Source organism: Mirounga leonina, unplaced genomic scaffold (assembly GCF_011800145.1).
Source record: "Mirounga leonina isolate KUSES-001 unplaced genomic scaffold, KU_Mleo_1.0 Mir_101799, whole genome shotgun sequence".
Taxonomy (NCBI): domain Eukaryota; kingdom Metazoa; phylum Chordata; class Mammalia; order Carnivora; family Phocidae; genus Mirounga; species Mirounga leonina.
The window spans coordinates 4,371,749-4,442,597 of NW_023270210.1; the positions used below are offsets into that span (position 1 = coordinate 4,371,749).

The 70,849-nt window shown below is 50.3% G+C and overlaps 1 protein-coding gene across 3 annotated transcripts; it reads right to left on the reverse strand.

Moving 5' to 3' along the window:
* Positions 1 to 989: 989 nt before the first annotated feature.
* Positions 990 to 57,635, reverse strand: MAMLD1 (mastermind like domain containing 1). 3 transcript variants are annotated; one of them, XM_035011982.1, is made up of 5 exons: positions 57,140 to 57,635; positions 37,071 to 38,801; positions 10,772 to 11,015; positions 4,453 to 4,537; positions 990 to 3,230 (listed from the first exon to the last, which is right to left on the reverse strand). In XM_035011982.1, exons 1-4 carry the CDS (start codon positions 57,233 to 57,235, stop codon positions 4,497 to 4,499), a joined length of 2,112 nt encoding a protein of 703 aa, XP_034867873.1. In that variant the 5' UTR covers positions 57,236 to 57,635; the 3' UTR covers positions 990 to 3,230; positions 4,453 to 4,496. The 3 variants fall into 3 exon arrangements, with proteins under 3 accessions (XP_034867873.1, XP_034867864.1, XP_034867881.1); XM_035011973.1 differs by lacking the exons at positions 990 to 3,230; positions 4,453 to 4,537 and having other exon boundaries at positions 9,652 to 11,015; XM_035011990.1 differs by lacking the exons at positions 990 to 3,230; positions 4,453 to 4,537; positions 57,140 to 57,635 and adding an exon at positions 43,867 to 44,265 and having other exon boundaries at positions 9,652 to 11,015.
* Positions 57,636 to 70,849: the final 13,214 nt, after the last annotated feature.

The following is a 70,849-nucleotide window of genomic DNA, read 5'->3' on the forward strand; positions in this document are numbered from 1 at the left end:
TCTAGCACAGGGCAGGGGCCGCCCAACTAGCTTCCCCGCTACCTTTGGGGGACGTGCGCTCCCATGGGAGAGGCACGCTCCCGGCCATCCTGTTGGGGCCCCTTCCGAATGAGGCCCGACCATAAGCCGAATCCATATTAAGCTCTGTGGCAGCCACTTTGTTGCTGTGGGGAAGGCCCGAGTGTGGAGTCACAGGCAGTTGGAATCGGAAACAACCCGCAGCCAACCCCCTTGCTGCAAAGGCCGGCGGGGAGGAGGGCGGAGGGGACCGGACGGGGCCGGACGGGGGCGGGGCGGGGGGCGGGGAGCTGGTGGGGACTGAAGGGGCCGTGCCGACTCTAGGGGGCGGGGCTCCGGAAGGGGTGGAGCTCGACGGGGGCGGAGCTCGACGGGGGAGGGACGCGGGGCCAAGTGCCGCGGTAACTCCCCTTCCACTGCGGTCCCGGACTTGAAGCGGAGCTCGGCGGCCTTGGCGCCCCCGGCCCCGGGCCGCCGAGCTCCTCCGGCTCCGCACTCTGGGTGAACGGGGTTGGGTTGAGCCTAGGCTTTGGGAGAGGAGGTGGAGGGGAGGCGGCAAATCCCTCCTCTCCCCGGCCGTCTTTGCGAAGTGGCAGGACTTCACCCTCCCGTGCAGCCGACGTGCGGCCTGCCTCAGCGCCCCCCCTCTCCCGCGCCCTGTATGGGGGTCCCTTACATGGGAGGAATACGGATCTTTAATTGGGTCTGTTACCCCCTCAGTGGAAAGAGGCTGGGGTACAGAGAGTCTGGACTGGCGGTGCAAGTCGCCCCTTGCCCCCTGCCGCCAGTGCAGTTACTTCAGCGGCCTCTTTCCTTCTCGGTGAAATGAAGGCCTGGGGTTAAAAAAAAAAAAAAAATGACGTGCTTCACAAAAGTCTTACCCTCAGCGCTCGGTGCAGCATCTTCCCGCTGCACAAGACACCGAGCAGCCTCTCGAAAGAACCAAAGACACCAGTAGGCTTAGCTGACACGGGTGCGTCGGTAACGGATGCTCCCTTGACAAATAAAAACATAGAGGCACTTTTCTCCTGGCTGTTTATTACAGTACAAAGAAAAAACGCACTGGCTGGAAACAGACGCCAGATTTCAAATGTAGAGGCGAAGGAGGAGGTGGCAATTAAAACGTGATTACACAAGTCTGGGCACTGAGGAAAAGTTTACAGGACAGTGGGTGTGGGTTTTCTATAACAGACACTTAAATATACATGACGATAATTGCAGATAAAAACCATCAAAGACAAACCCCGTCAACCATTAATGTTTACAGACTACCCCCCCGCCCCAACCACAGACCTTACAAGAAAACAAATACTGAAAGGCTTTAAACCAGGAACCTCTCACCTCCGCCCTGCAAGGTGCCACTGGGGAAGTGGGAGCCTGGGGGTTTCTCTGAATGAGAAAGAGAGGACACTCTGGATCCTCAGGGTGGACAGCACGGCCAGTGTGCAGCTCACAGGCCCTCTCTACACCCCTCCCAAAGCCTCAGAACTCTTAACCTCCTGGCAAATTTCCCCTGCAGGGCACTTGTAAAGCTTGCTGTAATATGCACATCAGTGAAGGGCCAGCGGAGACAGGTTTGCAAGAGTTTAAGAATCACACAAGACAATAGCATTTTTAGTGAAAATGGCAATAAATGGCCAAGGGGTTTCTATTTGGCGTTTGTCAGTTTGTACAATGCCTCTTGGTCACATCCACATCTCTCACTGCATCAAAACCGTAAGCGACTCCACTACCTGGCTTCTAAGGTAGCACTGGAGCTTCACACGGGAGCGCCGGAGCAACGAACACAGCCTGCCTATTTGCGACAATGTATAATAAACACAAACAATGCATAATAAACACAACTCTACTGAAACAAAAGCCGTCACTTTATTTACAAAGTCACAAAATGAAGTATAAATACTTCTGTCATTAACGTTTAGGAAAACCATTTACAAAATTTTCAAATATGTACAGGTAGCTTGAAAAATCACCAGCTTTCCATTTTGTCACAGGTAGAGAGAGGGATGAGCACAGGCGGATGCCGCTCAGGTTGTGGGGAGGAAACAACTGGGTGGCTGTGTGGCGGGCGGTGGGTTGGCCATGGCTCCACGCCACTGCCTAAAGTGGTGAGGGCGTGGGGGTTTCTACGGGCACTTAAAGCCCCCCAGCACTCTGGGGGGCGGGGGCGGCGGCGGCGTGCTCTTCCAGAATGTCATCGATGAGCCTCAGGTTGCACACCCAGCCCTCCTCTGGGCTCCCACCAGGGCCTTTCAAGGGGGCTTCAGAGAAGCCCACCTCACTGCAGTCAGGGGCTGAGAGCAGACCGTTTAGTGGGGGCGGGGCCGGGGACAAAAAGTCGTAGGGTGGCAGCTCAGGGGGGGTACCCGTTCTGCCGAATGGACCTGGGGACTGGCTGGCGGTGATGGCAGAGGCGGCGGCGGCGGCCACAGAGCTTGGCGGCTCGATGCCCTGTATGGGACTCACGGGACCAAAGCTGGCCATGCCCTGCTGGAGGGACTTGGCGGCGTTCAGCATGGGCACGGGACCCCGCACCGGGCTCTGCTTGAGGCTCTGGTTGCCCAGCAGGCCGAAGCTGGGGTTGACCGGAGCAACACTCACCTTCTGGCCAGGCCTGCCTCCTGGGGCCACCTGATTGGGGGGCACAACTGCCTGCTGCGATGGACATGTCGGGGCTACCAGGGGAGCTCTGGCGGGCTCCTTGGTGAAGATCGAGTCGCTATCAAAGTGCGGCTGGGTGCTACGGTCTACGTGGCTCGGCGGGGGCTCCCTCGAGACCGCTGTGGTCCCAGCTGCCGCCGCGGCCACCGCCCACACGGCATCGTTGAACACTGAGGGCATTCTTGGCACACAGGGCTGTCTGAGCTGGTGGGGACTCGGGAGCTGGCTGCCCAGGGGTCTGGGACAGAACCTAGGCAGGGGCGCTCCTGAGGGGGCCGCCTTGGGAATCTGCGGACGATGGCTGCCCTGGGCGTTCTGGCCCGGGCACGAGGGTATGGGGAACGGGGGGTTACAGTGGAGAATTCCTTGTTGCTTGCCCGGAGTCGGCGAGGCCATGCCCATGCCCTCGCGGCTCTGGTGCCTGGTGGGTGGGATCATTGCTGGATTCGGATTGTTCTGAAGGAGCCCAGCTCTGGGGGGCATCATGGGTTGACTGGATGGGGGGCTTGCCTTGGTCTGGCTACACTTAGAGGTGACTTGTTCTTGGACGGCTACAGAAAGAGAGAAGTGGGAGGTCAGTGCCACAGTCATCCTCAACCTGGGCTGCATCGGCTGGCAGGCGACCCCTGACACAGCACCAACCTCTTGCCTTCTGCCCTTGGCTCCCCAGCTCTTCTCAACCCCCCATCTTCCGCCACCCTCAGCCGACTGCAGTTCTTCTGGGAAGCCCTCCCAGACTCCCCGGGTTCTTGCTCCCACAACACACGCACCAAGAGAAGGTCACATCGGACTGAAAATGCCAGCTTATCGGTCTATTTTTTCAGGTAGATGGTAGGCTCCACAAGGCCAGGGTCTGGGTCTGTTTTTATGTTCAGCACTCTGTACGAAGGCCCGGCACTGCGCACGCCTTGACAGAGGGCCACTCCTTGCCACTGGCCTTCCTGGACCTTGTCTGTCCTGTCACTGCAGCTGAAGCATGCCTGCCATGCCACTCCGGACATTCAGCTGGTGCCACGCCTAAAGGAACGGGGGTTCTTGCAGGAGAATGGAGGTGGCACTGGGCTAAAATGAAGATGCTGACCACGTGCTGGAGGGCAAGCAGCCTCCCCCAGCCCCAGGTTAAGAGTCCTCTTGGCCTGGCCCAATGTCACTCCACTGGCTCGTAGGGATTGTTTAATACTCATCTCCCGGCTAGTCTGGAAGCTCCACGAAGTGGGGACCATGCCTGACATTTTTGTTAACTGCTGTATCCCCGGCCAATAAACGTGGATTACATCCGTAGCTGCCATGGTAGGGTGGGGACCCCTGCTATCTGTGGAGGCTCCGGGAGCCCCCGCCACAGACCCCAACCCCTGCTCCACTACCCACGCCTGAGAGATGGCTCAGGAACACTGAGAATGGAAAGTCACTCCAGCAGTGGCTGGGGTGGTGGGGAGGACAGGATCAGAACCCTGAAGGTGTGCCTTTCTCCTTTTGAGAATAACTGCTTTAAGGGGCCTGACTCAATTTAATTAATCTCTTGAATTAAGTTCTGATTTTAGAGTCATTAAAAGCTGGCTTTCGATCGGGATCCTGCCGAAGCTTTCAATGTGGGGTCGATCCACCCTGCGTGCTATTTAACTGAGTTGCAGACCTCCCTTCCCTCCCTTAGCGCTTTCAGAAACACTGACAGTGACTGCTTACTCTGGAGTGAGTTCTCACCCCTCACCCCCCTACCCCCCACCCCCCACCCCCCCGCCTGCCCCTTTGCGAACAATGACCTTAACTGCTTACCTTGAAATTGACTCATCTGTTGGGCAATATACGCACTCCGCTGTTCAGGGGTCATTGCCGTAAGACCTGATCTCTGCTTCTCTCGCTAAACAGAAGATGAGAAAGACATGTTAGACAGGGGCTACCAAGAAAATTAGCCTTGGGATTGCTGTGTGGGGGCCCAGGACTTGGCTTTGGTGTAGCAGAAAGCATGAGTGAACACATCAACACACACTTGCATGCATGCCCCGCCCTCCCGAGCAAAATTCCACAGGTATAAACAAAAGTAGGATTCTGCACCTGGGTTAAAAAATCAACTGCGACAGCATAGGATGGGGCAGGAGAGACAGAGCTTAACAGCAAGAGCACACAGAGAAAAGGTTCAGGCATTTTGGATGTCCTTCTGCTCAGGATGGGTCAGCAGTGAAATGTGGCCACCAAAAGAGCAAATGTAACATTAGGCTGCATTAATAGAAGCAGAGTATGTCGAAGGAGGGAGGTGACAGTCCTGCACTCCTCTGCCTTGGCCAGACCATGTCTACAGTGCTGACAAGAGTCTGGGCGTGCCAGTCTCAGGGAGACCCAGATGGACTGGCTGCACTGCGAGGACACTAACTGGTAGGGGTAGGGCTCGGACCCGGAACTGTGCAGACCACGAATGGCTGAGCAAACCAGGGATGCCGTGGATGGGGCAGAGCAGACTCTGGGCTATGTGGCAGTGGGTACCCAGACTCTGCAGGGCTGTCATGGGGAAAGGGCCCAGGCTTGTTCTGGGTGGTCCTGGCACGAACGGCAGGATGATCACACGGTCAGATAAATGCATTGTCTGCCACCCAGCATAGCCACTCGCTGCCAACTTCCTTTCATTCTCCTGCCTGGCTGGAGCATGGGCAACTGGGACGAGCTTCCTGTCTCCATTACAGGGGCAGCTGGTGGGCTGGGGGAGGAGCCAAGCTTCAGGGCCGCAGGCCCAGCACGGAGTCTGGGAGTGGCTCAAGGAGACAGCCAGCAGAGAACCAGACGAGGGCCCCGCAGGCACGACTTGCCCTGAGACCCTCAGCCATTCGGTGTCAGGTTGTGAGTGGGACCCAGGTCTGACTCCCAGTGCAGTGCTCACCCACTGCCATCTCTCTCCCCTTCTCAGGAAGCCTGCTCGATAGGGTGCTGACAACCAAGGCAGCTTCGTCAGGGAGGATCCCCCCACCTTAGTCCACTTGTTGAGCTGCATCCCCCCCAGATGCCAGAGGACTTGACCTATAACACGGGCTGCCTGGTAGGACCTGCATTTCTGCCCTCAGTGGGGCTGGTGTGGGCTGGGCCGGTGGAGGGCTGGTGCCTGGGGAGAATGCTGGGCTCCCAGGCCTGCCAAGGCAGAGGACCGACCCAAGGCACGGGGCAGGCAGACGACATCAGAAGCCATTTCACTGTCCTGTCCTTAGCCTGCTTCCTATCTGGGCCCTTGCTCCCCTCCACTGGGGCCACGCCTCGGGCGGCCCATGGAGCTGCCCTTTTCCTGCTAGAACCTGGGGGGCCCGGGGCCAGCCCACCCGTGCTCACTGTCCTGAACGGCCTGCTCTCATTCTTTCACATCCTCCCCAAGGTCCGCCCTGCTATGTCATTCCAGTTAGGGATCTGGCCACTGCGGAGCATGGGGGTCACATGACCGCCCAAGACAGGAAGTGGGGCTTGGAAGCTAGCCTCTGCCTGCAACACTGGGGGCAGCCCTTTCACTTCTGTTCTTCCCTTGGACCCTTATGCCAGCCCTCAGAGATCTGGGCAGAAGATCTACGGCCCCAGCTTACCGATGTGACATCTGAGGCTCGGAGAGGTTAAATGACACAGCTAGGAAGTGCAATGTCTCCCAACTGCAGACCCAGTGCTCAGGCCTCTCTAGCCTCTTCAGCCCACTGCTTCTGGGGACCAGCTGCTTCTGGGGACTGGTTCCTGTGGCTGGCTGGGTCAACATCAACCCTAAATCCGTCCCCACCGTCTGCTCCATCAGTTTCCTCAAACACCGAAGCTGTACAAGGGTAGGGGGGTCGGGGCAGGTGGAGGCTACAGAGCACAACCAAAGAAAAAGTAGGGGAAGGGCGGAAGAGTCCAAAGGGAAGGCGGTAGAGAGGACAGACACCCCAAGGGCACAGGAAATAAAAGAGAAGGCTGGGCTGGGGCAGGGGTCAAAGGGCGGAGGAACTGGGTGGTGGTGGCCAGATGAAAGAGAGCGCTTCTCAAACAGTCTAGAGTTACAGGGACCAGGGGATGTTGGCTGGTGTTCATCCAAGGGAACACAGTAACCGGAGCTTCCCGAGTTTCAGGGAAACTCTGGGCAGCGGGATGGCTACAGAAACTCCCCGGTTCAAATGGCACGTTGACACCGGGCCCGCGGGGCTGGGCCTCCGGCATCCTGGGACACCGCCATCAAGCAGGAGTCTCTTCACTAGGCTGGCGCGTCCAGAGGCCCCGCAGCCCCCTGCTCCGGGCCTGGTCCTGTTGGCCCGGGCAGAGGAGGCCTCCCCAGGAGGCTGCTTCCTTTGTTTTGCAGACAGCGGCCCCCATCCTTTGTTCTGCATCAATGTGCTCCAGAGATAAGCCCCAAGAAAACAGTTGTTGCCTTTTGACACTGACAATCAGAATCGTTGGAAAATGGAGAAAACAGGAAATGACAAATGTTTTCAGTGACCAGGAGGAAGTGATGGCTAAAAGTTGCTGCTTGGTGACGGACACTTGTGAAGGATGGCTCAGGCAGCCTGTGGCTCTGCCTAAGCATGGTTATGGAGCAGATCATCGAATGAGACAGTTTTCTAGGGCTGCAGTTGTCCTGGTGCTCTTGTGCCAGGTGGCACCGACCGGGCAGCGTCAGGGGAGGGCTGTGTGAGCCCAGGTGTCCTTCCCCCACGGTGGTCACTGTGCTGGGCCTGGGCCATCAGGAAGTCTCCCAGAGAACTAGGGCCCCGGTTCTTCCCTGTCACCCCCCCTCCCGGTCCCGCTTGGCCAAGGTGCCACATTCAGACAGGTCTCAGGCAGGACAGGCAATCCTGGAAGTTCTGGGGCCGCCTTTCTAGAAGCTTCGTGCTGATGCCCAGGAAGCTGCAAAGCCCTCACCCAACTCTGGGGGCTCATGGAAGGGCTAGTGCTTCATCTGTGTGTGCTAGGCCAGAGAGAGAGGGCTAAGAGGCTGGCCTGGACCCCACCACTGCCCCCCGACTCAGCTGAGCCTCACACAGCAGCCCCCACTAGCAGGCCGGCCGGAAGCTGCGTCGGCTTCTTCCTTCAGCCACCTCCTGTAAGCCTGGATGCTTCCTCTCCACTGCGGGGGAAGAAGGGTCTCCTCACAGATTTAGCCACTTAATCAGGCAGAGGAGGTTGGGGAGAGGCAGAAGGGCAGATGACCAGCAGGATTCACACCCAGAGGCCTGCAAAGGGTTACGGGATGTCGGCCAGATTCAGACTGAAGTTATCCCCGCCATGGCCCCCAGGAGGAGAGCATTCTGACTCAGAAGGGGATTCCAAAGGAATAGCTCCTGGGGGATGGCAGGGAGTGGATTCAAGCTTTGTGCAACACACTGAGGGTGGGGCGGGGGGAAGGAGAGCGGGCAGTGGGGGGATCTTTTTCTACCTTTAGGTAACTAGGCTTCCTTTCCAAGCAGACCTGCCCCCTGAGTATCCCCACAGGGAGCCAGCCTGCCACATAGCAGAAGACACTCAGCTATCTTAAAGGTTCAAAGGTTAACGAGCTCTACTGTGCATTTTGTTTGTTTATTACTCCACTAGGAAAAGCACCTTCTTTTGTAGTTTCTGGAAGCCAGATTTGGAAACAACTCACCCACCTTTCCGACTTATCCTTTGAAATGACAGGGAAGACAGCATTCTTGCTGGAGAGCATGAAATCAAGATTGGAATTCTTGGGGCTCTTACACCCATGGGGATGGGGACGCCTGAGACCCATGGGCTCTGGCTCCCCGGTAGCCTATGGATGAAGGGAATACAGACACCTCCATCGGGAGCCCTGTTGGGGGGGGCGGTGCTGATGCTCTTGGGCTCCGATTCTTCACCAGTATCCTTTGGAAACCATAGGGGCTTCCTACAGTGAACGCCAGGCGAGGTTCCTTGTTTCCTGGTCCCCCCTAACTCTCAGTGCCCATGATGCGGTTTCTCCAGAAGGCCTCCAGAATAATGGGATTGAGAGTGCCATCAAGCCACTTCTCCTCTCCGTCGACCGCTGAGGCCAAGATCTGGCCCTCTTGCGTTGCCTCTGCTCAGTGTCCTTCCTGGCCCAGAGTGCACCCAGTGAGCGGTGGGCCTCCGTGGCTCTGGAGCCCTGGGAATGAACGTGCTCAGATACCAGATGGGAAGATGGGGTTTGCTTAGCAGCCTGGTAAGTCCCTCTGTCAATCAGGGGACACACATTTCTTGGGGGATAGCGCTGGGCTTCTCATTCTTGCGGAGCTTATAATGGAGGGGGAAGCTGACAAGATACAAGTAAATTAATCAAAGAAGGTCACTTCAGATGGTGACACATCTCCTAAAGAAAATTAGGGCAGAGTGAAGGGCTCAAGAGCGGGTGGGCAAGGCAGAAACCCTGAGGGTGTTCTGCTGGCGTCTTTCTGGGCCCCTCCGGGACCCTGGCGTAGGGGCCCTGGGGCCTTGCCCACTGAGAGGCTGGGGCTCTGGGGTCTGGACCAGTCTGAGGCTGACTAGGGGCTTCACAAAATCAGTGTCATCACCAGCAAAAAGCAGAGAGCTGTAGGTCAGCTGTTTTACTCTCCAGTTTCTGTCTTTCTACTTGATCTCCAACTGTGTGAACTCTATTCTGATTCCTCCTCTGTCTCGGTTTCAGGGCGGCCTGGTCCCGGAAGGGCTTGGTCTAAATGCTGGGAATGATCCCGGGGCAGAGGAGCCAAACATGTTTGCAGCTCGCCTTTCTTCTTCGCCTGCGGTGCCTGTGTCCTCCGTCTCACACTGAGTCCGGCCTTCCTGAGTCACCGGCTGAGCTGGTGCGACAGCCCGTCCCTCAAAGCCCCCGTGGAGCGCCCAACTTCCAAAGCTTCTTAGGAAAGGTTTGAGGGCCGAGCATCTGCCTGGCCCCCCTCCCCTGCTGGGCGGAAGGCGTTGCCTTGGGAAGGGACACAATAAGGCAGGGGAATAGGACTCTGAGGCAAGCTAGCTGGGGTCCCTGTCAACGTTGGACTCGTGAGGAAAGGGAAAGGCAGGGACCCGATGACACCCGGAGTGGACCACGTCCCCATCCAGTTTTGCTAATTCTGTTTCCCTGGCAGCTTTGACCTGGACAAGATTTCTCCGGTTCCAGCTGGAGACTGAACCGATGAAGAGCACACGGAGCAAAGGGACAAAGAGGGAGGCATCAATAGATCTTGAGCAGAAGGCTCTGCTTGTTCTTTCCAGTGGGGCCTGGCGGCCTAAGCAGAACAAGGCCGTGCGTACCAGAGCAGAATTTCCATTAAAGGCCAGAATCCCGGAGGCCCTTTCAGCCTGATGACCATCTTCTGATCACTATCACTTAGCAAATGCTCATTTCTCCAGTTTTTTTTCTGCAGACAGGGCAGACGTCCCATGCACGCTGCTATTTCATGCACCAGAACAACTCGGCGGTTCAAATGGTGTTCTCAGCAAAGGCCCACTCTGGCTGGCGTCCACCATCTTGCTCCCGTGACCACTGATGTGACCCTTCAGGGCAAGTCAAGCCACTCCTTCTAGACTCCAGGGGACGATCAAAACTCACAGCCATCGTGGACCAGGCTTGGCTTGGCTTCCTTCTGCCTGCTCTCCTCCGGCTGCCAGTCCTCCAGTGGGGTGATCTGACTTCCCACTTCTAGGGTGCACGAGTCTTGGGTGGGGTCAGAGCACACCTTGGGGGTGCAGAGTCCACAGCGGAGCTTGCAGGAGAGGCACTTCCTGAGCACCCACTGGGCACAGAGCAGGCAGGCACTGGGGGAGGTCTGGAGGTGCAGAAGGCCCAGCCCCTGTCCCCCTTCGGGCTCACAGTCTGGCCGCAGGGACAGACAGACAGGGAAGGACCCAGGGTGCTGGAAGGCTTACCGCAGGGAGGGGGCAATTGCACCCGGGGCGACCCGCACTGATTTCCCTGCAGGTGAGGCTCAGGCGCCTGGAGCACTCTGCTTGCTTGGGTGGTCTCTTTGCCAAAGACTGGCCAGGACACAGTAGAGAAAGCACTAGAGATCCCTCCTAGGTGTACAGAGCTTTACGGGCTGTCACCTCCTGTGTTCCTCCCAACAACCCTGTGAGGCAGGCGGGCAGGCTGAGCAGGGGACTGCGCCCCGGTTGACAGATGAGAAAGCGAGGCTCGGGGGAAGTGACTTACCTACAGCGTCGCAGCTAGGCAGTGGCGGAGCGGGCACCTGCCTCCAGGCCTTCGGATCCCAGCCGCCCCAGGGCGCGGCCTCTGAGGTACTGTACGAGGAGGTGACTCGGGCCAGCTCGTGGGCAAACGAGCTGCTGGGCAGGAAGGACTCACTCCCCAGGGCCTGGCAGGATGGGGGCTGTCGCCCGAGGCTGACCTGGGGGGGCCTGGCTTCCCCAAGCTTGCAGGCTTTGTCTACATGAGTCTACAACAACCGATTGAACAATCCATCAGCTGCTTGGCCACAAAATGCTTCTGACTGATCTTGTCACTGCCATGACTGCCTGCCTAGCTGGGTCGTTTTTGGGTGCTGTGGTTATACACACCAGCTGGTCTGGGGCAACAGAACCAAACAGCTTTGCGGTCTTAATTGCCTTGGGTCACAAACTCCTTTGAGAATTCATTAAAAGCTATGGTCTCTCTCCACCGAAGAAAGCACTCCCAGTGGTGTTTCCCCTCTACCGGCCCAACGTTTTACATATAATTTCAGGGGTTTTCTGGACACTTCCTACCCATCCATGGATCTCAGTTAGGGATCCTCTGCCTTGATCAGTCATTGTCTTGTTGGAAATGGGAAGGAAGCTAGGTCAGATAGCTGGTTCATCGGCAATGACCTTGACCAATCCCGATCCCTCCCATCCCCTTCCCGGCCCCCCCTTCCCCAACGGAGCACAGAGTTCTAAACTGGTTTGCAGGTTTGTGTGTGTAGAAATGCTGAGGAATCTGCAAAACCAAACGGTGAGTGCAAAACCAAACAGTCAAGTGTAAATCCCAATACAGCTGAGTCCTGAACTTGTAGCCCTCACTGTACTTCACTTTACCAGGGCCCCAAGGCTTTGGGACTTGGGTGTGTGTGGGACCTTTCCTTGCCGTCATGTTTTAGATGACAGGGAGTTTGCTAGAAAGGAACCTATGACCCAAATTCTTTCAGCCAAAGGCAATTTAAAAACCTCACACTTGATAACCGGGCTCTTCCTTCTACAGGACACGGCCTCCTCCCTCTCACGCTGGACCACCTGGGTTGCGAGTCCTCATCCACGTCTCCTAGCATCCCGGTAGAAAGGGAAACCTTTATCCCCCAAACTAAGTTAAACGGCTGGAATCAATTCAATTCATTGCAATAAACACTTACTAAGCACCGCCTGAGAACAAGTCCCTGCAATGGATGACAGGCCAGTAGGTATTTTGATGTCCCATTCGAAGTAACAGTAAAAATCGCCACCACTGAATTTATCGAGCATTTGCTCGGTACCAGGCACTGACCCAAGTGCTTTCGACATGTGGTCTCACTCAGTCCTTTAAGCAGCTGTCTACGAGGCAGGAGCTATTATGGTCCATATTTTATAGATGAAGACACTGAGGCCAGAGAGGTTAACTAAGTTGCCCAAAGTCACACAGCTAGTTAGTATGAGAGCAGGATGCAAACTTGGGTCTGCCTGGTTCCCAAGCCCACACGTGGTTTGCCATGGAGTGTGTGTGTGTGTTCAGTGGTTAGCTTACCAAATTGCAAAACGAGTTTTGAAATGTAGAAACTCTTGAAACGCACCATTTAGAAAAGCTCAGGCAAAGCGTTACGAGGGGGCTCCAGACAAATTCCTAAGAACAAATTATAAATACTTAAAGAGGGGATTGGAAAGACAACCAAACTACCTGGAGGGTTTCAGAGAGTACACTCATCCCCCAGACAGATACAAAATCAAAAAACAACGCAAAATATCCTTCGCAAGTAAACTCAGTGCACTTGGGAAAGAAAACTTCCTCGCCATTCTGACGGTATCCAGACTGTGCAGGGAGCTCAGCGCCCCTCCTCTTGGGGTGGGTCATCCCTACAGAGCGGAGCTCACTGGCCCTGGGCAGCTTCAGTTTGTCCTTGGAGCAAAGTCATCCGGGACTCGAGCAGAAACGGCGCTTTCTACAATTGACAATTCTTTGTGCCCGCATACCTAGCTCCTTGATCATTTTAAACGCTATTTTATAGCCTCACTGGAGTTTTTACAATCCCCAAATGCAGATATTACTAGAGCTCTGATTGCCCACCCACTCCATGATGCCACAACCTCAAAGCAATGAATAGGGCTTATTTGGAGGGAACTGAAGCACTTTAAGCTTTTGCTCAGGAATCCCTGGTAGCTTCATGGGACTTATAGGGTATTAGTGATGGGTCAAGAAACAGGACCGCCCCATCAGCGTTAACATACGCTTGCGGTGCCTCCGTAGTCCAGCAGGCGCAACAATCTGCAGATGGCACGTGGACATTACCAGCGGCGGAGGACGCCCCAACACGGTGGGCAGTTCTATCTGGAGCCACTCATTCAAGGGGAGCAGAATGGGAGCAGCACTTGGCGAACCAATGCAATCCCCAGTTGAAAAATGAAATAGATAAAATAGATGAGATTCAATCTGCACTCTGACTGACTAGGCGCTTTATAACCAATGCTCATGCATCTTCTCTGTTTTATTTAATTTGGGGTAAGAAAAAACCCTGCTTATCACACACCCTATAAACGTGAGGCCCAACTTTCAAGGAAAAGGCTGTGAGGGACATCTTCAACTCCCCGAGGTTTCTAAACGTAAGGTAAATCCATCTCTTTTTTTGGTACCACTGAAAAGCTCAGAAAAGCAAGTCAATTAACAATTACCGGTGGGCACGGTCACTAGCTCTTAGACTGGCTGGTTCCACATGAGTCCAAATTTCGCAGAAGTAGACCATGGGATGGATAGCGTCTGATAGTCGTAGCGCCTCATTTCACAGAACTCACATCCACTCAGTTCCCTGGGTCTGGGCCTTCCATGCTTGCCCGAGAGCTTGATGGACTGAGGTTGGCCAAGGGTGCCTCCCCACTAAAAAATCCGCCAATGGCTTGCAGCTGCCGAGGGATGCAAGCACAGCCTGCTAAATTCTGTTCTTTGGGCTGTCCATAAGCTTGGCCTCCCGTCCGCACAGCAGCACCAAGAGGCGGGTTTCATGTTCCATACTGCCATGTTCTCTGCCCTCCAATCATGCCAGTCTCAGCGCATCAAAGGCCACCATGTGTGTTCAGCCCTCTGAGCTGGTGCCCCTTGATTCACCCAGCCTGGAATGCACTTTCTCCCTGTTTTCACTCTGGGACTCCCGCACGTCCTTTGAGATCCAGCTCCTCTACCCTGACCTTACTCCGTTAGGAGCTTGGCGTGATGAGCTGGGCACTCGGGAGATGGTAATCTGGTGAGGACTGTGCTAGCCTCTCTCTAGGATGAACATTAATGATAAACAGAGCCTCACCCCTCATTTAAGCACATCTATTCATCCCTTTTCAACACTGTTGTGTTAATGAAACCCATCGATAGAATAGAGTGGGATCGTAACCACACCGTACAAATAACCTCAGCTAACAAGGAAGCAGAGGTAGATTTCCCCAGGACACACAGTGGCAAGGGGAGGGGGGGTACAGACCTGGATCTGATTTACAGAGTGGCTAAGACCCAAGCAAATCCTGGGTTTGGAAGTCCAGAGGCTCCTTCCCTGCACCCGAAGAGGAGCAGTCCAAGGTGTCCTCCTTCGTTTACACTGGAGTAACTCCACCTCCTTGGCTATTCTGTGACATCACTGTAGCTCGAATGGGCTCTGGGTCATGAAGCGAAGGTTATGACTAACCCCCATAAACGTTCAGCTGCTTTGCAAGAGGTGGATGGCTGTTCTAACTCTATAAATTATTGACTAGATCAGATATCGGTCCAGGCTTCTCCACCATGGAGCTTCGGAAGGTGTATGTGTATTCACAAGGTTATGGTTGTGCACTGTAATTCCACCGGCTTCTGGGAGCTTGCAGATTCCTAGACTGAATCATCCAGTAGTTCAGGCAAGGAACCTTGAGCCCCTTTCTTTCTTTTCTCTGACCTCTACTAACCATGTGACAGAGGTGAGCAGAGAAAACCCAAGAGAAGAAACTGGAGACTTGGCACATATGACAGAGACTCTCAGAGCCCAGGGTACTTCAGGGCTGAGCCGACTTCAGAAGCCAGCTCGTCGTTCAAAGTCACAGGTGAGACGAATGTACTAAGGTACTGAATGTTATCCAGATAACCCAAAGAGGTCGAGACAGAGCTGTGGAAGAAGCTGAATCTTGGGGCAAATTGGTGAATGTCCCTACATGTCAAACAGAAGTGACAGGAGACAATTTTGTAAATTTGAAGTAATGCATTGGGAAGACAGGAAAAATGTAATGTGAGTTAGACTTCTTGGCTTTTTGCTTGCCATTGCCCTACTTGGCCAAAGTGCAGAAGGCATTTCAATCTATCACAACCAGGTGTTTATTAATAATAATACAAGAAAGCTATACAACTCAAGTCTCAGATTTTGTAAGGAATAAAATCCCAGAAGCTCTACAGGCAGCATTGTCCAACAGAACTTTCTGAGAGGATGTCGAATCATCCTCTCAGAAAGAAAAGAGTGTTCTCCCTACCTACGTTGTCCAACATAGTAGCCATTGGCCACATGTGGCAACTGAGCACTTGAAATGTGGCTAGTGCAAATGGAAAACCGAATTCTTAACTTTATTTATTTTAATTGATTTAAATTGATTTAAATAGCCCCATGGGGTTGCTGGCTAAGTACCGGAGAGCACAGTTCTTTGGCATAGGGGCTAAGAGGGCATGCAGGCCCTGGAGAGAGGTCTGGGCTGGAACCATGGACTTGTCACTTCATAGCTATGTCATTGTGAGGAAGTTACTAACTCTTCTGTGCCTCAACTTCCTCATCTGTAAAAGAGATGTCGTAGCTGTACATTATTCATAGTGTCGTAGGGGTTATGAAGATGACTCGAGTGAACACCTGTTCATGCCTGTTGCATGCAGTCTCTGAAGATTAGCTAGTGGTAGTCTTCATTACCAATAATGCCTCTGCCATGTATTGAGCAACTTGCCCAAGGTCATTCATTAGTAAATGCCAGAGCCTGGACTAGAACCCAGAGGTTCTCTGACTTCAATGCCCACGACCTGAGTTTTGCATGATCAAATTGCCCACCTGAAACCTTTGCTATTATAATAAGCAGACCAGCAGGGAGAAGATTCTGGAAGGCTGCTAGGGTTCCACAGCTGTGGAATGGCTGCTGGGTTGGCTACTATGTGACCCACGTGTTCTTTTTCAACAGCTGTATCCTAAAATTAGGAGAAATCCGAGTTGGGGTATTTCTGTTATGACCAGGTGGTACAGGGGGTGGGAGGGAGCTAGGGCTCACTGAGGACATTCTGCCAAGAACTCTAGGGTAGCACCAACCCCACCCGCCGGGTGGAGCTTTCCCGTAAATTTGCATTTTGTTAAAGTGTCCTTGGAGCAGGGTATTCCCTATGCAAGAGCTGGAAGAGTTTGAGGTTTTCTGGGATTTTTCCCTTTATAAATGTATATAATTTAACTTCAGTTTTTTGAAGTCTAAATGTCTGGGGCTGACCAAAATTGATGGAGTCCCAAATCAAATTCACTTGGTCAAATCAAGTCCTCAGACTTGGAATTTAGATTAAGTTCAACTGGTAAACAGCTACTTTGCTGAGAGAACACAAAAAGGCAAAATCAATAATGTATACATCAGTTACAGAATGAAGGAATAAATATCTTTTCTGCAGCATGAATCCCAATGGGTAGGCAGGTGGCCTGTGAATCACCCAGGCTAGAGACCGGGATGCCCCTCGGGGGCTCCCACAGCACCAGGCGCAGAGCACGTCGGCAATCCTCTGCTGATATTTCGGCTGGCCATTTTCTGTGGGGCCCTTTTGTAGTGTGGCCAGTGCTGTGCCTGATGTCAGTAAAGCTGGGTGATTAGATAGGAAAGCTGTGCTTGGTCAGGCTAGGTGGGCCCCTGGGAATCATCCCAGGAGCAAGGTGAGGTCAAGAGCACTGCTGTGGAGGATGTCAAGGGCTGGGTAAAGTGGGAAGGCATCAAGGCTTTCTGGAATCCAGAGCCTCGGCAGCCAGAAGAGGCCTGTGGCACTAGTTACTCTGAAGCTTCTGGAAAGTTCCTAGGGCCTCAGGATGATGACAGTGCTGAGCGTGTACAGTGTGCCAGGCACTGAATTAAATGCCACAGTTTCATGTAACCCCCTCTAATTCCCAAGGCAACCCTGAAGGATGGGTACCATTACTATTCCTCATTTTATAGGGAGGAAAATAAGGTTCCGAGAAACGAAGTAACTTGCTCCAAGTCCACAGTAGGTAAGGGGCAGAACTGGAAGCCAAACTTGGGTCTGAACGACTCCCAAGTTCAGGCTCTTAATTACAAATACTAAAAATGTAATGTCCAGAGCCTACCCCTTATGCTTCTGCGTGCCCACATTCTTGCCCCAGCACTGTACCTGCTGGCTACAGTGAGCACTGCTGACAGGCCCCAGGGCGCCAAAGGAGCCATCCAACTAACCATCACATTCGGGCAACCGAGGAAGGGAGCGGCAGGATTTCCTTTGGAGACTTCCGGATTTAGACAGCCGATTTAATGCAAGCATCTAACTTCGCTCCCTCCCAGAGCCCCACTAAAAGTGCGGTAAGGGTTTTGTTTTGTTTTTAAAGACACAATCCCACAAGGATAAGGACAACAGGAGAGAAGACAACAGCACCGTAGTTTCCCAAGTTAAAGAATAGCTAGAACGAAGGTTAACTGACTACACAGCCCGAATCACAAGACATCAGAGGGGAAGGTGGAAAAGTAGCTTGGTCTGGATGGCTGAATCTCCATCGGGCTCAGGAACAGGGGCCCCAGGTTGCCTCTGGAAGGGAGATGAAGTGGATGGAGGGGGCCAACGTAATGGGGTAGAGCCTGGATCCCCTCCCCCACCCTATGTCCGTGAGGATCTGCCTCTCCTCGGCCATGGCAGAGATCTGGCTTGATCATTTGCTGCTGCTGAATTCCTGCTCTGCCTTCTAGATCCTGCTCCCTGGATCAGCTGAGGACGCCCACTTCACCCCACAAAGGTGTCCTGTGTTGACCTACGCCTGGAGGCTGGAGGACCTGGAGGCAGGCTGTGGCAAGCTCGAAAGCCATATTTCTTCTGGGTGTGTCCAGTACCATGCCCGTGACCCTGTCAGGCGTCCCGGTGGTGGTGGGCTCTATACGTGCCCCAGTCCATTGTGCCTTGGGCCACCGACTTCCCTAAAAGGGGAGCTGGGGGCGGACAGTGACCAGGACTACTCAGCTTCCCTTCTGGAAGCCTGCAGCTGATAGTGGCTCTTGGCTGCGTACGCATCTAGCTTGTGCTCACCGCTCAGTTCTTCCAAATGAAGCAACTGCTTGTTTAAGAGTTCATTCATAAGTGGTGAAACTGTATAGAAATGCAAGAGAATGATTACGTCGGAATCAGGAGAGTGGTCGCCTCTGCAGGGAGGAGAGGCTGGGATCACAAGAGGCATATGGGGGTCGACTCGGGGAGGGGGCAACATTCTATTTCTTAACATAATTGGTGGTGACACAGGGTTTCACTTTACACTTTTTCTTTAAACTGGACATATAGGCCTTGCACACTTTTCGGCATCTGTGCTATATTGCACAATAAAAGAAAAAGCTATATACAAAGCTGGGTGCCAATAATGTGAAATATATATCTCTGCATAGAAAAAATAGTGAGGGGTGCTTGAGGAGCTCCAGTCGGGTAAGCATCTGACTCTTGATTTTGGCTCAGGTCATGATCTCAGGGTTATGAGATCGAGGCCCGAGTTGGGCTCTGTGCTGGGCGTGGAGCCTGTTTAAGATTCTCTCTCCCGGGGCGCCTGGGTGGCTCAGTTGGTTGAGCAACTGCCTTGGGCTCAGGTCATGATCCTGGAGTCCCGGGATGGAGTCCCGCATCGGGCTCCCTGCTCAGCAGGAAGTCTGCTTCTCCCTCTGACCCTCCTCCCTCTCATGCTCTCTCTCTATCATTCTCTCTCTCTCTCAATAAATAAATAAAGTCTTTAAAAAAAAAGATTCTCTCTCCCTCTCTTCAGCCCCTCCCCTTGCTCTCTCTCTCTCTCTGTCAAATAAATAAATACATCTTTAAAAAAAAAAGAAAAAAGAATGAAATGCTGTATTGCAACATGTTAACAGTGGTTACTCCTGGCTTATTTATATATCATATATTTATATATTTTAGTATCCCATGGAGTTTGTTTTCTCTATACTTGCCTGCACTTTCCAAGTTTACTACAAAGATTACTCTTGTAATCAAGAGATTGGAAAATGACAAGGTCCCCATCTAAATTGAAACTAGTGAGGATCAACACAAAACAGATGGGAGGAGCCATCTGTGGAAACCTATGCAGACAATAGCTACCGAAAGAGATTGGAGCTCGAAGTTTACCAAGGGGCCTAGGGCGTATTTCCTAGAGTTGGCTCTTAGAAGTCAGGAGAGTCACTATCTCTGGGAAGTGGGAGGGGTACACAGAAGGCTTCTAAGATATTTTGAATGTTCTATTTCTTAACCTGGTTGGTGGGTCCATGGCTATTGGCCTTACTATCATATGCTTTATATGCTCTTCTGTACATATTATATGGATTTAAGAGAACCAGGATTAGAAAAAACCAGGAATCATGTAAACAGAAAATACAGTGCTATGTCGAAGGAACAACTCAAATTCATAAAAAACATCAGTTTATAGGTTAAGAAAAAGTCGCTTTGGAATTTCGATCTTACTTTGTGCAAGTAGGTATTCTAACCACAAATGAATCCACGCTTTCCTACTATACAACTTTCTCACGACTGCTTGGCTGGTCTCCTTCCTTCCCAACCTTTATCATTCTCTACTTTCCTTTTACTGAAAGCCTCATCTTCTGTCTTCTTCTGGCCCATTCTGTCTCCCTGGGGTGGACTCCTCGCCCTCCCACCCTAGAACTTTTGAGAGGTCACCTATGAGAGTCACCATTCTCTGTAGATGGAGAAGTCCATGGTTTGCTCAAGCCTGCCAAGCAATGGGTAAGCCTTTCTCTGGGAAAACCACCTTGGTGATCATGGTATTCCTCCTGCCAGGTAAATATAGTAGTTGCCAAGGGCTGTGGGCAGTGTGTCACGAAGAGTTATTGTTTAACGGGGACAGAGTTTCAGTCTTGCAAAATAAAAAGAGTTCTGGGGGTGGATGGTGGAGATGGTTGCACAACAATGTGAATGTACTTAATACCCCTGAGCTGTACCCTAAAAAATTACCATTTTTATGTCATGTGTATTTTAGCACAATAAAAAAAAAATCAGAGAAAAGATAGGTGGCCAAGCAAGTTAAAGATAGAGAGTTGGAGAGTCCGAGAGACACACAGAGAGCACCCGGCTCCACTGTTTTGCAAGGACTCAGTCTCTGGGAGTGGCACCCTGCAATGCCACCTTCTGAGAAATACTGGTGGTTACCAACTTGGTAGGTGGGGACTCTGGGGCTCATGGTAGGGAAGGGCTTTGCCCCAAGTCAGAGGAGACTAGAACTCAGCATTCCTGATTCCCAGTCCAGGGTGCCTTCTTGCAAGCCCTTTATCCCAAAGGAAGCCACTCTCCCTGGTCTAAATGCCAGGACAGGAGGAGGGAAGGGTGGCTGGTAGCGTGTGCATTGTTGGTGGGTGACCGGGTGGAAACATATCCATATGCAAGGCAGAGGGCATGAGGAAGAGAAAAAGAGTAGACCGTACAAAGTTGACCTCTTTCAACCCCTCTGTGATTCTCAGTGAGAGCAAGAAAGAAAGGGCACCCCATGTTTCTGAGTTAAACAGGCAGAGCGGTGCTGGGAAAGCCTGGAAATGGCCTGAAGCCTCAGTGCCTGGTTCGGGGTGGGGGTGGGGGGTTGGGGGCGCTCTCCAAATGCATTTCTGAAGAGAAGAAGCTTCTGGAAGCCATGGTGAATACCTCCAGAGGAAGCTGGGCCAACTGGGCCTTTGGTCCAGCTCCATCTGAGATGTCCAGGTGTGGGGCCAAAAAGAAGACACCTCACGGCATCCTGGCCCTGCTGTGTCTCTCTCCCTGACTCTCTGAAATGTCTGCCTTCTTTTTCTTGTCCTACCAGGAAGAGCCAGGACTCAGTGGCAAGAGCTCTCACTGGGCTAGGCTCTGCCAAAAGCCAGGCCAGCCTGGCCCTTAGCTTCTCCAGGAACAAAGGAACAGCTTCATTCCTCTCTTTTCCCCACTGGCCCCCATGTCCCAGCCTTCTGGCCTCTGGCTCCCCGCTCCCCCATGCTTCTTTACAGGTCTCCAGTCCTTGCACATATGTTCTAGCCATTAGCATATAGAGATGGCCACTTGGCCCAGATTTCACCAAGGTAAGTCAACAGCCTGGGCTCCAAGAGTTGTCACACAGTGGCACAGGGGAGGGGCTCTTCCCCCAGAGAATTTGGAGGACACTCCCACCTGCTCACAGCCAAAAGCCCATCTACTTGGCCTGGAGGTGGATGATCTGAGAACTAATGGAACCAGGTTAATCCAGTGGCACAAATCAATGAGGGGAGCAGTGAAGGGCAAGGGAAAGAGCCAGCGGGGGAGACAGGAGACCTGGGGTCTAGGCTTAGCTCCTCCTTGTGCTTGGCAGCCGGGTGGGCTCAGGTAAGTTCCATTGCCTCTCTAAGCCTGCTTTTCCAGGCAGAAAGTAGGGTCAACAACAGTGCCCACTGCCACGGACTGTTGTGAGAACGGGATGGAAGGACAAGGGGAAATTCCTCCATGTGGGCTCAGGGCAGTGCATGCATGGGGAAGGGCTAGTTCTGCCTTCTGTCCCCACTCCCACTGCTATGGCGAGCTCTGGCTTGGAAGCTGGGTAACCTGAGCACAGCCTGGGCTTTGCCATTAACTCTCTGACCTTGAGAAAGTCCCTTTCCTTTTGTGTCTATTGAGATGGTGTTTTTGTTGTTGTTGTTTGTTTTGTTAATACAGTTCATTACACTGAATGATTTTCATAGGTTGAGCCAGCCTTGCATTCCTGGGATAGAGCCCACTTGGTCACAGTGTATAATTCCTTTTTATATGTTACTGGATTTGATTTGCCAGGGTTTGGTTGAGAATTTTTGCATCTTTGTTCCTAAAGAGTGTTGGTCTACTTTTTCCCATTAGGGTCTCCCTGTGTCCTCATCTGTAAAATGATGTCATTGAACTAGACAACCTCCAAGGTTTCTTTCAGTATTCATGTTCGCTGGTGTCGTAATACAAAGACAACTGAAAGACAGTGACTAGACAAAGCCTGGACCCTTCCCTGTGTAATCAAGAAGCTAAAGATTCATTTTGCTGATTTCTCAAATAACTTTAGTCTCTTCAGTCGGCCTCACATGCAAGGCCTAGGAATCTTTAGATGTTTAGGATGGAAATTAAAGCCAGCCAGCTAATTCATTTTAAACTTCTTCCAAATGCATATGGTTGTATATTTCCTAGACCTGGGGTCAAAGGGTGAATTGGACAAACAAGGGGAAAGGGGGGGAAACCAAGAATCCAAACACTGAATGGAGAGGCAGTGAAGAAACACAGTCCACCTACAAACCAATCAAACCAGCCTTGGCTTCGTTCTTCAAAGTAGCCAGTCTGGAGCTACCCTTGCATCTGTTCCTATCGCTGTCTGTCTGTCTGTCTGCCAGGAACGCAGGGAAGGGCCTGCCCCGGCACAGCTACCAAAGGAAGGATGTGGTGGCTATGCTAACGGCTGCTCAGATCTCCTGCCATGGGGTAGCCTCCAGGAGCCGTCCCTTTGGCTTTGTCACCATATGTGGCCCTGGCCCCACTCCCAACCATTGACAGTACATGGCAGGTATACTAATGCAGGCTCACTCCTGTGAGGTATGGGACTCTTCCAATGGCAACTCTGGCTCGAGGACTCTCCATTGGCCTTGCTGAAACTTCCCTGGAGCTCTACTGTGGTCCAAGATTGATCTTACCCAATCCTCCTCTGTCCCCCAGTCGTCATGGACCACGTGCACTGTGGGCTGAGGCTCCCCCCACCCCAATGCACGTCTTACACTTCTAACCCCATACTGGGGTCTGCCTTGCAGCAGACCTGAACAGACACAAGGAAGCACTTGGCTACTTAGCTCCTCTTTCCGCTCAGATATAGAGGAAACCCTTTCCCCACCCCACCACTCCCCACACTGCCCGTGAAGCACCACAGTGAGCAGTGAGCAACGCAAGAAGCGCTCCCCTGTCTCTTTCCTTGAGCACTCGGCTCACAGCTCAGAGACTTAATTTCTGTCTGAGTTTTATTGGAGTTTCTGTAATTTCCTGGGCCAGATATCTTTTTCTGTTATTTTCCTTCCTCACCCCAGTCATGAACTGGGCAATGCAAGTCATGGGGAAATCCTGGACACATCCAGCAGCCCTCAGTAAACACAGTACACTGCCCTGCAGAGAAAGTTCTGGTATCTTACCATACTGCTCTCTCTCCCTCATCGAAGCTTTGCAAGCCAGTAAATGGGTGGGTTATGGGGCTGTTTTGAAGGAATAAGGTCTAGCTCTGGGAACCAGAAAGGCAAACATATGCATAACCTACCACTAAGGCTGGGCAAACAGACGTCCTTTTTGATGTGTGAACATCCAACGAAAACGGATTCATCAGTTACAGTAAGCTCAGGCACAGTCTTCAAAATCAATATACACAGGATATACTTCTAGCTGGTTTGTGGACTTTAATAAATAATTGGCCTTCTCTGAATAAATTAGTTTAAGGGTTCAGTTTGATTTAATTGTAAAATTATATTTAATAGCAGAGGCTTACAGCAATGGTGATAAACTGTCAAGAGCGTACGAAGTTCATATCCTGTTCCCATGAAATGATAGGCCCTGAGTAACAGCTGGAGTCCCCTAACTTCCGGCATTTATGAGCTCGGGGTCTGCGCCGGAAGTTAGGGACTCCAGCTGTTACTCAGGGCCTATCATTTCATGGCCTTGTGGGACCCCCATACCCCAGTGGGAAAGTGTGGGGCTCACCCAGATCAGCTCTCTGGGCCCTGCTGGCTGGGGCGTACTGTGAGCTGAGGGGCCTCTACTGTCGTCCCTCAAGTGCCCATCTATAAACTGTATGGGCGTGGGACAGGAGGGAGCTGGGCGCTCAAGGGGTTGCTGCCCAGGACTAGGAGCCCAGGGGGCCTAGTAGGTGGGGAGGTAACCCGGGCCCCTGAGGTACCAGGCTGCCAGAGAGAATGAGGGAGAGACTGTTGCCAAGGACACTGGGGTTCCCCAGGCGTGTGTGTTTCTTCTGAGGGCTTTGACCATGTGCTTCTTTTGGAGTACCTGTCATCCTATACTGTAGAATGTAAAGGGTAGACTGTACTGTAATCAAGTACTGTCGCTGAAATCTGCTCAGTCGGCCTTTTGTAACATTCGTGCAACCCGTATTTACTGAGCACCTACCATGATCTGGGCCCTGTGCTGCGACATTGGTGGACAAGGCAGACATGGTTTTGGCCCTTCTAGAGCTGTCACATTCACATTCTGGAGAAGCACCCAGACAAGGATTTATAGTCCAGGAACCCTGCAGGGTGTTAGAGAACAAACAGGAGAACCTAACCTAGTCTGGGTGGGGGTTTCATGGCAAAACCGAGCTTTAAGCTGTGGCCCGAAGGACAATGAGATGTTGGCCCGGTGAGGGGCCCCGGGCAGGAAATTGGCAAAGTTCTCAAATCAACTTGATCTTTGTCATAGCTCTACCCAGTGCCACTCCTCTCCAAAGACCCAACTAATACCCAGGTTATGGGTATTTGGGGGAATGCTTGCAAAATGAGGCCTAAGGATATGGGTTCTCCTAGATAAAGAAAGGGCCGTGCTATATGGGTGGCGCTGAGGGGGATGGATGAATAATCTTCACATTTCTGTTCCTGACTTGTTAAATTCCAGAAACTTATTAACATTCCAAAAGCCCTAAGGTGTCCTGTACTCATGCTCCTTCTCTGTCACAGTGAGCAGGGGCCAGGGGTCCTGGGACATGAGGATGGCGCATCACCTGCAGTTTATAGATCAGAGCTGAATCCCTTTGGGGAGGGAGTAAGTAGGCTTTCTGTCGGGGCGAGCATTTTGGGAGGCGTGTGCTTGGGAGGGAGGGAGCAGATGGATGTGGATGGCCGAAGAGGTCGATTATAACAATATACTTGGTCACTTAGCCAACATCTAGTCTTCCTTCTCTTTGGCACCTTCCCCAGTTTCTGCTCAGGCAGCCTCGCTTGCCCCATGCTGCCCATACGCTCTGGGGAAACCCGGCTCCACTCAGGGCTCTAGAAGTGGGGCACTTAGCTCGACTCACATGAAGCAGCATAGTAGACATGCAATCAGTTCGGGCCACTAGGCCCCGAATTCCCAGGGGCTTCTGGGAAAGAAGCCTCCTTGTTTTTCTGACAGAGCTTCCAGAAGCGACTCTCTCTCCCACTCCGCTGGATGAGGGAGGAGGAAGCCTGTAGCCCCTGGAACCGCTGGCCGCTGTGTGTGCCCACAAGGGGGAGCCAGCTTTGGGATGAAGGACTAGGAACAGATAGCTGGAAAGAAACAGCATCCTCCGTGACAGTTGAGCTACTACTTCAAATCACCCCTGAAGTCGACCCAACCGCCGGACTTGCACTTACAGGACTCAGTCAGTTCCTTTCATTGGCCAAGCCAGTGTGAGTTGGTTTTCCTGTTATCTGTGACTCCATACATCCTAACCGATAAGGAATCCAGCCCGGCTCCCAGACCTCGGAGTTCACGAGGTCTGCATTATACCTCCTGTTGGAGAGCATCCCATTTCTAATGATGAAGCACAGGGCTTGTTGGACCCTGTTCAGTCTCAAGTCATGCTCCTTTATCCCTGGACCAGTTTACAGAGAAATCTAACACACGTGAACCGCCTTTGTGACCTGCTCTAGGAAACACATCTGGTGCAGATCAACTATGGCAGGCTTGGGTTCTTCATTCAGATCTGAAGTGCAGTACTCAAGCTCTTAAATACTCTATTTTGCATTAGTTGAGTGCGATACACATTTTAGAAGCTTAACAACATTAAGGATTTCTAGTTCATATTTAATTCCGAATAACTCAAATATGTACTTTGTGGGTTTCTGTGAGGAAAATAATTGATGGTCCAAACTGGAAGTCATCTATAGAAAATAAGGCAGGGTTAGCTTCTAAAAGCAATTATTGGCATCAAGCTCCTGAATTTTTAAATCCCTTGAAAAGTCTGAGAACATACCAGAAAGTGGAGATTTCAGAGGTAATAACTGTAAACAAAATATTAAAAGCCCATAAGAGGTATTGCCAAGTAGGAAGCTGATGGCTCTAGAAACAATCGTGAGGGCTCATTCTATTTCCTCATCCCTAGTCCGATATTCTATCACAAACCTTATTCAGCAGGAGAGTGAATAATAGACACAAGTCAAGTGCAAGTTTACAGAGAAACGCTTTGCCTTTAGGAACCTCTTCTGGGAGTGGGGTTGGTATAAAGATTTGAGTTTTCCTGGAAAATGAGCTCAGGCAAGGCAGATGGGGGATGTGGCTATCACCACGGCAAGTGAGATTTAGGGGGGCAAGAACAAAGCCGTGAGCCTCCCTTCCCGCTCTCCTCTGCACAGGACTGATGCACCTGGAGCATTTTAGTCAGTTGAGTAGAACCTTACCCACCCAGAGGGTCTCACTCTAATGCCTTGTGCTCAGTTCAGAGGCAAGCCGCCAGGACAGGGGTGAAGAACTGGGGAGGGAAGAGAAGACTCAGGGGGAACATCACAGTTGTCTTCAAATCTCTCAAGGACCCTGAAGTCAGGAGACCTTTCTGGGGGTAGTGGGAAGGAATCTCCTTGTAATGTAATTAGCCTGCCAAAGAAGACACTTCCAAATGAAAAGCTAGTGAAGCAAATAAAAGAAAAACAATATAGCTGTCAAAATGACAAACAAAAACAAAACCCTCAACCTATCATTTCCACAAAGAATGTAAAAATCTATGCTCGCGAACTAGTGAAGAAAACGTCTTAATGGTTTTTGTTTTTTTTTAATTTTTAAACCAAGCGTGAGAGCTTATTCAAATAAGAACTTAAAAATTACACTTTAAGCCTGAAGAGAGAAGAACATACGCTGAACAGCCTTCAAAATGTGCTGACTCTACACTGTGCTGGTCAAAGAGAAACAGCAGACTTAGAAATACACTGGGTGTAAGTGAAGACCACTCACAGCTCTCTCAGGACTGGCTGAAATACACTGGTTTCTCTTAGGAACACTGGTTGTGGTAAGAGTGGCCTGAATTTCTAAGCCAACTTTTTTTGGGGGGGGAAGGGGGTTCTTACATGCTGTTGTCACTGTGCTATGTCAAATGGCAGCCAGAGGTCCTGTTTTGTCTTTCCAAAATGCATCAAACCAGGACCACCGCTGCCATGGAAGGGCCAGTGCTGAACTCTGGGTTCGTCAGAGGTTGGAGGAACCCTGTGTTCTCAGATGTCACCCTTGGGGAATGCCAGGCACAGCTGGCCCCGTGCTGGAAGAGAACAAGAGCCCCAGCTGGACCAGAAAAAATGCAGCACGGTCGGGGGGGGGGGGGTGGCCCCACAGGGAGCCTGAGTTCATCGGCCTTGAAGTCTGGGAGTTGCTACCAGTAATTACTCGGAAACACTCAGAAAGAGTCTCAAGAGCTTAATTCTGTCGTGTCGCCCCTTCCCGCCAGCTTCCATTCATTCCTTCAAAGGGTCCTTCAGCTCACTTTGACAGAGCCAGAGAAGACTTCTTCCTTTTTGTTATCAAGTGGCGGTGCAGACAAGACACAAATAACTCTGATTAAAACGTGAACCTCACCAGGCCCTGAAACGCAGAAACCACAGGTCTTGGGAGCTGGGCACGTGAGTGGGGACACAAGAAGCAGGTGTGTCGACTTTCCAAAAGTCATTTGGGCCCTTGGTCAGAGGCTCTCACTTCCTACTTTGTTAAGGATGTCAACCACAGTGCGAACCAGCTCCTAAGGCCTTAATTTTTTCCAGAACTCTACCCCAGGGCCTAGCACTTGCTCCAGGGGATAGTTTGCACAGAGAGCTAGTCACACACAGCGAGTCCCCAGCATCATTCTCTTCCTGTATTAGTCAGCAAACTGTGAGTCATCATAGTATTTCTAGACGCAGAGGACCAATGAAGCACGTGGGGTTTCTTAACCCCAGTCAGAAGCAGAGATAATGGCCCTTCCTGTCTACAGTCACTTCTCCGTTCCCTGACCCGCGTGTTGTCACGTCACCAAAATGCCCAGAAAGGACAGAAATTGCGTTCGGTTGACCAGGGAAGTGATTTCTAAGTGCTGGCTCTGCACCTCCCTAGGACATCCAGAAACCGCAGCTGGCTCGCACAAGATGATGCACTACGGCGCCGGGCTATGACAGAAAGCCGGCAACTCGGCCTGTTGCCCCCTTGGTGTAACACGCTAATATTATTTGAAAATTAAATATTGCTTTTGATGAGAAGAGGATTGGATTGGCAAGTGTTTTAAAACTTAAGTCTTGGGCACCTGGGTGGCTCAGTTGGTTAAGCGACTGCCTTCGGCTCAGGTCATGGTCCTGGAGTCCCGGGATCGAGTCCCGCATCGGGCTCCCTGCTCAGCGGGGAGTCTGCTTCTCCCTCTGACCCTCCCCCCTCTCATGTACTCTCTCTCATTCTCGCTCTCTCAAATAAATAAATAAAAATCCTTTAAAACTTAAGTGTTTCTTTTTTTATTGTGGTAAAAGTTGCCATTTTAACCATTTTAAGTGCCCAGTTCCGAGACATCGGGTACATTCGCAGTATTGTGCAACCATCCCCACCATCCATCTCCAGAACGTGTTCCTCATCCCAAACTGAAACTCTATTCCCCGTTAAGCACTAACTTCCCCTTTTCTCTCCCCCAGCCCCAGGCACCCACCATGCTGCTTTCTGTCTCTATAAATTTGCCTACTCTAAGTACCTCATAGAAGTGGAATCGTACAGTATTTGTCCTTTTGTGTCTGGCTTCTTCCACTGAGCATAATGTCTCTAAGGCTCATTCATGTAGTAGCAGGTGCCAGAATTCCCTTCCTCTTTAAGACTAAATAATCGTCCATAATATGGACAGATGGATTGTGCTTACCCATTCACCAGTTGATGGGCATGTGGGTTCTTTTTACCTTCCGGCTGCTATAAATAGAGCTGCTGCGAACACTGGTGAACAGAGTTCGGTTCAAGGCCCTGCTTTCAATTCTTTGGGGTCTATACCTAGGAGTGGAATTGTTGGGTCATATAGTAATTCTATGTTTACATTCTGAGGAACCGCCATACTGTTTTCCGCATTCCTACTGATGGTGCACATGATTTCTGATTTCTCCACATCCTCGCCAATGTTTGTTGTTTTCTCTTTTTGCTTTCTTTTTTAAATAATAGCCACTCTAATGGGGGTCAAAATTTTGTCTGTTTACATTTTCCAGAGCTCGTTTTTGAAAGTGTTCCCTGATAGAGCAAAAGGGTCGTGGAATTATTCCCAGTTATTCCCACTCAGGGGTGGTTGGGGGCCTCCCACACCCTTCAAAGCTTTGTCACCTGGAAATAAATGATCATTACTCAAAACTGTAAATGAGGAGTCCACCTTCATCTATTGGCCTACAGAGTCAGCCGGCTTTGGCAAATTCTCTTCATGTGCCACCCAGCCATGGACCTGCGAAAAAAGTCTAGCTCCCCACAACTGTGCTCACCTCCTTGGCTCAGAAACAGAGACTGGCCAAACATGGTAGCCCGCTACAGGGGGGAAAGCCAGCTGGAACCTGTGCCTTTGGCTTCAAATCCAAAGCCCCCCAAAGCAAAGCAAGACTTGGAATACTTTCTGATGAAATAGGGCTACGCATCTTTCGGGCCTTCAGGGCCACATTTAGGCCAAAGCTCTATGATAATTTCCTGAAGTGTCCGCTTCCCTTTTTTCTGTGTCCCTAGCTCCAATAGCCCAATCGAGATCTGTGAGCTCAGTGCGATTCCCAGCTGCACATGTCCTAATCCAACAGGAAACTTGGTTAACATGGGAGAAGGGCCAAAGTATGGAAGAAAGAGAGAACTGTCACCTCTTCACTTACTCCATTCTGTCTCAGAGGCCTGTGAGTCCACTGGGAGGCAGGAGCCACGGAAGGCTGTGCTGGGGGCCTACGTGGGTCTGCGATGGCAGTGGGATCCCTTCGGACCTGCGTGTGGCTTTTAGCTTTCAACAACCTCACTCCTTTTGATGGGAGGGACTCAAACGATAAGCCCTCATCTCATGACAACAAAGCACAATAAACAGACAGAGCATCATGTGTCACTGTGGGCAAAACTAACGAGATCCAATAAAAATCCAAACTTTTTCAACTCCTTAAGAAAAAGCAGAAACTTTTTTCTTTGGCGGGGGGAGAGGGGTTTTGCTTTAACCATAAACAGTGTTCTACCCTCTGCTGCCCTCCTCAAGCTCACGAGGAGCCGGTCAGGGCACACGCATGGCCGCATTACGCAGCAGGCCCAGATCTTGGGATGTGTCAACCCCCAAGGGACAGAAGAGGCTAAAAGTACAAGTGGACTCAGGAGAGGCTTCCTAAATCTGTGCTATGGGGCCATTAACGGGTTTGAGAGGGGGTGGCTGGGGAGGATGCGGGAGGGAAGGGGGGGACTGGAGTGGAGCCCTGTTAGTGCGCATGCCCGGCTCGCCGTCCAGCTCTGCACTCAGGGTGTTGGGGCCACAGCTGAACAGAGCAGACCCACTGTGACTTTCCACTCACCCTAGACACTTTTTATGTTTTGCTAACTTTTCACTTGGGGGTCACAACAGCAGCTCAGAGCACTTCTGTCCTCTTCTACTCTTTGAAAACCTTCCCTGGCTTTACAGAGACAAATAAGCAGGTCGTTTCAGAGAACGCTGAAAAAGAAAATAATTTCTACACTTTGTTTTTAAACATCTCATCTTGAGCACCTCAACTTCAGCAAAGTTCATGGTTTCTCCTCAAGTATGTTAAGGTGAAATGAACAAACAAACAAAAAACCCACAAAAACTTGATAGGAGGTTTCTGAAAATGGTTGCCTTTTGAGCCTTCATAAGGCAATTACTAAGCAATTATAAAATTCGATCTGTTGATCTCTATTGTTGAGGCCTCCGACGGGGGGGCTTTTTTGCACCCCCGTCAGTTTCGGCGTGGACTGTACTGAGTGTCGGATCGTCACTCCAAGGATAGAAAGTACCGCTGATGTTCCAAGGGTTAGCACTTGACGAGCAGCGCATTTTAAATTTCTGCTTTTTGAAAAAGGGACATAGCTTTGAGGTGGAGGATCATTAATGATTCTCAGAAGCCAGAAGAGAAACAGAAAGAAAAACCAGATTCTGGGTAATATTAGTACCAAGTTCTGAGAGTGCATTTCCCAAATTCAACACTCTGTGGAGTTTCATTTCATGGCAATTCAGAGTGGTTGAAACGAAACTTGGTCAACACGGGGAAACTGGGCCCTACATTTTCAAAAATGTATGTTACACTGTGTCTAATTATATTTCCTCCCAAAGCAGCTAAAAAAAGGCTTCCCCAAACGAAATAACATTTTGTGGCCCAATTTAGAAAGAAAGGAAAAAGTAAGCTTGTGTGTACAGTCGTGCTCGCAGACAAAATGAAGACGCTTATTCAGGAAAAGGCTGCCCCATCTGGCAGAGAAGATGTGTGCAGAGCCGGCCCTGGCCGTGACCCAGGGGCACCGGGAACCTGACTCGCCGCCCCCATCCTCCCGCGCGTGGTGACAGCTTGCCCAGAGGCCTCCGCTCTTGCACTGCAGTGGGACTAACCTCCAAAATGAGATCTGTGATGCTTCGTGCCAGAATTAGTAAAAGACAAATGCTAGGAAAATTTTCTCATAGCAGGGGAGCAGTGCCGCTCTCCCCCAATCCTTACCCTCAAAACAAGAGAAGAACTAAGGGAAGCCAGTGAAAGGACCGGCAAGTCCAAGGTCACAGGCCCTCCCTGACAAATATATGGTGCATCTGATTCCGGGGCGGGGGGGCGGGGGGGGGGGGGCGGGTCCAGTATGTCAACAAAGAGCTGTCACCTGCTTTTAAATGCTCATGAACAATTTGAGACTAGAAGAAGGTTCCCCCGGGCCACCATCTCTCCTGACTCTCTCTCTCTTTTTCTTAAATTTAAATTTTTTTTAATTTTAAAGTTTTTTTTTTAATTCAAGTATAATTAACACACAGTGTCATATTAGTCTCAAAAGCACACTTACTGTGATGAGCACTGAGTTAGTGTATAGAATTGTTGAATCATTACATGGTACATCTCCTGAATCCTTCTCTGGTGGAAAGTGGAGCCGGCGTAACTTTGACAGGAATAGACGATTCTCTTGGTCTAGCCTGGTTTTATCATTTCTGTTTTCCATGAGAGGTCATGGTGCAAATGTAAAGATTTTAATTTGCAGTGCTAACTGCGACAGCAGTAATTAAAGGTTCTGCTCCACTGAGCAGGTGAGTACAGCCTTGGAAATTCAAACCAAGAGGAATTTTGAGTTTCTGCAAAGGTTCTTGTGGGAGGCTTGGGAGTGGATGTGAGTGGTGGTGGGGGGAGGGGGGAGGCACCCCTGCAGGTTCAGCATGGGTGCTCTGAGTGCTGGCATCCATCTGGGGCCCCCGAGCAAGGCTCCAAAAACACAATGCAGACAAGGGACACCCATCCCCCACACCAGTGACTAAGCAGAAGCCGCGTTCCTGTGGGCACTGGTGCTGGGTGGCCGGCAGGGCTGGCCCGTGCTCTCCCTGCCGTTGGCTCTCTGTGCCTGTCAGCAGCAGTCCTGGGGCCTGCCCCCTGCCAAGCAACCCCCCCTCCCCGGCCCCGCAGCCCGTCGTGTCCCCCGCCCTGTGCCGTCTCCCTCAGGCCCTACTTCAGACCAAGCTGCCCAGATCCCCATGGCAGACCCAGCCCCTCAAGGAGGCAAGATGGCAACTTCTCTCAATTCATCCCCGGTCTCTGCAATTGCTGGGTGTTCACCGGTGCCCTGGCTGAGGGGACGGGAGGCTTATCGGTAAAGGTAGAAAGCGTAGCAAAGCCAGGAGGGGCCTCATCCCACCTTCCTCAAGGCAGGCTTGGTTCCCCTCCTGCCCTTCTCCAAATCTGTCCAAACAATATCATGTGCCTCTTTGGTCTGTTTCTCCACAGCTGCCCCCTTCCCCTGTGTCTCGGCCTGCCTCAAGGATCAGATTTCAGGCCTTTTTGTTCTTATTCCAACTGGCCCCCATCCACATCCCTCCTCCCCAGGATGCCGCACTCCCAGCTCTGCAAACCATGAGCACTGAGGGCCCTCAAGCTACCTCCTTGATGGACCTGCTTTCATCCCTGAGCAAATGTAAGTTCCATTCACCAGCGGCTGGTGGTAAAATTGAAGTCCTAACTGATTTTTGTGAGTATCTCCAATAAGCCTTCAGGGAGAAGAGCCCTAAGTTATGGAAACAAAATTCACCTCAATTAAGAACAGAGATGTCACCCAACCTTGGGAGTAGAGTGGGGAGATTTGGGGATCATTACAATCTAACACACCAGGGCTGGGTGTCCCGACTGCAAAGAGTCCCTCCCTTCATAATTCCAGGTCCACATCCCTCATCTGGAACTTCAAACCCAAAAAGCTCGGAAAGCCTATTTTATTTTGGTAAAATTGGCATCAAAATTTATTTGGGGACAAAAATTGATGTGGACTTAGTTAAATATTCATATTTCTCCGCAAGAATAATGAAATGCTGCCCCAGGTTCCACCAGACGCTTGTGTGATATTTGGCAAATGCACCATATTACCTTTCTAAAGTCCCAAACGTTCTAAACTTGGAACTGCATCTGACCTCCGAGGTGGCAGATCCCAGCCCGGGGCCTGCACTAGCCCTGATTGACCACGAAGCGTGTGCCGGGCCCGGCTCTGAGTAATTGCAATTCAGCGCCTCCTTTGTCTTCCAATGTCGCAAGAGACCAGCACTCCTCCTGGGCTCAAATGCAGCAGAGGCTCAGAGGGGCTGAGTGACATTGCTCCCGGCACAGAGTTCGGTCAGTGTCGGTGCCTGGACTTGAACCCCCCACGCCCTCGCTTCAGCTGCTACGCTAAACTGCCGCCCTGAAGCCAGATGGCACTTGCCTTTTCCCTTCAGTGCAAACAAATGGCCCACTGAAATCGGATCGTTTACTTAACTGGTCGAGTGAAATTGCCAGAGCTGAGAAATACGAGTCTACAAATAAAAAGGAGCTCCTCTAGACGACTGGACTTGGCTTTTCTGCTTACTCAAGAGTTGGGTTTGTCAGCTTACATTCAGAAAGCACTCTTTTCAAAAACCAAAATCTGGGTTAAAATGAAGCCCCAGTGCCTCTGGGGTAACCATTATCACACGTGGAGGTAAAACGAGCTAGTCTCCGTCACCATGTAGTAGGTCGGGAGGGTTTTCCGAGGCTCGGTTTGGCCAAGAACACGTTCCCCTGCAAGAGTGAGCAGGGCCGAGCTCTCAGGCCTTCAAGTGAATGGGGAAAGGCCATGAGAAGGAACAGCAGAGCTGCCGATGTGCCCAGAGGCCCACTCCGCGTTTTGGCTAGAAGAGTGTCATGGACCGAATGGGGAGCTGGGCGAGGGGCAGTGAGCTAGAGACCCCCGCCAGCGGGGCGGACACGGCCTGGAGCTGGCTCGATGGGGCAGAGCCTGGAACAGGGAGAACCCACGAGGCTAGTAGGTTCCACAACTGCTGTCTGTCTTTTCTGAAGAGAGCACTACCTCTCAGCCCCCAGAAACGGGATCTGGAGACTCGGGGCCAGGAGTTAGTCTTAGTGATAGCAAATCTCCATTGGCAGGTACTTCGTGCGGCTGGGCCCCGTTCATCATGCCTCGGATGCATTAATGCGTTTAATCCTCAACCAACCTATCATAGCCTATCGCCCATTTTGTAGGAGATCCCGGCAGGAGCGGGAGACTCTGGACTTAGCAGCCCACGCACGGGGTTACACGTATGGGCTCTACAGACAGACAGACTCCCTTCTCTGGCCCTGAGCTGCTGTGTGACTGCTTTGTGCCTCAGTCTTCTCGGCTTTTCAGGGAGCGCTAAGGGCCTCTGTCTCTGAGAACTAAAATGAGAAAAGGCAGGCGAAGCACGGAGTGGCAAGCCCGGCCCGAGGGCACGGGCCAGCACGGGCAGGGAAGGCCCCTCGCGGCAGCAACCACCTCCCACTCGGGGAGCCCAGCCTCTCCCCTGTGCTGGTGGTGGTCGCCTTGGGGAGCTTGGTGGCTGGGCTTTCTCCTGAGCACTTTGTCCAGCTCACCCAGGGAATCAGTTGGGTGTGATGTTCACGCCTCCAGGCATTAAGGATTCTCCCTCTGAGGCCACACAGTCAGGCTACAAACGTACCCCACTGAGGCCAAAAAACCCCAGAGGGCTCATAGTGTTAGATGGTGATGTGTCCCCAGGCCGAGGCCCTTGCCTGCCAGGGCACCGGTTCTTGGTGAGAGGAACGGGCCAGCAGCAGGCCCGTGTGTGCTCCGTGAGGCCCGGAGGAAAAAGACACGGCTCCTATCCTCCAGGGGCTGCCCCGGTCACAGGCATCCAGGGCTCTCAGAAGCGAGGTCAGCCGCGACAGGTGCCTCCCCCTCAGGCCCGGTCCCGGGCCAAGCTGTCCTCCGTGGCTGCTCCACAGAAGAGGGAGGCAGCGTGGGAGACAGAAGTACTCAGGGCGGTCAGGGAGAAGCTTCCTGGAGGGGAGGGCGCCTGAGCCTCTGGAGCTGTAGGAGTGAGACAGGACAGAGAAGGTGGGGAGGGACAGCCAGGCACAGGGGATGGAAGGAGTAAGGCCCAAAATGCAGAGTGGATGATAGAAGTCAAGTGCCAGACGGGGCCCGATGAACACTGAGTCCAAGAAGGTAGCTGGAGCCAGGTGATGGGCCTCCGGAAACTTCTGAGCAAATGTGAAACACGATCAGATTCCTGTTACATCGGGTCTCTTGAAGGTAATGTTTTGAGTGATGGCTGGTTTATTGGGAAACCACTTTAAAAGTCAACTCTGAGTTCAGACAAAGAACCAAGAGGGCCTGAACTCGGGTAGGGCTGAGACCATGGGAAGGAGGGACCAGGATGGACAGTGCCCTGGGTAGGCAGGCATCTGACATGGTCCTCAGCGACCCCTGCCTCCTGGTATTCACACCCTCATGCTTGTGTCTAATGAACAGAATACAGCAGAAGAGATGGGACGTCACTTTCAAGATGAGGTTCTAAAGACCATGCCCTCTGACTTGCAGGCACTCCCTCTGCCTCTCTTGCTGGCACGTTCTGTCTTGCTTACTCAGATGAAGCCGGCTGCCATGTTGTGAGATGCTCTATGAAGAGGCCCACATGGCAAGGAACCAAGGGAGGCCGCTAGCCAGCAGCTCATGAGGAACTGAGGCCTCAGTCCAACCTCCTGCAAGGAACTGCTTCCTGCCAACAACCTCGGGAGTGAACTTGGAAGCAGAACCTTCCTGGTTGAGCTGGAGATGAATGCAACCTTACGAGCGACTCAAGGCCAAAGACCCAGCTAGGTGATGCCAGGACTCCCGGCCCAGAGAAACTGCGAGGTGATATACGTGTGTTGTTTTAAGCAGAAGTTTTGGAGTAATTTGTTACCCGGCAAGAGATAGCCAATACAGGCAGGGGTCGGAGCAATGATGGGGGGCATCTGCGGTCGACACCACCCAGGAAGGACCAGCTGAGTCTGGTGATCAGATTGTAGGAGACGAGGGAGAGGGAGAAGTCACAGTGATTTTGAGAAGAGCACAGGCTCTGGACTAAGACTTCCTGGTTTCCAGCTCCTGCTCTGCCCCTGGCTATGTGACTCTGGGCAAGTCATTTCAACGCTCCGAGCCTCAGTTTCTTTGTAGAATGGAGATGCTAAGAGTAACTACTTTCTCTGTATCTGTCCTTTTCATTTAGAACCTGCCTCAGTGTCCGCTGGAGCTGCTCGGCAGAAGTTTGCTGTGCCATTTCGAGAAGGCTCAGTGTGCGGCCTTACGCCAGCAGGGACAAGATTTAAGTGCTTTGGTGCAATTTCCTTGCATCCTGCGAAGCCTCCACTAGCCCTGTGTGAGGGAACACGCCGCACGGTCCGGTGCAGGGACTTGTCTCCCCTGGCTCCCTCCCCTGGCAGCACCTTCTGGGGGCACTTTTCCTCCCAGAGAAGGTAAGTGGCCTGCACAGGAACTGAAAGCATAACCTTGGCCTCATTAATACTGCACTTGGACCACACGGAATTAGCTGGCTTAGATAGACTTTTCCAGAGTCGAGTCCAGTCTCAGAGAGGACTACAGGCTGACTTGCCTCCAAAGCCAGGTTACCAATAGCACAGACCACGGTTCTTATTTCCACCAAAACCAAGGAACGCGACCAGACGTGAGCTCGTCTTACCTGTCTGGGCAGAGAAGGCATGGAGTCCGGGGCCACTGACCGCTGAAAGCGCTGGGGCTGCTGCATCATCTGCTGCAGGAGGAACGAGGAGTGGTCAGGCTGCGGCTGCTGCAGCTGCAAGGTGGCAGTGGTGGTGGACGAGGCGGTGGCAGAGGAGGCCGGCGGCGGCTGCTGCAGGTAGTGGAGCAGGGACTGCTGCCTAGAGGTGGCAGGCATGGAGGGCATCTTCTGGGGGCCCGGCTCGGAAACGAAATGCGACAGGGGCTTGGTGTTGCCAAAAGTAAATGGCTCCGGGACTCCCGGGCTGGGGCTGGCCAGCCCCTGCTGCATGATCATGCTCAGGGTTTTGGGTGAGTTGGCGGTCACGGGCTTGAAGATGCTTGCTGACTGCTGGGGCGGCGGCGGCGGCGGCGGCGGCGGCGGCGGCTGAGTTAGCGCGTTGCCGGAGGGGGGGACGCTCCGGATCAGGGAGCACTGCGGCGTGAAGGACTGCTGCGGCAGGCCCGGGCTGGACAGCTTCTCCGGCCGGTAGGGCGGGGAGGGCCCCGGGGTGCTGGTGGGCAGGGCGGACAGCAGGTGTCCTGGCGGGCTTTTGACACCAGACGACACCAGGTTGGCCAGAAGGGAGCTCTGCGGGCTGAACTGCGCCTGCTGACTGAGAGCGGGGCTGGGGAGCTTCTCGGGAGTGTAGAGCATGGCGGGCCCAAGGGCGGCGCTGCCGCTGGATGCCATGCTGGCGAGTAAGGCGTTGGGCGACGCTTGGAAAGCGCTCCCCGGCAGGTTGCCGGACGCCATGCAGGACACCATGAGGCTCTGCGGGCTGAACTGCGGCGGCGGCGGCGGCGGCGGCGGCGGCGGGGGGTGCGGCGATGGCACCGGGCGGTAAGACGGGGAGAGGCCCGGGGGCGGCAGGCCCGACCAGCCGGGGCTGGGCCCGGGCTGCCTCGTAGCGGCCCCCTGCTTGCTGGCCGCCAGCGCCTTCAGCTGGTGGGCGTGATGCCACTGAGGCACCGGGAGCGGGGGCAGAGTGACAGGGAGCACCCCCTGGACCTGGCTCTTGGCCTGTGCCGCCGGAGAGCTGGGCGAGGCCACCTGCTTACTGGTGGAGGGAATGGCGTAGCCGAGCCCCGCCGGGGAGGGCGGGACTTGCAGCGCGGCGGCAGGGAGCTGGCTGCAGCTAGAAGCAAACTCCTTGCTGGACCCCAGGCTCTCCAAGTGTGGCATCTGAACCGGAGGCTTGGCAGTTGTACCCAGGGTCGCCTGCGGGTGTTCTAAGACCAGTGGTTCTTCCGGCTTGCTCCCCAGGATCTTCTCGAGATCCAGGTCATTTGGAGAAGGTTCTTGAATTTTTGTTAGCTCCTCCAGGAGATCTTGAAGTTCCTGGTCCACAGCCGGCACGCTGTTGGCTTTGTCATAGTAGGGGCCAGTGGGCCCTTTCAGTCCCACTTCTGCAGCCGGCGGCACCACGAATGGTGAGCCCATGACATTGCCATTCATGGGATTCGCTTCGAGTGGCAACGAATGGCCCGTTACTCCCACAGCCGAGGGACTGGGGTTCATGGTTAGCGGAGGAACCTGCAGCTCCGCACAGGACGTGCTGGGGTGGGCGCTCGGGCCCATAGAAAGGGTAACGTCTTCCAGGCAAGGCCTCTTGATTTTATTAGGGTAACCCCCGTCAGCCATGCCTGGAAACTGGAAATTATCTCCTTCCTGTCTCCTCTTAATGGTTCCCTGTGGCAGAGAGAGAGAGAGAGAAAGAGAGAGGGAGAGAGAGGAATTTTTATAAAGCCTTGGCACATTAAAGCTAATGAACAGGAAACTTGCAAAATAGAACATCTCTCAGTTTCGAGACTTATAGTTGTCAAAACTATACAATACGGCCTATTTTGGGAACCATAATGCTTGCTTCTTTGTTGCTACGTTTCATTTAAACTGTCTTGTTACACTTCAAATTAGACATTATGCTGTCTGTGTACGAAACACCACAGGAAGTCCCACAGAGGGTCTTCTCTGCCCGAGTAAGGGGGAGCTCAGCTCAGCTCAGCTGTGCGGGAGCCACAGAATGAACTGTGCCCCAGACGGGCGTTTGTAGGGCACACTGCGAATACTTCAGGTACTTCCGATTCCTACCTGTCTACAGAGACCCCCGTTTCTAAAAAGGAAAAGCGTAACATAGACGTTGAACTTGCAGGTTGCCTCCCTGACTTGGTTAAATGCATCAGACTGTGGTGATACAATGGACCACAACAGAGCCTTTGGAGGAAAGTAGATCCGGCTGTGTACTCTCGGGTAGCTGTCCGAGCTATACTGTTTAGGGGAAACACAAGATGCAGACCTGTCAGTGGGGCACGGGCTCCACACACCTTGCTAGGTGCATACAAAAATCACTTGGAAGAACATACAGGCGACCATTTGGAGTAGTCATCTCTTGGGGATGACTGGCGAGGCCCTTTCTATTCTCTACGGTTCGGTATTGCTTGTTTGTTTTTACTGAGAATGACTTATAACCACGCCCCCCTCCCCCCCTCAAAGTATAAAGCTATCTAAATAAGAAATTCCTCTCTGCAGATGCATCCTCAGGTTGGGGAGATATGGAACAACAGGAAAAGGACCCAATCTGCGATCTGCACCTTGGGGGAGCTGCTCACCATTTATAAAAGCATAGCCTTTGGGAACAAAGCAGTTAGTGATGCAGTATTTCCTACTCGTTCAAGGCTTCGTACAATCATCTGTGGCTGTCATGTTAATGACCGTGACCTGCAAGTAGAGGGAAAAGCGAGTGGGGTGGAGTGGAGGAATGTGTGGGAAGAGAGGGGCTTGGAAAGCACCTACAGCCAACAGTGGAACAGATATACGGTGGACCCTTGAAAATGGCCCCAAAACTTAACTACTAACAGCCTACTGTTGACTGGGAGCCTTACAGGAACATAGTCGGTTAACATGGATTTGGGATGTTACATGTATTATTACTGTATGCTTACAACAAAGTAAGCTAGAGAAAAAGAAAACGTTACTAAGAAAGTCATAAGGAAGAGAACATACATTTACAGTACTGTCCTGTATTTATCGAAGAAAACTGCATATAAGTGGACCTGTGTAGTTCACACCTGTGTTGTTTAAGGGCCAAGTGTATTTCTCTTGATGCAATTTTTCATGTAAGAAACCCCTGTTTAGCTTTAGAAATCTCACTGGGACATTTGTTGTCGATCCTTTGACGTCCCCCCATGTTTGGCTCACTGGTGGGGGGGGTAGGGTCAATGTGTGTGGGGGGGCCACCTGCTAACACCCCACTGGCCATGACTCTCATGACAGAGTGAACATCAAAAGAGATCCCCCAGGGCTGCACATCTGAGGCTTTGGTGCTCACCAGATTCACTTAGACACATCCAGATTCCCAGGGTCTCCCACACAAATGAACTGTTTCAGTCTCATCCAAAGCAGGGTCCAGGGGTGTTTTCAAAGCTCCTGGGCTGATTCTGATTCTAAATGCATCATCTCATGGTGTTGCTCTGAGTAGTAAGCAAAAGAAGCAGATTCTGTGGTGCCCAGTAAATCCTCCCTGACTGGTGGCTGCCATTACCAAGGGCAGCCATGGAAGGGCCTTGGAAGTCCAACCCTGTCCTAGGAGAGACAGGGGCCTTGACACCCAGGGAAGGGGAAGGGCCCCGATGGCAGGACACGGTCTCATTTCCACAGAAGGGGTCCCACCAGCTAGAGTGAGGGAACTTGCCTCCGTCTTTGCCTTTTCTCTGCAACGTGAACAAGGGCACTTTGAGGGGCAGCTCTGCCATCAAATCCACCTGGGGCCTCGGGACTCGGGCCCGGCAAGAAAGGGCTGAGGAGGGGGGAGCAGGCACAAGAAGAGGCCAATCCATTCATCTGTGCCCACTCTTCCTTCCAGGGACGGTGGACTCTCTATCGGCCCACGGCAAGTGTTCAGTAAATAGCAGCTGAATGAATCAACGGACACATGAACCCAAATGACCTGGCGCGCAGGGAGCTCTGCTACGTGTTTTCCTGGCCATTCATTCAGTCAATTACGGGGCAGCCAACAAACGAGTCACTGAGTCCCAAACTGAAATTCTGTTTCATCGACATTCTCTCAAGGAGTTCAAAGAATTCCAATATGTTGGAAGTAGAGATGGATGAAATGGATCAATAAGGGATGAGTGAGGACGGGTGTCACCCCAGATCCCCTGCAGTGGCCGGGCTCAGTGTGCAAAGACATCGGCGTCCGTGTAGCCCAGGCACGGGGAGGACGGGGTGGGAGGAACGGGATGGAAGGGGGGCCAGGGGCTGTTAGCTGCAGCAGCCTGGAATCCCTGGCAGACTCTGTGGGTTCTTGGACCTTTTCCTCAGTCGTTCGTCTGCCGTTACTTTGTTGGGAGGTGGGGGAAGGCTGGGCACGACCACGGGATGCTACAGCTCCTAGGAGGAACCACTGGCAAGGGAAAGCAGTCTCGAACTCTCCGAAATGAGAGGGCCCGTGCATCCAACTCTTCAGGCCCCCGAGCCAATGCTCCCCGCTCAGTTCCAATGCTGGGGCCCAGCCGGCTCCTCAACAACAAAGCGGACCCCGGGGCGCCCCTGCAGGGTGTTGAGGGCTAGCCCACTGCTGGCGAATCCAATTTGCGCGAGTGGGTGCTGCCCTTGCTGCTCGAAGCTGGCAGCTGGACGCCTCACTGGACACTTTGGGAGGATGCCTGATCAGGGGCCGGGCTGGCCTTGCTGTCCCTTGGGGTGCAGTGCGGGGGCGGTGCCGGCTGAGGCGTGACTTCAACAGGGCAGGCGGGGGGGGTCTCTTTTGCGCTTCCCTTTTTCAATGGACTTAAGAGAGACTTGGCTTTGTTGGAGGCCTCGGCCCCGTGTTTCGGGTTTTATGCCGAGGGCTTTCAACAGGCAGCCTGAAGCACCCTGGCTGAATGGCCAGAACCGCAGCCAAGCCTGCACGAGGCCAAGGGAAGGCGGCTGTGTTCACACAGAGGTGCTCGCCGAGGCATGGAGGTCTACTGACTTCTGCCCCTAGCTAGCTACAGGCTGGCTTCCATGCCTCCCGTCGTGCCGTCCCAGGATGTGTTACTCATCTCTATGTCCAACAGCCAGCTGGGCTCCCCCCGCCCCCCGACCAGTGCCACACTGGTGCCTTGGCCGGGTCACCTGGGCCAGCGGGTGCTGGGCTGAGGTCGGCGTCACTAATTAGACTAATCCCAAGGCCACCATTTTAGAGCAAGTGCAACGGAAGCTGCTAGTTTGGAACGACTTCCCTCTCAATGTCATGTTGTTGGTGGCGGGTCCCTCACTAAGCTTCCAGACCCTTCTAAAAAACCCTTCCAGCTTTGCACATGTGCCGTTTTCCAGCCTGTGGACTCTGTGACAGCAAACTATTGGTCCCAGCTAGCAGCTCTTTCCTCAGGCCACATATTGTACATGGTCCCGCTAACTGTGAGATTTTTTTTTATATATAATAAACAAATCAGAAAAAAATAAGTAAATCAGTAGACAGTGACAGGATTTCTAGAGATCACATCTCAACCTTCTCTTTTTACAGAAAACAGAATGGGATGTGATTTGCTTGTGGTCACACAGCTAGTTAGTGGACAAGAACACTAGGCCCCAGGTGTCCCAACTCCCAGCCTGAGCCCTCACAGGTCAGCCTTTGGTGGTGGGGGGGTGGGCAGGGTGAGCGGGGAAGTAAGGGAGGTTCCCTGGTATCTTTTAGAAAAGAATGACCATCTCCATCCCCGAATGCCTGCAGAGTCCCATTTCATAAGCAGGCCGACAGAGCCACCAATGTGATCCACACAACCATATGAACATTCATTAAAATGCATTTGAAAGCATGTGATGGCTTCCCCACCCCCTAAATAATGAGAAGAGTAAGGCTACCCTTCTGATAGGGGCCAAGTTCAGCTCTGAAGTCAGTATTATTTCTGGTTCTGTCTGAACAATGACATGGTGATTCTTCCCTTTCTACATTTTTAGTCCAGAAGGACAAAAAGGGCAAGGATTTCTTGGAAAAGGTCTAGATTATGAGAATATAATCCGGCCTCATAAAATGGGCATGAGAAGAACAAAGAATATATGGATGTGTGTAATCTAAATGTGTATATTCTAAATATATATACATGTAAAATACATAAATATATTACTCTTCCCAAAGAAATCTAGCAGGCTGTTATAAACACTTAATTTTGGAAACTCTAGCCAGAGGTTTAACATGGGCACCAACAGAAGGCCAGCAGAAATATGCACAGTTCCTGCTGGGTAAGAACGTAGGGGGCCAAAGGTGTCCAGGAGAGATCAGTTCAGGGAGCCTCATTTTCCCTGCAGAGGTGGCCGGGCACATAGGGCCTGGACGAAATTGTCAAAAAGGTGGAAATCACCTGTGGCTTATTAGCTTCCGCCTTCTCCCCCCCCCCCCCCCCACCACTGGTGCCTCCCACAGGTCAGCTTAGGCCACTCTACTGGTACTTCTCTCAGTCTCTCTCTCAAGTACGTCTGTACTCCATCAAATCCTTCTTCAGCACTGTTCTACGTTCCCGGAGTCTCCAAAAACCTGACGTTGGCCAACTAGATTGGATCTCAATCTTGGAGATCCTTGGAGACAAGGATGGCCCCTAGTAGACTTGCTCAGAAGGAATAAAGACATCGTGGGGCACGGTGGAGGTAGGAAGGGAGGGAAGGAAGGAATATGCCCGGATATACACGGGGGATGAGATGAGTACCCAGGTGTATAGTCTATGTTTCATGTGCATGTTTGTTTTTCAGAAAAATCTCCTCGCAAACTGAAACTGACCTTTTTGTAGCTCAAACAGGATTTTCAGCATTTCCAGAATTGCAAGACGGGAGGCTTTGGACAAGTCCAGGGTGGCTGGGAATGGCAGGGAACCCTGAATGCTGATTGGCTTCAACAGGAGTCGGTTTGTCTCAAGCACGAATCTCTGCTAATAGGTGGTCTGGAGCAAGAGTCTCAACCTACAAATGGGGAATTTGTTGGTGCCCCTGCCTTGCCCTGAGCCAGCAGAAACTGCAGCCTCAGCATCCGACGCAGGCAGCGGCAGGCAGGGGGGCGGGACAGAGCCCTGGAGGAGGCACCGGAAGACCTGCATTTAAGTCCTAGCTCCTCCATTTGCTGTGTGACTGTGGGTGAGTCACTCCCCCTCTCTGAGCCTCAATATCTTCTTCTGTGAAATGGGTCCTGGGCCTGCACTGTGTGCCTCACGGCATCACTGAAGCATGCGGTGACAATTAGCGCTCTCGTTCTCCAGGCCCTGGGTCCCCGTGCTGCCCCACTGCCCTCCAGCATAGGCCTCGGCTTACCCGCCGACAAATAAGGACATGCCCACTAGAAGTGGGGGGAGGCGAGCCCCCCACCCCCGCTGCGCACCGCTGCCCGCACTCTGGGCCCCGGCCCGCTCCATGGCACTCTGCCGCCCCAACCTGAGGACTTGCGGCTTGAGCAAGCGTCGGCCAGAGCCATCTAAGCAGCAAGCCCAGCAAATGCATTTTCTAGAACTGCATTCTCCCTTTCTGTAGTGGACACACGCCAGTTGCAACTCTTAAGAATGGGCCCAAGCCCATAGGCGCATGTAGCTTTATGAAGCTCGTAATTCATATTGTTCTCCGCCCTCCCGCCCCCCGAGAAGACCTGAAGTGTTCTGCCACCCAACACGGGGTTCTTGAGCACTAGCCTTGCACTCCTAGCTTGTCAGAACTTCCAGACCCTGAGAGACAGCCTGGTACCTCCCACTCACATTAGGACTGGTGAGGCCTGGAGCCAGGGAGAGATGCGCCCAAGGGCCAGCTTCTCTGACTCTCAGGTTGGCCTTTCTTTGCAGAAAGAAACCCTGCCCTGCTTTCCTCCAAACACATTCCCATGTAGCATCACTAGTGGGAAAGGATGATCACTTTTGGGGAGAACGGAAAGATGCAGTCAGTCTCAAACGGTTGGACACATTTGGCAAGGCGGGCCTACAGATGAAGCAGGTGCTGCCTGGGGCTGGAACAGAAGCTGAGGGTCGAAGGCAAAGGCCCTGCCCCGGCTCAGATAATCCTGTCTGTGCAGGACCCAGGTGAACAAGCTTCATCTGCTTTTCACTGGAATTAGGCTGATGAGCCCAGAATCATGCCAAGAAGGGGAAAAGCGGAGGCAGAGCCGAGGCTGGAGGCCACCCACTGATGGTGGAGGCCACCAGGGCCACGGGGCAGACCTGGGTGTCTGCGTACAAAGAGGGCAGAAGGGCCTCCAGTGGTCGCCAATGCCCAGCCTCCTCACTTCCTTCTGGGCTGTGCTTCTAAGGACCCTGTGGTATGACTTCTCCTAGGTCCCTACCCCACTCTGGGCCTCAGTTTCCCCAGCTGTAATGGGACCGCGTCCTAGGTTCAGTAAGCTAACGCTGTGACTTTCTTCCTGGACTGCTCCTGTACGGAAATGATGACTTCTCTTCTCCCCCACCCAAGAGGGTCTCTCTCCCTGGGGTGACAGTAGGCCAGGGGCAGTCCAATGGCCCACAAGTGCCTTGGCCATGGGCAAGATGTGCGTTATCGATGCCAATTGCAGACCCTCTTACAGAAAGCACAACCTCCTCCAATCCAGTGGGGATCAAATTATGGTCCCCCCCGGATATTTCTATGACTTTTTAGAAAGGAATTACTTTGTGTGTGTGTGTGTGTGTGTGTGTGTGTCTGCGGGCTAGCAGTGTTAGTCCTGAGCATAGCAGGTCTGCACTAGTTGAATCAAGAAAGGCAGCCTGCGATTTTGGTCAAGTGAGCCGTGCTTACTTGCATATTCCACTAGGGTCCTACCAAGTCACCAGTCGCCAGGAAGGCTGCCGGCTCCCCAACCACCTTGAGGGGCGTGTGAAAATCAGTGGTGCTCTTTTAAAGCTTGTTCCTGGAGATCTATCCAGAATGAGAACTCGGCAATGGGCTCTGTCAGTCGTCTGGGCTGATGTCCCCTGCCTGCCCTTAACTCCTTCACCAGCCACTGCCACCACTTTGCATCTCTCCAGTCGGAATCCAGCACATAGGAAATGACCAAAATGGAAGAGAAGGGGACTGAGTTCACAGAGAACACCGTGCCAAAGGCACCACGGTGCTTCCAATCTTCCAGAGGTCATGAGCTCCTATTTTTGACGGCAAAGCCCCCTGGCCGGAGTGAGGCCCGGCTGCCAGGGAATGCCTCTAGAACAGTCTGGGCACCTCCTCAGGCCTGCCGCTTTGCTCATGGTCACAGAGCTATCGTTTCCCATGCTCTAGGTCAGCTCTTGGTCTACCTCACAGCTCAAAGAAATCTCTGCTCCTGAGAAAACACTCTTTTTCTAGAATGCTCCAGAGAGGTAGAAGATTTCAGAGGTGAGGAAGGAAAGTCCCCACCAGGAGGCTAGGCATTTTTCATAAAAGCCGAACTTCCCTTCATCCGGGGGGTGACAACACCAGTGGAAAACACAGAGAGACATGAACAACACCCAAGACCCCACCAACACTGACACTCCTTAGGCTGGCAGGCCGTCAAGTCTGGTGGACGTGTCGTTAATGTCTCTCTGTTGCCCTGGGCTGTGACTGACCCTGTCCCTTGCTTTCCACATCTCTACCCAGAGCACATACGCAGCTGGACTAGCACTCAGAGCCACCCAGGAAGGTGGAATGCAGCTCTCCTGGTGGCTCTGAAGCCATTTGGTAGGCTCTGCCTCCATACCACGAAGCCCCCAGTGAGGCCCCCAGTCTGGCTGATGACCACACATTGGACGGGAGGCTCTTATACCCTCTCCCTTGCTGTCTGGCCCCTGGCTCCCCAGTGCCCCCATGTTGTCCGGGACTCCAGATGTGGGCCCCATCTGGCAGTGGTTGGCTCCTTGCCAATGCTGATGGGATTGAGAGTGGGGACAGTGGGGAAGCCCCTGGTCTGGGCCCTGATGGGCTGAGTGAGTTTTTAGGGGGGCTGTTGGCGTATTTCAGGGATGGTACTTCTGGTGGCGCTGAGTTGGGATAACAAGTAGCCATTGATAATCCAAGAGCTGGAAACAAGTCCTGGATCATTTATGAGCCGGAGCAGTTTGAGCTGCGTGGAAATCATGCACCACATGGGGTAGTCATGGCACTCCATTCAGATAATCCTAGAGGCTTCTACCTCTGCTCAGGTGAGTGCAGGAGGGATTATCTCTCCTTACAGCAAGTCCCCACTGGATTGCAGATGACAGAGTCAAGGCCATGGTGACAGTCCTGATTTTGTGGGAGGCACTCCTCCCCATTGCTGGGACACCAACTTGAGTAGTTTAAACGGGGCAAAGAGAAAAATGGTTGTTTATTGCTCAGTACCTTCCCCTCTGTTCCCAGGTACAGATCTCTACTTTGTGGGGACTGAAACTTAACACAGTTTGGGGGCCCCTCTTTAGGAAAGAGAATATAACATTAAAAGAACAAAATTAGGGGTGCTGGCTGGCCCAGTCAATGGAGTGTCAGACTCTTGATCTCGGGGTTGTGAGTTTGAGGTCTATGTTGGATGTAGAGATTACTTAAAAAAAAAAAAAAAAAAAAGAACAAAATTAGGTACCAGGCCTTGGAAGGTTTGAAGGATGAGTCTTGAATCTTAGGGGCAAGGAGACTTCACTTTGGCCTGTGCCCCAACAATGAGTTAAGTAAAATGGCAACAGGCTTTTGAACAAGGCAGGAATTTCCTTGCATGAGAAACCAAACAGCTGTGTAGGTGGGAGAAGAATCCAGAGCCACCTGGTTAATCTCGTGCATTCTGAAGGTCACATGCTTGTGAATAAGCACATTTTAGCAGCTGAGTGCCAACTTGTGACTCTAAGATCTACTAACTGTCTGCAGATGTACCAACCACGGTTAGTAAAATTTAGAGCCAGGCTGTTTGAGCTCCGACACCATGGATGCAGAGGCTGGGAAGGGATATGGGATAAGGAGCATCATGGTTTTCCCAGCCTTATGGAGCGAGGTATGATTGACAAGTAAAAATTGTATATGTTTAGGTTATACAATGAGATTTTTTTTAATGATTTCGTATGCATATACTCTGTGAAATAATTTAGGTGTTCTTTTTTTTTAAATTAAGGCTCAATTCACAGAGCATTTAATGAACCTTTTTTAAGTGTGCAATTCAGTGGCGCTTGGCTCGCTCACAATGCTCAACAACCAAACTGGGGATAGTAGGGCCCACTGCACAAATCCGTTACAAGATCACATGCGTTTAGAAATGTAAAGCGAGCATAGTACCCAGCATGGTGCACAGGCCAAATAAATATTCTCTCTCTTTCCACTCTTGAAAATGCAAACACATTCTTGGTGGTCCTAAAATAGCCTTTAACATGGTTTACTCAGCAGCATTTGTCATTCGAGGGAGATCTGCCTTTACTCATTGGCTGTACTTCTGAACAGCTGTGGGCAAGGCTAACTTTTGTAAACCAAATCATCATAAAATGCAACAAGAATTTGCCATTGGAAGAAAAAGAATTTGCCATTGAAAGAAAAGCCTCAGTAAATCCTTTTACGAAGTCAAAGATCCCTCATCCAAACTTATGTGCTTTTTAAGGTGTGCACTTGGGGAGAAGAGGCTTTTTGGTAATGAATCCTAATTTGATTTTGCCCACAAACACATGCTGATGTTCCGTAGCCCCCAAGTGCACAGCAACAGGCGTGGGTTACATAGTGAAAATAATGACAATTTAAAATATTCATTTCTTTCCCTCTATATAAGTGCCTGTGATCACATCATGGAATGGGTCATATAACCTAAAACATTTCCCCTGCCTCGGGGGGTGTGTGTGTGTGTGTGTGTGTGTGTCTGTGCGCGCGCGCACGTGCACGAGCGTGTGGAACGGTGGGACGACAGTGATGGTAATGATTGGGGGGTGTCCCTAAGGATAGCTCCTTTTTGCTCTACCTCTCTGTTAGAAGCTGCACTGGCTGAGCCCGGGGAAGAAGACTCACCCTGAATTAGCAGAAACCTCAAAACTGTCTCCTTGCAGACATTTATAATGATCTCTGTCCACCCAGAAGCCTGAAGCTGAATTGCTGGTGGAAGCATGGGAGATTTCTGTTTGTTAAAATGCTGCCAATAAAGTAATTTTATGTCAGATTTAACTACAGGAAAGGGCAAGGCATTTCTCAGTTCCTTAGCTGTCATGAGGCTAAAATAAATAGGATGGACAGCAGTCGGCCACCGTACACTCAGCTCTTTGAAGCAGATGTTGGGGGCCGGCTTCCTGGAGGTATTTTGTAGTGGCCAAGTTGATTGTTCTAACCCCCGAAGGCTTGACTTAAAGGGCAAAAAGAGGCAAGAAAATGTTCAACTTTCCTGACAGCGTCCAACAGGCAGTCCTATCACTAGACAACTTAGGCACCAAAAGCTCATTCTAGAAAAAGAGGCAGTTAGAAAGTTGGCCCCAGGCTTCTGCCCACTAACTGTGCAAAGCAAGGCTGTCTTGGGGGCCCCAAAGAGAAAACCCTTAGAAGGAGCACAGCCCAGGGAGAGAAGCGGGGCCGCAGCCCGAGAAGGCCCTGCGGGGGAAGCTCCTGGCACGTTCCAGGAAGGCGGTGGATTAGAACTTGTCTGCGGCGGGAACGATCTGCTCAACTTGTCTATGAAAGGCCTCTGGATGCTGACAGGTCAGGGAGAAATGGAAGTTGTCGGAAGAACCAGGAACAGTCACTGAGGCAGGGACCGCGGAGGAGAGGCAGGGGGACTGAGCGGGGGACTAAGCCAGCTGTGGCATCGGAGAGGGAGAGGAACCCTGGTGGGGGGGGGGGCGTGAGGATCGGGGATTCTCGCTCAGGCGGTACAGAGGAGTACCCGCTTGTTAGGAGAAGCTGTGGCTTCGGAGAAGATGAACCAAAGCCCAGTGACCTGGATCAGGATACGGCGAACGTAGTCCGTAAAGACCCGAATGGTAACTATCTCAGGCTTGGCGGGCCACGCGGGCTCTGGTGCGGTTCCGCAGCAGACAGTATGTTCCTGGCTGGACGTGGCTGTGTGCTAATAAAACTTTACAAAAACAGGCTGCCGGCTGGATTTAGCCCGTGGGGCTGGAGTTGGCCAACCCTTGACCTAGAGCCTGGGCTGAGCATCTTCCCCCAGGGAAATCCGCTATTTCCAAATTGCCCTCCCTTCACTGCAGGGGGCCGCGGAAGTCTACTTTTGACAAGAGTGGCAGGCGACATTCTCAGAGCTGAAAAGCTTCAATATTTTGACTGTCACCCAAGTTAGGTGAACCATGTCTGAACTGGGTCTGAACTGGCCAGGTATGTAGCAGTCTCAAATGCCATGTTTCACCTTCACTGATGACAGGGCACCCACCTGCCTCGCTCTCCCAGCCTCTGTATACTTGTGAACAGCTCGCATCTTGTCTGCCAGATTTAAGCACCCCCTCTTCCCTCAGGCCTTCAGGGGTCTCTATGATAAGACAGCTTCACCTTCTACCTCTTTCCCTCGCAGCCCCATGCTCTGGCCAACCTCGAGGTCGCCCTGTTCGGCCTGCCGCTCTCTGAAAGCAAGAACCATTTCCTCCCCATCTCTGTACCCCCAGAGCACCTAGCCGGCATCTGCAGGTTTGAATCAACCATTGGAGCAAAAGGTTTCCTGCAAATTATCCTGTTCTTTCTGTTTCTAAGCACAAGGCCAAGAGACAACCGCTTTTCAGAAAGTGTGATTAAATTCACTAACTGGCCTAATAACCTTGGACATGCTCCTTCTCCCTTGTGTGTCCGTGGCCTCTTATGTCCAGCACAGGGGCTAGCCTGAATGATTTCTAAGGGACCTTCTGGCCAAGAGGAACAGTGGCTGCTGCTTATTGATCATTTACTATGTGCCTGGGCCTGAGCCTTGAGTGGACTGGAAGATCTCAGGGTCCCAGGAGGATGGGAGGTGGTGGCAGGGGCAACCACGCCTGGGCCCTCAGCGGTCAAGTCCAGCAGCCTGTGGCTCATGGCTGCTTTTCTAAATTTGGTATTTGAGGGGTTGGAAATCTGGTGAGAAGGGAGGAGGGAGATGAGGAGGAGAAAGAAAAGGCAGGAAGGAAGGGGAGGAGAAGGAAAGGCGAAGGGGAGAAGGGAGGGTGCTAACAAATTATTCTATGTTGACTGCAGAAGTCAGAATCTGTAGCCCAAACCTCAGAAGCACCTGCTTCCCCCACTCCCCCGTGAGGTCTGGAACTCGGCACCCCAGGGGCAGCTGCTGACCCAAATATCTGTCTGCAAGCGCAGTTCTATTGAGTTCTTCAGCTGGGGATTTCCAGCAAAAGCAAGAGGCCTCAGCCAACACAGGCCAGCCCAGATTTTGGGGAGCCCCAGGCCCTCATCTTCAGGGCTTGCCCCCAGTTGCACATACCCTAGATGGGGGGTGAAGCATGGGCTGCCGCTCAGCTGGGCTCTTCCACCGCCCCGGCCTAGGGTCCAACAGAGTCTACTCTGCTTCCCGGGAAGCTCAACCTCCAGACACCTGTCACCTCGGGCCTAATGTCAAGGAAGCCAGGGGGCAGGGGCCAGGCAGGAAGGCAGGCAGGGTAGCATGGAGCTCCCGGATGCCAGCGGAAGCCAGCTGCCAAATGGAACTCCCTCCCGGCGCCCTCCCTTTCAAACAGACTGCGATTTTCAGGTCACCGGTTTGCTGAACTGGACTACCCAGGCAGGACCCAGATGCGGCGCCCAGCGGTATCCTGCCAACTGAGCAGCGCTCGGCCCAGCAGAAGGGGTCGTTCTGAAGGCAAGGCCTCTGCCTGGTGGCTGCCCTGGCTGAACGTCTGAAGCAGGAAAGGGCCCTTCCTGCAGGAGGAGGAGGAGGGGGAAAAGGGAGCGAGCAGCTGCGTGCTCCGTGGGGAGGATCCCCAAAATAGAAAGGCGCATACGCACTGCAGGCCTTGACCCAGAATGCTCAGAGCTCTAGCACAATGCAGCCCTCCTCAGCGCAGAGAGACTGCTGCTGGGACTGAGGTGTCCTCAGGGGTCCTGCGTGTTTCTACCTGAGCTCCAAGGACACGCTTCCCACTGCCTTCTGAGCCAATGCCATTCTCTGATCGTTAAAAAAAAAAAAAAAAGTGCGAACAGCAGTAATACCTTGTGGGCTTTAGACTGCATTCGTATCCACATCTTGGTCTTCGTCATCCCAGAAACCCTGACGTGGGCAGAGGTCGGATTATTAACCCTATTTTACTGGTGTGGACCTAAGCCCAGACACTCATGCAAGATTCTTAGTAAGTGTCAGGGACAGCTGCTGACCTGGTGAGCTGGTCCCTGGACCACCTGGTTTCTGGAAGTGGGGCCATACACCTAACTCCCCTCTCCTGGGGCCAGACCCGCACCTGCAATGTGCCCAGCCTGCAGGAAGCGGGGGACACTGGGCTTCCAAGAAGGCCGTTTAGACAACTCAGCCCAGGTCCTGGCTGGCTGTCCCTATCTCCCTGTAAGGTTTTAATCAGCCGGCTCATTGCACACAGGCTGGGCTGTAGACAGTGCAGTCAGAAGGTTCCAGAGAGCCACCAGGATGATATAAAGATGTGTCCACTCTACCTCTGTTTATGGGCTGTCTCTGCCACTGGGATGAAATCTCCAGGCCACCTGGGACTCTGGTCCGCTGCTCCAGCCTGAGCCCCGAGAGTCATGCCCAACCTGCAGATGGCCCTAACGCTCTGGGTTCCTAATCTGGGAATGGGAAGCAGCAAAGGAGGAGGACCTTCAGAGTCAGGGCACCTGGAGTTGAGATCTGAATTTCCAACCTACTGACTGTAACGCTGGGGAAGTCCCCGCGCTCCGTGAGCCTCAGTCATCTTGTTGGTGAAGTAGAAATATGAAGCCCCGTCTCCATGCCACGGGAGCAGATAAGCTAATGTATACAAAGTAGCTCACACGAAAGAGTCACTCAATTCTCCCCTCCCGGTTTCAGGGTAGGATAAATAGAACTACAGAGTAGGACCGATTTGTCCGCGGTGGAGGAAGCCTGGGAATAGTCTGCTCTTCGACTGGAAACTGCTGGAGCCCAGGGTCTAGCACAGGGCTGGGCACATAGGACAGACCCTGGAAATGTGGCGGGAGGCCAGAGACAGGCCCTCCAAGCTCAAGAGGAAAGGGACGTGCTCAAGATTTCACAAAATGCTAGTTCCAGGTCTCCTTACTGAGTCCTGTGCTCTTTTTGCAAGGAAAGGCAGGTGCCTCCAAGGACAATGGATACAAATCCTGAGCCCTGATCACATGCCACAGCAGGAGGTGAATGGCCCTCCCCTTACTGGGTATTTCTAAGATCACCAGTCTAAAGAAGAGGGACAGATAGGATGGGGTCAGTATTTTTATAGCCATCCCAATCTCCATCTTCCCTGTTGCACGCAGGGCTCCTCTCTCCTGCTTGCTCAGCCCCACTTGCATTTGGAGGTCAGAAAAAGAAGAAGAAGAAGAAAGAGAAGGAGAAGGAGGAGGAGGAGGAGGAGAAGAAGAAGAAGAAGGAGGAGGAGGAGGAGGAGGAGGAGAAGAAGAAGAAGGAGGAGGAGGAGGAGGAGGAGGAGAAGAAGAAGAAGAAGAAGAAGAAGAAGAAGAAGAAGAAGAAGAAGAAGAAGGAGAAGAAGAAGAAGAAGAAGAAAGAAGAAGAAGAGGGAGGAGGAGAAGAAGAAGAAGAAGTAGTAGTAGTAGAAATAGTGAGCAGTTGGTTTTGGTCAGTCTGTGGGCGGAAAGCAGGCTGCACTTGGGGCCACCCGAATGAGGGCTCTTGATGTAACTCCCCACCTTCTTGATGGGCATCTTCTTGCAACTCACTGGATTTCTCAGGCCTTAGTATCCTCATCCATAAAGAGGGAGAATGGTTGGAAAATTCAGGAGGACTACTGGGCATGCCAACTCACCGTCACCTATAGCGAGCCATTTAGTATCATTACATGACAAAGCACAGAAGATGGGCAATGAGCAGTGTCTCCTTCCTTCTCCAACCGTGTGCCCTGAATGCCCCCATTTGGTCTGGAGCTGCTCTATGAATGGACCAGGTGGCTGCTCAGAGCTGGGGCATCTTTACACCTGCAGTGGGTGGAGACTGAGACAGAGGTGACGTGATGTTTTAGAGATTCTCACACTAGTCATCAATCAACCCACTGGTCTGGGGGAGGAATGGAGAGCTTAAGTTCAAAGGGAAGGACCAAACGTTCTGCCTCCTGTTAAAACTCCATATGCTGATGGCAGAGACTAGATGCCTTATTAACCTTGGGGGTGGGGTACCCCAATGTTCAAAAGGTAAAACTCTGCTTTTCTCCAGATCATGAGTGTCATTAAGCAATCACGTTGCTGAATGAAGGAGTGAATACTGAAAAGGTGTTTGTGCCGCTGAGATCCCTTATGATGACTACTCCTGCCTGATGTGTGCTCAGTGCTTGGGGATTTTCAACGTACCCTATGACTTCGGCCAAGTTGCTTAACCTCTCTGAGCCTCAGTTTCCTGGAGATAGCCTCTTCGTCGGGATTATCTTACAGATTATGGGAGATAATTCTCCTAGTCAGCGCTCAATTAAAGGTGACTATTCTTACTCCTGGTTCATTTGACTTTTGCCCTCAGGGAGGGCAAAGGATGGACAAAGTCCCAGAGCCATTTAGTAGCAGAAGCAAGACTAGAATCCAAATGTCTTGAGCCCTTAGGATGGTCTTAGGATGTACATTTCCTGCAAGGGGGCTTTCAGTTATTCACATGAAATAGCTCAGGGCTATTTAAAAGACTTCTCCTTTGAGACTGATAGAATTTTATTAACAGAACTTCACTTGAAACATGTTTTTGTTGCTGCTGCTGTTAGTTTGCTTTTTGGGAAAGGATGAGAGAAGCGGGTAAGCTGAGCATTTCGATCAGATCTTCACGTGAAAGACGCCAGCCCCTCACATTCTGGGCTCTGCAATAACTCGTCTGCACAGCAGGTTTCATGGTGAACCGGCAGGCCCTTCTGCATCTGACCTGTCTGTCTCTGTCCCTCAGACCACAAACACCCGGGCTGCTGAGATCCTCGGTGTGTGCAGCTGAGCTCCACGTTAGCATCAGGTAGCTTCCTGAGGCCGCAGAGATGTAACGACCACGAAAATCCAGCTGTGCTCAAACCAAGAAGTGCCCTCACTGTGGGCCGATGGTAACAACAGCACCCAGCTTGGCCAGACTCCGCGCAGGCCCAGCAGGCCAGCCAGAGGAGCGGGCTCCTTCCATGTCATTCCCTTCAGAGACCACATGCATCTTCCAAGAAGACACATGTGCTTTTTACTGCAAAGGAGACTCAGCTGGGAGAGTTGCTTTTGGAGGCTGAGGCATATTTTTTTGGATCCCCTCGACTGGGGCAAATCCTCGGTCTTCTAGGACAACTTAGAATTTTGGAAACAGGTAACTCAGAGCTAAGGGCAGAGAACACGGTGTGCCACGGAGGAAGGAGAAGGACTGATTTTGATCAAGTCCAAGGTGTGACTCTAAAGCAATAAATGTGAAAACCTGTCCGGCGTTGAGGTCTACACTGATCAAAACCAAAGCAGTTACTTGCCAGTCACACTCTTTTAAAGGGTGTTGGTGGGGCTCAGGAGGAAAAGGGGAAGAGGACCCTTGCAACTACAACCCACCCATTCCTCCTAGGAGCAAAACCCAGTGTGAAACAGAGGAGAAATTGCAAGTCACGCCCAAATGAATCTGGACTCTGGATGCATCACCAAGAGGTTTTCCTTCACTGACTCAGTTGTTGACCATAAAAGAGAAGCAAGAAATCTAAAGGGTAGGGGCGCCTGGGTGGCTCAGTCATTAAGCGTCTGCCTTCGGCTCAGGTCATGGTCCCAGGGTCCGGGGATCGAGCCCGCATCGGGCTCCCTGCTCCGCGGGGAGTCTGCTTCTCCCTCTCCCCCTCCCCCGCTTGTGTTCCTGCTCTCCCTATCTCTCTTTCAAATAAATAAATAAATAAATAAAATCTTAAGAAAAAAGAAATCGAAAGGGTAATTGAGCTGGAGGTTAGAGATTGCCTTCTACGAGATGCCTGTATGAAGGGCTGGCAATGTGGAGGACAGGCGGCTGGCCAAGTGATGGTTCCATGTCTGCCATCCCATCTGACTGCCATCTCTGTGAGCGGAGATTTACAGTCTGTAAATGTCTATGTACTCAACTGGATACCTCATTCTCAATACACTGTTGGTGGCAGACAGTGAGGAGAAACAGAGAAGCAAGATTTCAACAATCTCCCCCCACACCTGTGCACTTACTGAAAGTGGATCGCCCTCGGAATGGGAGAGGCCAGCCCTCTAGTTATGTGAAATGACATTACCTCAGAGCCCCGAGCTCCCAGTTCTCTGAACAGGAAGGAAGCAGACCCACGGCTCTATAAGAGCCATTTCCTCTCTGCTGTATTAATTTCAGAGATTAAGTAAGCCACTCCTCTGTGGACCCAATACACTGAGATAACAGCCATTGTGTTTGCTGCGACTCCTACTAACGGAGCTAATCTTGGTAGACTGGTGATGTTGCAGGCTTTTAATGTCAAATTCAACTAACCAGCGGCTCTCATGGTCCCATCTATTGTCCTGGCTCCTAGAACTACTGCTGGAAGCCCTAGCCCTTAGTTTCAGACACATAGATGAGGTCTGGGTTCCAAGGAAGGAAAGGAGAAATTTGTCAAGTGGGTTTTTTAAAAGAACACCAGAGCCAGAGAGTTTGAATGGGAATCTCTTTCTGTGCCCTACTCACTGGCTTCCTGTTCTCGGTGGTACCAGGAAGCGAATGCAATATATCTCGTGTCTGTCAGTTCCACATTCCTGGTTTCTGTTGAGAGAAAAAGAAGGCTTTTCTTCCCTTGCACTCGTCCTTTCTTTCTACTTGAAGGGGTGCAGTGCAGAGATCACTAGACTGGGAATCGGGATGCATCCTTGCACTGTATTTCCTGCTCTTCCAGAAATTCGTAAGGGGCAAGGTCAGCTCATCTCCTACATCTTTTCTAGGTCAGATTCTAGTTCCTTACATTTGGGGTTGGTTCCCTGCCAACAAGTTTGCATAGAGAATTTCAATAACACATCTCATGTTCAAGTTTAAGATTAGAAGCATTCAACACCCCCCTCCCCCCAATAGCCCATTGTCTGACCGATTCCTGGAGCTTTCTGGGCTCCTGACGATTTCCCACCATGGCGAAATGGGGAACCATGCTCTTGATTACAAGCCGACTTTTCCAGTCATCCATTGTTTGACCTGCAATTTTATTCTTGACTCTCCAAGGCGCTTCCCAAACGACCTAGACACAGGGCTTAGGGAGACAAAAAGTACACTGTCTTTCAGATATGAAGATGAGACCATTGACCCCGTGAATCACAGACTTTCACTCTGAGGACAGGTTTGTTTGGAGTCAGCCCCATTCCCTTTCATGTCTCTCTCCCCACCCCACCACCCTCACTGAACCCCTTCCCACCCCCAGGGATGGGGGGCACTTCTGTGAAGCCGTTGGCTGGGATGAGATGGCAGTCCCTGGCCATGGCCTAGAGCAGAATTCACTGGAGAGTGGAAGGACGGGTGGAGAAGCAGCCTGACGTAACTAAAATAACACTAGGCTTAAAGGCAAGGAATGGGGATCTTAGGTCTGGCTTTTTTTTTTTTTTTAAGATTTTTTATTTATTTGACAGAGAGAGAGACAGTGAGAGAGGGAACACAAGCAGGGGGAGAGGGAGAGGGAGAAGCAGGCTTCCCGTCGATCAGGGAGCCCGATGCGGGGCTCGATCTCAGGACCCCGGGATCGTGACCTGAGCCGAAGGCAGACGCTTAACGACTGAGCCACCCAGGCGCCCCAGGTCTGGCTTTTTGTGCGTGTGGTATGCAGTGAGATCTGGGGAAGACTCTTCTGTTCTCTGACATAATTTTCTTATGTGCAAATCACGGTGGTTGGATCAGGTAATGGCTTAAGGCCCCTACGGCTCTAGTAGAGTAAGCCTTATGGCCCACTGAAGGAGAAGCTCCCAACTCTGCTCCCATTAGCACCCAGCCAAGTAAGCTGACGAACAGTTTATAACCTGACAGTCAGTGGAAGGAAGCAATGGGTGTTGGAAGGGGCTCATGAAACCCTGGTGTACTGGTTTACACAAAACTAACCAGGCAGATGGTGATCATGTCTACCCCAGTGTATGCCCTCCATGACAGATAAGCAGACCTGTGTTAAACCAAGTAAAGCTTTTTTTTTTTCATTTTATTTTGTTTCATTTCTTTTTGTCTTTCGTGATGTAGACATGAAATAAGAGCTCTGTTAAGGCATTCATATGTGAGGGAAGCTCTCCTTCTTGGAAATCCCCTTGGCAGTACAGAATCGGGCACAAAAATGTCAATGTCCAGACTTCTGCCTCTGGGAAAATGGAAACGTACCCTTCCCATTTTCCCACTGAGTACAACTAAAACCTCTGGACATTATATATAAAATCAACATAAGAAGACCCTGAAGAGTGGAGAGAAGAAGGGACCTTGGGACCTGAGGAACAATGTGGTGGTGAGTTCTCTGGGTTTTTGCCTCATAGATCTCAGACACGGACCTGAGGAAGCTGGCAACCCCAAAATGCCAATGGACACTGACGACAAGTTCCCGACAAAAGCCTACTCTCTTTAGCTAAAGGGCCAGGAAAGGGGCAGCCCACCAAGACAGAAAACTGTTATACAAGAACTGCTCTAATTCAGCTAAACACCACAGGAAAAACTGTGGTCCCATCAAGTCCCAACATCAGAGGCCAAGTGGGGGCCTAGACTCCACCCCCACTCAGCAGCAATGATTTATTTCTCCCTGTCCCCCCTAGGGTGGTATCAGAGGAGGCCTAAGAGAGACTCGGGACCTTTGCTCCACACAGTGGTAATGAGTCCGCATCCCATCAATGTCAGTGGAGATCACATGGGGAACATCAATGAGGCACTCCTACCGATCCCAGCCAGGACGGTATCAGTGAAAGCCTAGTAGGGAGCTAGAACTATCACTACTACCCAGGAGTTATGAGGCACCCCAACCTCCTCAGTGTCAATGAAGGCTAAGCGGGGAACCTGGCAGAAATGAGATGGTGCCCCGTTCCCTGCCAAAGCATTGTCAGAGGAAGTCAGCTAAAACCGAAGATCTAAATAAGTGCTGAAATAAGAGAACTGTCAACCCAGAATCTTGTACCCAGTGAAAATATGCTTCAGGTATGAAAGGGCAATCAAGATATTCTGAGATAAAGGAAAGCTAAAAGGGTTTGTTAGTAACAGACCATTCCTAGGAGGATGGATAAAGGATGTTCTCTGATCAGAAAGGAAGCGATCAAAGAAGGAATTTTGGACACCACCAAGGAAGAATGAACAATGGAAAGAAAAAAATATGGGTAAATATAATAGACTTTCCTTCTCTCAAGTTTTCTAAATTATGTCTGATGGTTGAAGCACCAATTATAACATTGCATGTTATGGTTCTAAATGTTACGTGGAAGAAATATTTAACACAATTACATTATAAACAGGGGAGAGGGTAGAGAGGTGGAAAGAGAAGTAAGTTTCCATACTTCACTCAAACTGGTAAAATATTGACATCAGTTATTACATAACTGCCCACATCGGGCTCCCTGCTCCGCGGGAAGCCTGCTTCTCCCTCTCCCGCTCCCCCTGCTTGTGTTCCCTCTCTCGCTGTGTCTCTCTCTGTCAAATAAATAAATACAATCTTAAAAAAAAAAAGATGCATGCGAAGACACTATACACAAATCATCAAATGGAATTTCAAAAAATGTTCAAGTAACCTATAGGAAGTTAGGACAAAGAAAATAAAGAAACAAAACCAGAACAAACAAAATAAAAATAAATTGGTAGACTTAAGCATTAACTACCAGTAAGTTCATTAAAATGAAAATGATCCAGGGGCGCCTGGGTGGCTCAGTTGTTTAAGCGTCTGACTTGGGCTCAGGTCATGTCTCAGGGTCCTGGGATCAAGCCCTGCATTGGAATCCCTGCTCAGCAGGGAGCCTGCTTGTCCCTCTCCCTTTGCCCCTCCCCCCACTTGTGCGCACGCTCTCTCTCTCTCTCTCTCTCTCAAATAAACAAAATATTTTTTAAAAATGAAAATGATCTAAATCTACCAATTACAAGACAGACATTGGCAGAGTGAAAAAACAACATGATGAAACTACATGCTGTCTATGAGATGCTCATTTCAGAGCAGGTTGAAAGTAAAAGGTGAAAAAAGATATATCATGCAAATGTTAATAAAAAAATAGTAATGGGGTAGCTCTGGTATTAGCAGATAAAGTAAACTTCAGAACAAAGAAAATTACCAGAGACAGAGAGGGGCATTACATAATGATAAAAGGGTCAATCCACCAAGAAGACATAGTAATCCTAATTGTGCACACACCAAACAACAGAACTACATGACATATGAAGCAAAAATCAAACGAACTGAAAGGAGAAATAGAAAAATTCTCATTTATAGTGGAGATTTCAACTTCCTCTCTCAACAACTGATAGAACTAGACAGAAAATCAGTACAAAGAATTCAACAACATCATCATCTAACAGGACCTAATTGACATTTATGGAACCCTCCACCAAAAAACAGTAAAATTTACATTCTTTTCAAGCACCCAAAGAATATATACCAAGATAGACATAATCTGGACAACAAAACAATACACAGACATTTGAAGAATTGAGATAATACATGGTGCTTTCTCTGACTATAATGGGATCAAATTAGGAACCAACAACAGAAAGACAATAGGAAAAACTTTAAACTAAACTAAACAACACACTAAAAAAATTTATGAGTCAAAGAGGAGGTCTCAAGAGAAACTTTAAAAATACATTGAACTGGGGTGCCTGGGTGGCTCAGTTGGTTAAGCGTCTGAAGTCTCAATCTCAGCTCAGGTCTTGATCTCAGGGTCGTTTGTTCAAGGCCCATGTTGGGCATGGAGACTACTTTATAAATATACATTGAACTGAATGAAAACAGGAATACAATATATCAAAATTTGTAGGACACAGGTAAAGCTAGAGGGAAATTTACAGTACTAAATTCTTACAAGAGAGAAATGCGGGAGAAGTCTAAAAACAATACGTTTCCAAATAAGATACCAAGAAAAAGAAGAGCAAAATAAACCTAAAACAAACAGAAGGAAGGGAATATAAAGAACAGATACAGATATTAAAATTATATTGAAGACAGAAAAAAAATGAAGCCCAACGGGGAAAAGGTGGTTCTTAGGAAAAAAGATATGTAATTCACAAGCATCTAGAAAGACTAACAAAAGGAAAAGAGGGAAAACACAAATTACCAATACTGGAATGAAAAAGGGAATATTACTACTGATTCTGTAGACATGTAAAGAATAATAAGGAAATACTAAAAGCATCTCTACCCATGCAAATTTGGAAATTAGATGAAATGGGCCAATTATTCTAAAAGCACAAACTACCAAAATTTACCAAAATAATTATTAAAGGAATTAAATTCATAATTAAAAAAAAAAACTCCAGAAAATGAAAACTCCAGGCTCAGACAGTTTCACTAGAATTATACCAGTTGTTTAAAGAAGAATTAGCACCAATTCTACATAATCTCTTCAGAAAATAGAAGAGGAGGGGACACTTCCCAACTCACTGTGTTACCCTGACAGCAAAGATGAAGAATGTACAAAGAAGACTACAGACTAATATTTCTCATGCACAGAAACACAAAAATCCGTAACAAAGTTTTGGCAGTTTATAAGAAGAATTATATACTATGTATCAAGTCAGGTTTAGTCTAGGGATGCAAGGCCCACATTATCTACCATATTAACAAGCAAAATAGTAAAAATCATATGATGACCTCAAAACAATATTGAAAAAGAACAAAGTTGAAGGGGTCACACTTTCCAATTTTAAAACTTACTACAAAACAACAGTAATCAAAACAGTGTGCTGTTGGCATAAGGACAGACATATACGCCAATGGAATAGACTTAAGAATCCCAAAATAAACCCATAAATCTACAGCCAATTGATTTTCAAAAAGGGTGTCAAGATTATTCAGTGGAGGAAAGAATAGTCTCTTTAACAAATGATGCTGGGATAAATGGATAGTCACATGCAAAAGAATGAAGTCGGACCCCCTACATCACACCATATACAAAAATCAACTCAAAATGGATCAACCTAAACACAGGACCTAAAACTATAAAACATGTAGAAAAAAACATAAGGGGAAATCTTTATAACATTGGATTTGGCAAAGGATTCTTAGATATGACACCAAAAGCATGAGCAACAACAACAACAAAATAGACAAATTGGACTTCATCAGAATTAGAAACTTGCACATCAAAGGACATTATCAAGAAAATGAGACAGCCTACAGAATGAGAGAAAAATATTGCAAATCATATATTTGAAAAGGATCTAGTATGAATTAGAATGTATAAAGAACTCTTACAGCAATGAAAAGACAAACAATACAATCTAAAAAATGGACAAAAGACTTGAATAGACATTTCTCCAAAGGAGATACACTTTGGGCCAACAAGCCCATGTAGAGATGTTCAATACCACTAGGCCTAAGGGAAATGCCAATCAAAACTATGATATACCACTTCCCACCCATTAGGATAGCATAATTAAAGGAAAATAACAAGTGTTGGCAAGAATGTGGAGAAATCGGAACCCTCGTACATTCCTGATGGGAATTTAAATGTCATGGGTGCTGTGGAAAACAGTTTGGCAGTTCCTCAAAAAGTAAAATGTAGAATTACCATCTGACCCTGCAATTCCACTCTAAGTATATATCCAAAAGAATCAAAAATAGGTACTCAAACACTTTTACACAATCTTCTTAAGTGCATCATTCACGATAATCAAAAGGTGGAGATAACCCAAATGTCCATCAATGTATAAATGGATAAACAAATTATGGTACAATCATACTGTGGACTGTTATTCTACCATACAAAGGAATGAAATACTTAGAAAGGCTAGGACATGGATGAACCTTGGCAACATTACACTAAGTGAAAAGAAGCCTGTCATAAAAAGTCACATACTGTATGAAATTATATGAAATGTCCAGAATAGGTAAATCCATAGAGAGAAATCAGATCTGTGTTTGCTAGGCGCTGGGGGGAGGGGAGAATGGAGAATGACGGCTTAATGAGTATGGGGTTTTATTTCAGGGTGATGTAAATGTTTAGGAACTAGATAAAAGTGATGCTTTAGTACATTGTGAATGTATTAAATGACACTCAATTGTTATGCGACCTTCACCTTTAAAAAAATAGCGACAACACTAAATACTGGCCACAATGAGCGAACCGGATCATTCTGGCGGGAATGAAAAAGTCACTCTGCAAAAATAGTCACTGCAAAACTGTTTGGCAGTTTCTTTAAAAACTAAACGCACAACCCTTAGATGACCCAGCAACTGAACTCCTGGGTATTTATCCCAGAAGGATGAAGACTTGTGTTCACACAAAATTTTGCAAACGAGTGTTTAGAGTAGCTTTATTCATAATAGCCAAAAAAGGGAAACAACCCAGAAGTCCTTCAATGGATGAACTGTTAAACAAACTGGTGCATGCGTACCATGGAATACGACTCAGCAATATAAAGACATGACTGCTGATCCATACAGTGACCTGGATGAATCTGCAGAGAATTATGCTGAGTGAAAAAAGTCAATCCCCCAAATTTACATACTGCATAATTGCATTTCTGTAACAATCTCAAAATGACAAAACTATAGAAATGGATTGACTAGTGGTTGCCAATGGTTAAGGAAGGAATGAGTGTCAGAAGGAAGTGGATGTATCCACAAATGGGCAACATGAGGGATTCATGTGGTGATGGGAATGTTCTGTACCTTGGCTGTATGTACCAATGTCAGCATCTTGGTTATGATATCGTACTAGAGTTTTGCAAGATGTTATCATTAGGGGAAGTTGGTTAAAGGGTATATGGGACCTATTTGGATTATTTCTTACAATTGCATGTTCATTTACAATTATCTCAAAACAAAAAAACTTCTATTAAAATCATACGATCATATCATTTGATGCAGAAAAAGCACTTCACAAAATTCAACATCCATTCATGATAAAAACTCTCAGAAAACCAGGAATAGAGGGGAACTTGCTCAACTTGATAAAGAATGTCAATAATGAACCTACAGCTAACATCACACTTAATGATTAAAGAATAAATGCCTTCCTTATAAGACTGTTGACAAGGCAAGTATATCTGCCCTCTTCACTGCTTATATCAAATCAATATGTTGTACACCTTAAACTTACACAATGTTGTATGTCAAATATCTCTCAATTAAAAAAAACAAAAACAAAACAAAACAACATAGTACTGGGAAATTCTAGCTAGTCCATTAAGCTAAGAAAATGAAATGAAAGACATACGTGTTAGAAAAGAAGTAAAACTATTTCTATTTGCAGTTGGCACAATTGTCTATGTGGAAAACCTTAAGAAATTTACAAAGAAACTCCTAGAACCAAGAAGAGAGTTCAGGAAGGTCTCAGGATACAAGATCAATGAATAAAAATCAATTGCATTTATATGTGCCATCAATGAATAAATGGACACTGGGATTAAAAATACAATACCATTGAGGCGCCCGGTCATGAGCCTGAGATGGAGCCCCGAGTCATGCTCCATGCTGGATGTGGAGCCTGCTTGGGATTCTCTCTCTCCCTTTCCTTCTGCCAACCCCCACCTCTGCAAAATACAATACCATTTACTACTGCCCCAAAACTTCCAGGTGAAACCTAAGCAAAACATGTATAGGACTCATATGCTGAAAACTATGCAACACTGATGAAAGAAATCGGAGAAGAGCTAAGTGAATGGAGGGATATTCCATGTTCATAGATTGAAAGACTCAACATAGTCAAGATGTCAATTTTCCCCAAATTGATATACAGCTTTAACCAATTCCTATCAAAATCCCAGCAAGATTTTTTAAAGATTTTATTTATATGAAAGAGAGAGCATGAGCAAGGGGAGGGGCAGAGGGAGAAGCAGACCTCCTACTAAGTGTGGAGCCCAACATGGGTCTCAACCCCAGGATGCTGAGATCAGAACCTGAGCTGAAGTCAGATGCTTAACTGACTGAGCCACCCAGGTGCCCCCAAATCCCAGCAAGGTTTTTTGTAGATACAGACAAAATTATTCTAAAATAAATGGAATAATATTCCAAAATTAAATGGAAAGGCAAAGGAAGTAGAAGGGTGGAAGCAATTTTGAAAAAGAAGAGTAAAGTGGAAGGAATCAATCTATCCAATTTCAAGACTTATTATATGGCCGCATTAATCAAGATCATGTGGTATTGGCAGAGGGACAGACACACAGATAACTGAAATAAAACAGAGAACCCAGAAAAAGATGCACACAAATATGCCTAACTGATTTTTGGCAAAAGTGCAAAAGCAATCTGGTGCAGGGATAATAGCATTTTTAACACAGGGTTCTGGAACAAGTGAACATCTGTAGGCAAAAAAATGAACATCAACCTCAACCTCATCCCTTACACAAAAATTAACTCAAAATGGACCATGGAGTTAAATATAAGAGTCAAACTATACAAGTTTCAGGGAAAAAAGTAGGAGAACATCTGTAGGATGTAAAGCTAGGCAAAACGTTCTTTCTCAGGTATGATACCAAAAGCATGACCGATAAAAAGAAATATAGACAAATCAGACCTTATCAAAAATACAATCTTTTGCTCTGTGAAAAGATCCTGTGAACAGGATGAAAAAACAAGTTACAGACTGGAAGTAAGTATGTGCAACCTCATATCTGATAAAGGACTACTATCTAGAATGTATAAAGAATCTCAACACTCACTGGTAGGAAGACAAACTACTATCCAAGTAGAAAATGGGCAAAAGATGTGAAAAGACATTATACTTTCAAGTTTCTACAGGTGGCAAATAAGCACATACAAAGATGTTCGATATCAGTAACCGTTAGAGAATTGCAAATTAAAACCGCAAAGCGACACTCTTACGTACCTATCAGAATGGCTAATATAAAAAATGGTCATGATGGCAAAAACAGGTGAGGATGTGGAGAAGCTGCTGGTCAGAATGTAAAATGGTACAGACATTCTGTAAGACTGTTTGGTAGTTTCTTCTAAGAGTAAGCATGCAAGTATCACAGGACACAGCAATTGCACTGCAGGGCATTTATCCCGGAGAAACGAAAATGTATGTCCACACAAAAGACCTGTAGCGAGACTCATTAGAAAAAAACCCATGGCAATATCGATTTCCTGGTTTTGATATTATACAACTGGGATATAAGGTGTAACCACCGGGGGCCTCTCTACCATGTTTGAAATTTCCCCTGAACCTGTAATTACTTCAAAATAAGAAGCGAACTGCTATTTAAACAGATGTCCATGTCCAGATCCAGGGGGACACTGATTCTTCTTCTTGCGTCTGGGACATGTCCTAAGTAGCATTCCTTTTTAAAGCAACATACAGAAGTTTGTACAGACCTTTTTATTCTTTAAAAAACAATTCCCACCCAAATCTTTCTTGAGTGTTTCAGGGGCCAAGCCTGAGGCCTTGGCTGTAACCTCACTCAAACACTAGGGTCTGGGGACAAAATGGCATATAATGTACAATGCACCCAAAGAAAACTGGGAAAAAGAGACCCTATTTACCGCAGAGGCCATCACTAACTCCCTGGCCCGGCATCTGGAGCCCGTGTGGGGGACGGAGGCCAGGATCTTATTTCAGGGCTGGCAACACAAAACCTATCGACATCAAACAAGCTACCCATTCAGCTCTAAAGAAAAAAGGCAAAAAAAAAAAAAAAAAAAAAAAATATGCCGCTTTTGCTTTTAAAGACTCCACTCTACTGATTTCTTGTCCTGCCCCTTTGTGGCTCCCAGCAGCCAACGTAAGGGGACAAGTGGGGGTAATGGCCAGAGCTTCCAGAACAAAGGCTTGATTCTCTGGTCCGAAGCAGCAGCTTACTGGCTCAGCACCACAGCCGCGCACTTAGGTACTGGCGGGACCCAGGGCTGGGGAGCACAGCCAATGGAGGGGGCGCTGACAGGAGGTTCCCGCTCGGAAATTGCCTTTGTTTGGTCCAAGTCAGAAGGGATCTCCCACCCCCAGCATACCAGCCTCGGGCCGTGGGCTAGGTTCCTCTTTCCCTCTAGATGAACCTGGGCCTGGGAAACAGCCCTTGGGCAGACCTTTCTGTCCACAGCAGGGGTCCACCACCTTTCCATCCCTGAGGCCCGCCTGGGCTCCTCGTCCCCTGGCAACGCCCATGAGCACCTGTTCGGGAAGCCTACGCCCCTCGCATAAAAAGAAACCAACCCCCAGCAATTGTTCTTACCCAAGCACAGTCCACGGCTGTAGAGGAAACCCAGAGCCATCTGCCACACACACTTCGGATTTCATTCCCACAAATCCATGTGCATTCAACTTTCCACTTCATACATATCCACGTTTGGCCTCCATACAGAAAGAAAACGTGCCGCATCCTCAAATACGTGGCTGCCCTAGGGAGATGCATTGCTTTGGGACTTTGTAGCCCGTGCCCGTGGGGATCAGGGTGAGGCGAGGGGCGTTCTCATACCTTAGCTTCAGAACAGAGGCCTGTGGGCAGTCTCTGTTTCCCCCTCAGGCTCTAAGCACACACCTGGGACCCCCTGGCCGCCCACATCCAGAGCTCTGGGGTTATCGCTGGCTCACCCCACCCTATGTTAGCCACGTCTCTAGTGCCTGACTTCTTGCTTCCCGGGTCTGTGGACTCTGCCACATCCCTCATGTCCACCTCCAAGTGCCAGTTGGGGCCAGCTTTACCTTGCGGCCGCCCGGCGGCAGGCATGACAGAGGAAGGAAACCAGGAGCCAAGTTAAAGGCACTTGGCAAGGAAGGAAGGGGAGCGTGAGGATATTGCTGGAGCAACCCAGGCCTGAAATCTTCTTTAAAAGCCAAAGGAAGGGCGCCTGGGTGGCTCAGTGGTTAAGCGTCTGCCTTCGGCTCAGGTCATGATCCCAGAGTGCTGGCATCGAGCCCCGCGTCGGGTTCCCTGCTCAGCGGGGAGTCTGCTTCTCCCTCAGCCCCTCCCCCTGCTTGTGGTTGTGCTCTCTCTCAAATAAATAAATAAAACGTTTTTGAAAAAAAAGCACAAAGGAGTTCTGCCCTTGCCCCCCAGCCGCTACCAACTCTGCCAGGAATAGCCTTGGGCTTCGGACCGGAAGGTCCAAACAGCGTGCTACGCTGTGAAGCCGAGTTGGGTGCCTACTTCGCAGGCGCACTGACAGACCTGAGCGTGTCCCTCATCCTAACTGCTTCTTTCTCTGTGTCCCCTGGATGGGGCGAGGGTGAGGAGACAGGCTCAGCCATTCCCAAGGTGACCCCTGAGGCCATGATGTCCCACCCCGAGGCACCAGGTTGTTGGGCAGATTTTTGGTCAGGATAGAAGACATTCAATAGGAGAGCCCTCATTTTTCAAGGCTCAAATTTAGCCCCCAAAGCGAAGAAAAAGCCAAAAGACCTCCAGGTTTCAAATGGGCTTGTGGAAGAACAGATCCGCAATGTTGATGGATAAATAATTCAAATCTGTTTCCAAACATGCACACTAGTGCTATGGGTTGAACTCTGTCTCCTTCCCATATTTTACAATGTGGCTTTATTTGCAAATAGGGTCATTGCAGGTGTCGGGAGTTAAGATGAGGTCATCCTGGAGTAGGGTGGGCCCTTAATTCAGTATGACCGGCGTCCTTAAAGAAAGGGGACATTTGGACCCAGAGGCATGCACAGAGGGAGAACATCATGCGAAGACTGCAGTGCAGCTGCCACGAGCCAAGGAACCACCAAGCTCTAGAAGAAAGAGCAGCCCCAACACACTCCTACACTGGGGACAAAAATGTTTGTAGGGGAAGGTACAAGTACCAGCAAGGACTGGCCCGTGTCCGGAGCACAGCACGCTCTCTGGTTACTCCGAGCTTCTAGGCTCACTTACTGTTCTGTGGTGAAAGATTAGCTCTCATTAGGATGACTAAGAGCTGGAGTGTTCACAGCCCAGGGCTGTCTCTGACTCTAGGCACTTAAAGAACACCCAGTTCTGGACTCTTATTTCTCTGCCCACCCCACTAACCTGAAGCCAGGGGTCATCCTACTTCTCCCAGGTGGCTCTGAACCAGAGCACCTGACACAATGCTTTGCTCATGGCAAACAGTCTATAAAATTTTGTAGACAAAAGTGGGGGTCAGGGGGAGCATGTGGGAATGGAGAAGAAGCAAGGACACGAAGGGAAGGAGGATTCCCTTGGCCTGATGGCTGGCTGCATACGGACCAGGAAGCTAAGGCCACACCTACGTTCCAGAACTTCCAGGCCAGACAGTGGGAAGAAGTGTGGGGCTGCTGATAGGCAGAGAGCACTGCATGAGGAACAGACTGAGCAGCTCACAGCCATCCATCATGGCCACTGCGGCTGCTAATCACAGCAGGTCACCCTGCTAACTATTCATAATTACTATCTGCCACTCAAAATCTTGGTGTTAAGCCCGGGCATGAGTCAGGTAGGATGCCCTGGTTCCAGCAGGATTCAGTCCCGGGAGAAGCAGGTAGAACCCAGGCTGGAGACAGGCAGGTCAAGGGTTAAAGAGGCCAGGCGTCTAGATATCAGTACAGACAGGACTTTGGAGCCCAATGACAGGCCCTGATGTAGGAAGGCCGGCTTCTCAGTCATAAGTATGGGGCTCTGGAAAAGCAGCTTCACCTTAAAGACTCAGCGTCCTCATGTGTAAAACGCAAAGTTCTATACAGAAATATAACCGCCACCAGTGGGTGCCCACCATGAGCCAGGCATCTGGCTTGGCAATGTACACAGCATTTCCGCTGGCTCTCTCTAACACTCCTACATGGTACACATGGAGAGCTCCCTCTGTGCCCCCATCACGCACGGCAGTAAGTACTTGGCGAACGTTTGGCTGCCCTGGGGTCTGTAGGCTCCCCGAGGACAGCACAAGCTTGAGTGGAAGGCTGGACTGGAACTCTCTAAAGCAGTCCCTCAGCCTAGAGCCTCAATGACTCGGTGTGTTGGCGCCCATGTGTCCTTAGGAACGCATAACACATCCTTCATTGTGTCCATTTGAAAGGACTGCTCCGAGAGCGTGAAGAGCTGCAAGGCATGTAATTATAGCCTTGTGCTAATAAATATATCAATATTCTAAAACACTGCTTTTACCTTTTAAAAGTTGACTTTAAAAAGCCCCAAGTAGTATGGAAGAATTGGAATCCTCAAATATTGCTGGTGGGAATGTAAAATGGGGCAGCCACTCTGGAAAACAGTTTGGCAGTTGCTGAACAAGTTAAACATAGAGTAGCTACATGATTCAGCAATTCCGCTCCCGGGTATATATCCAAGAGAACTGAAAGCACATCTACACAAAAACTTGCACATGAATGTTCATAGTAGCACTATTCACAATAGCCAAGAGGTTTAAACAACCCAAATGTCCATCAACTGGTGAATGGAGAAGCAAAATGTGGTCTATCCATATAATGAAATGTTATTCAACCATAAAAAGGAATGAAGTGTGACACATACTAAACATGTATGGAGGAACATGAAGGACCCTTGAAATCATGATGCTGAGTGAAAGATGTCAGGCACAAGAGACCACCACATATTGTATGATTCCATTTATATGAAACGTCCGGAACAGACAAGTCTGTAGAGAAAGAAAGTAGATTTGTGGTTGCCTAGCCACTGAGTGTGGCTCTCTGACTGGGCCACCCAGGCGCCCCTGATTATACTTTTGACATGGGGAGAGGGGAGAATGTGGAGTGATGGACACGGG

Coding starts and splice junctions, on each gene's coding strand:
- MAMLD1 (XM_035011973.1), bottom strand. CDS start 57,235: ATGGATGACTGGAAAAGTCGGCTTGTAATCAAGAGCATGGTTCCCCAT. Junction 38,802..57,139: donor CCAGAAAGCTCCAGGAATCG/GTCAGACAATGG, acceptor TCTCTGCCACAG/GGAACCATTAAGAGGAGACA. Junction 11,016..37,070: donor TGCCTTCTCTGCCCAGACAG/GTAAGACGAGCT, acceptor CGGTTGTTGTAG/ACTCATGTAGACAAAGCCTG.